The sequence below is a fragment of the Rhincodon typus genome, chromosome 16, assembly GCF_021869965.1.
Source record: "Rhincodon typus isolate 14 chromosome 16, sRhiTyp1.1, whole genome shotgun sequence".
NCBI classification, from domain to species: Eukaryota; Metazoa; Chordata; class Chondrichthyes; order Orectolobiformes; family Rhincodontidae; genus Rhincodon; species Rhincodon typus.
In genome coordinates this window covers 55766783-55838871 of record NC_063347.1, presented here as the reverse complement: position 1 = coordinate 55838871, position 72089 = coordinate 55766783, and the positions used below count along the sequence as shown (strand labels likewise).

Genomic DNA, 72089 nt, shown 5'->3' with positions numbered 1-72089 from the left:
ATTCTACAGTACTGACCTTATGGATGAGATCTTAAACTAAGGCTCTGTCTGAGCTCTGAGGCAGATGTAAAAGATTCCAAGGCACTAAAACTGGTGCCATAACCAATCTTCATCATTCAACTAACAATCACTAAAACAGAGTCATGGGTATTGCTGCTTGTGGAATCTTCAAAATTCGTTCCTACATTTCTTACATTACAGCCAGGTAAACTGATTAGAGAGGATCCACCACCTGGTTTAAAAACCACTGATTCCCACATTAAACATGAAACCCATTCAATCTCCAACTGGCACCCAGCCCTGCCGAGTCTTCACCATCCCCCCAGACCTACCCCTTACTGAGGACGAACGGTCAGTCCTCAGTAAAGGGCTCACCTTTGTCCCCCTCCACCCACAGATCAACGAATACCGCTCACGCTTGGACATAGAGCAGTTTTTCCGCCACCTCCGCCTCCACGCTTACTTCTTTAACCGTGAGCCTAACCCTCCCTCTACTGACCCCTTCTCCCGCTTCCAACACACCCCCTCCTCCTGGACACCACCCCAAGGCCTCCTACCCTCCCGCGACCTCTTCATCTCCAACTGCCGTCGAGACATCAATCGCCTCAACCTCTCCACCCCTCTCACCCACTCCAACCTCTCCCCTGCAGAACGTGCAGCCCTCCGCTCCAATCCCAACCTCACCATAAAACCCGCGGACAAGGGAGGCGCAGTTGTAGTATGGCGCACTGACCTCTACATCGCCGAGGCCAGACGCCAACTCTCTGACACCTCCTCCTACCGCCCCCTTGATCATGACCCCACCCCTGAGCACCAAACCATCATCTCCCAAACCATCCACAACCTCATCACCTCAGGTGACCTCCCATCCACGGCCTCCAACCTCATCGTTCCCCAACCTCGCACCACCCGCTTCTATCTCCTTCCCAAAATCCACAAACCTGAATGCCCTGGTCGACCCATTGTCTCCGCCTGCTCCTGCCCCACCGAACTGATCTCCAACTATCTAGACTCCATTTTCTCCCCCTTGGTCCAGGAACTCCCTACCTATGTCCGTGACACCACCCACGCCCTCCACCTCCTCCAGAACTTCCAATTCCCCGGTCCCCAACACCTCATCTTTACCATGGACGTCCAGTCCCTCTACACCTGCATTCCCCATGCAGATGGCCTTAAGGCCCTCTGCTTCTTCCTGTCCCGCAGGCCCGACCAGTCCCCTTCCACTGATACCCTCATCCGCTTAGCTGAACTCGTCCTCACACTCAACAACTTCTCTTTCAATTCCTCCCACTTCCTACAGACAAAGGGGTAGCCATGGGTACCCGCATGGGCCCAAGCTACGCCTGCCTCTTTGTAGGTTACGTGGAACAATCCCTCTTCCGTACCTACACCGGCCCTAAACCCCACCTCTTCCTCCGTTACATTGATGACTGTATCGGCGCCACCTCGTGCTCCCACGAGGAGCTCGAACAGTTTATCCACTTCACTAACACCTTCCACCCCAACCTTAAGTTTACCTGGACCATCTCTAACACCTCTCTCCCCTTCCTGGACCTCTCTGTCTCCATATCGGGCAACCACCTAGAAACCGATATTCATTTCAAGCCCACCGACTCCCACAGCTACCTAGAATACTCCTCCTCCCACCCACCTTCCTGCAAAAATGATATCCCCTATTCCCAATTCCTTCGCCTCCGCCGCATCTGCTCCCAGGATGAGGCATTCCACTCCCGTACATCTCAGTTGTCCTCGTTTTTCAAGGACCGTAACTTCCCCTCCTCGGTGGTCGAGAACGCCCTCAACCGTGTCTCCCACATCTCCCGCACCTCATCCCTCACATCCCGTCCACGCAATAAGAACCAAAAAAGAATCCCCCTCGTCCTCACGTACCACCCCACCAACCTCCGGATCCAACGCATCATCCTCCGACACTTCCGCCATCTGCAATCCGACCCCACCACCAAAGACATCTTTCCCTCCCCACCCTTATCTGCTTTCCGGAGGGACAACTCTCTCCGTGACTCCCTTGTCCGCTCCACACTCCCCTCCAGCTCCACCACACTCGGCACTTTTCCCTGCAACCGCAGGAAGTGCTACACCTGCCCCCATACCTCCTCCCTCACCCCCATCCCAGGCCCCAAGAAGACTTTCCACATCAAGCAGATGTTCACCTGCACATCTGCCAATGTGGTATACTGCATCCGCTGTACCCGGTGTGGCTTCCTCTACATCGGGGAAACCAAGCGGAGGCTCGGGGACCACTTTGCAGAACACCTACGCTCGGTTCGCAATAAACAACTGCACCTCCCAGTCGCGAACCATTTCAACTCCCCCTCCCATTCCTCAGACGACATGTCCATCCTGGGCCTCCTGCAGTGCCACAACGATGCCACCCGAAGGTTGCAGGAACAGCAACTCATATTCCGCTTGGGAACCCTGCAGCCCAATGGTATCAATGTGGATTTCACAAGTTTCAAAATCTCCCCTCCCCCTACCGCATCCCAAAACCAGTCCAGCTCGTCCCTGCCTCCCTAACCTGTTCTTCCTCCCACCTATCCCCTCCTCCCACCTCAAGCCGCACCTCCATCTCCTACCGACCAACCTCATCCCGCCCCCTTGACCTGTCCGTCCTCCGTGGACTGACCTATCCCCTTCCTAACTCCCTACCTACACTCACCTTTACTGGCTCCATCCCCGCCTCTTCGACCTGTTTGTTTCCTCTCCACCTATCCTCTCCTCTATCCCTCTTCTATCCGCCTCCCACTCTCTCCCTATTTATTTCGGAACCCCCTTCCCCTCCCCCTTTTCTGATGAAGGGTCTAGGCCCAAAACGTCAGCCTCTCTGCTCCTATGATGCTGCTTGGCCTGCTGTGTTCATCCAGCCCTGCACCTTGTTGTCTCGGATTCTCCAGCATCTGCAGTTCCTACTATCTCTGGGAGTAGTTTAGTTTGGGATTATGTTCGGCCTGGACTGGTTGGATCGAAGGGTCTGTTTTCGTGCTGTATGACTCTATGACTCTATGTCACCTCTGGTTCTTTTGCCAAATTATCTTAATCGCTAGTCAGGACCTTACTAATCCTGACCATGTGAATTAAGTCTTCTTTCAGTCAAAACCTCTCTGGCTAAATCCATACCAAGGGAATGAGATTTATAACATACCACAGTGAACCTCTGATAGGGATTATGCCTCAGTTGTCCTCTGTAGTCCCTATGAGAGGGCCACCATCTGAAATCCCTACAAGACAGCCATCGTCTGTAATGCTATGAGAGGGCCACCCTCAGTAATCCCTACGAGAGGGTCACCCTCAGTAATCGCTATGAAAGGGTTGCTCTCAGTAATCATTATGAGAGGGTGACCCTCAGTAATCACTACGTAAGGGTTGCTCTCAGTAATCATTATGAGAGGGTCACCCTCAGAAGTCCGTACGAGAGGGTCGCCCTCAGTAACCCTATGAGAGGGCCACCCTTGGTAATCACTAGAGAGAGTCGCCCTCAGTAATCGCTACGAGCCACCTTCGGTAATCCCTACAAGAGGGCTGAACTCAGTGATCACTACGAGAGGGCCGTCATCTGTAATCCCTATGAGAGGGCCACCCTTGGTAATCACTACAAGATGGCGATCATGGGTAAATCCCACGAGAACCACAGTAGCCAATTGCCATTAGTATCCCTAGTTGTGAAGTAGCATACTGCTCTCTAGCTGAAGTCTAGGGGAATATTTCCATGAGTTTTCCCTCAATCTCTTTCGATCCATCTTTCTCCGCATGCAGAGAGCACCCTGACAAGGACTGCTTCAAATAAGGATCACCTGACAAGGTTTGTCCTCTGTTGAGAGTTGTCCTGTGTCAAGAGTTGGGGTGGCACAGTGGTTAGCACTGCTGCCTCACAGTGCCAGGGAGCCAGGTTCAGTTCCACCCTTGGGTGACTGTCTGTGTGGAGTTTACACATTCACCCCATGTCTGTGAGGGTTTCCTCCCACAGTCCAAAGATATGAAGGTTAGGTGGATTGGCTATGCTAAATTGCCTGTAGTGTCTAGGTGGATTAGCCAAGGGAAATGCAGTGTTGGGGGTCTAGGTGGGATGCTCTTTGGAGGGTCAGTGTGGACTTGACAGGCTGAATGGTCTGCTCCCACACTATAGGGATTCCATGATTCTAAGTTGCCTTGTGTCAAGGTACCCTGTTGAGGGCTTTTCCCTGTCACAGATTGTCCTGTACTAAGGTCTGCCCTCTGACTTTGGGCATTTGTTGATTTACTCTATTTTTATGCTGTCAATCTCGCTGTGTCAATTACTTGTCTGAATCCTTTTAGCCAATGAGCATAGGATATCTACTCATAGCGTCAGATTAACTTGTGCCCGCTTTGTCCACTTCCATCATAAAGTCAGTGTTTCCTAAGAACAAACTGTTGTTCCTAAATAATTTGGGGACCAGGCATCAGTGACCTGGTAATCTTCATTATCATCAACATCAGCTTGCCTTTTGTCCTTGTTTAAGGAATTGCTAATGTTCAGGGAAGGGAAGTAACTGCTGTAGCAGACATTACATGAGGTCTGATGCTACACAGGCACTACTAAAAAAGGAATGTGATGGCCTAGTGGTATCATCGCTAGACTATTATTCCAGAAACCCAGGCAATGTTTTGGGAACCCAGCTTGGAAGCCTGCCATGGCAGATAGTGATATTTGATTTCAATAAAACATCTGAATTAAGAATCTAATGATGACCATGATTATCAGGAAAAGCCCATCAGATTCACCAATGTCTGTGGGGAAGGTAGTTCCTGGTATGGCCTACATGTGACTCTAGACCTACAGCAACATGATTGACTCTTAAATGGCTGATGGGGCAATAAATACTGACTCGACCAGTGGTGCCCACATCCTATGAATGAATAAAAAAAAAGTCCTATTTTAAAGGAATTCTGATTTCTAACTGCATTTCTTTTTCTTCGAGTGGGATGCTACAAGTTTATTGCTGGCAAGGCCAGTGTTTCTTAGCCATCCTGGATCGATGATGGTGGACCTTCCCTTTGAACTACTGCTGTCCATGTACCACTGCAATGCTGGTCTGGATGGTTGCAGGTTTGGAAGGTGCTGTCAAAGGAGCTTGGGTGAGATGCTGCAACTCGTAGATTGGACGCATTGTGCATCAGTGGTGAAGGGAGTGAATGCTGAAGGTGGTGGATGTGGTGCCAATCAAGCTGGATGTTATGGAGGTTCTTGAGTATTGTTGGGACTGCACCCATCCAGGCCAGTGGGGAAAACTGCATCACATTCTTGACTTGTGTCTTGTGGGTAGTGAACTGGCCCCTTCCCTTTTCATTGTGGCTGGTGTTGGTGTCTATCTTTCCCTAATTCTTGTTCTGTTGGGAGGCAAGCCCTCCAAACAGATGGAAGGTGAGATGGATGGTTGGTTTTCGGAAGGGAAAAGAAGGACTTATGCAGTAGTGGCCATCAAATTTTCTATTTTCCTTTTCCCATACAGGGCTGAATGGGGTGTGCTATTATCCAGCACCCTGAAATAAAAGACGTCATTCAGCAGATTCAGTTTACATTTCTAAAAACAGGATGACCATTTGAGTTTTTGTTTATCACCTTGTATAAAAGAGATAATTTTCCCCTTTCCAATCAGCCCTACGATCAGCCAATTTCCTGACATGTTAGACAACAGGGGACTTTTCTCCTTGCGTTCTGAACCTGGTCCCAATCTGGACTGTCTGATATTAGCTGTCAGTAAGATGGATCATTAAAAACCCAGTACTCAAAATGTGTTGAAAGGTTGTGACTCATGGCCTCTGCTTGTAATGAGCTATTGGTGATCGTGCCTCAGTGAACCTGGCACAGAATGACAAGCTGTGGGAATGACACCTGAAAGAACAGCAACAGGGTGAAGGGGTGCTGAAGGATTGGGAATGGTGAAAATAGAATTGAAAGGAGATAGAATGGTGAAGGAGACGGGTCTATAGAGGGTTAAGAAAAAAGAAGTTAAAAAGAGAGAGCAAAAGTAAGAAGAGAGTAATAAGCTTATGTTCAGGGCAGCAGTCAAATCATGCATGCAGCCGAATGGACACAGGAACAGCGCAGTTTACATAAGCCTGTTCACATAAAACATAAAGACAAAAAAAAACTAATAGGAAATAGATAGGAGGTAATAGGAAGGAGTTCAGAGTCAAGGTTAAATGTCAGAACCCCTGTGGAGGGATGACAGTGGAATTGCCGTGTGACACATGATGACCTGTTGTCCAAGTTTGGAGATAAGTAATATCCAGAACCTGTTTGAAGATTTTCTCCTTTACTGCAGGGTTTTTATTGTTGGATGGATTAAAAAAATGTTACAGGAGGTACAGATCTGGTAAAAAAATGTAACATTAATATGTTTACAGAAGAGCTAATTAACCAAATGTTAGCCCAAAGGAGCAGAGTTTCACTGAATTAACACCTTTACCAAATATGAAGGCACTGCACAAAGCAAGGCACAGAATAAAGGTATCAACATTCTGCCAGTCAGGGTTCATTTTCCAACCAGTCTGCACTCTCCTTTCATACCTTCTAAATGTTGCTTTCCCTTTACTTAGGCATTCTTGCAAAATGTCCTGATGGGTACGAGGTGAAAAGCTTCAACAAAATGTGTATTTCAGCAGTACTCAAGTTAACAAAGTCAAATTGAAAATGTCTCTGTTTACTATTTTGCTATCTCCTTCTGTATGGTAAGATCTACTAATTAACCCCAGGTCTTCAGAGACACACGTCTGTACGATCATTCCATGATCTCCAGAGGTCATCTTTTAAAATCCATTGATCTCCATCTTTTCACTTTTCCACAAACCACACTCTTCCCAGGAGAAATGACATAAGAACCAATCTATCTTACAGAATCTTTTTATTTCCCCTTGAATACATTTTTTAAAGCACAGGTTGAAGTTTTACAGTATTTACAAATTAATTGACAGTAATTTGAATTATGTATTAACAATTGTAACCTGAAATATACAGTTTCAAAAAAGCATTTTCAATTATAATTTAGTAGTCACTCAGTCTCTACAAGATTACCTTCAACTGTGCCGAACACCAAGTGCTTTTATGTGGGCATTGTAGTTTATTTATAATTGTGTTAATACCAGGAATCAGTTTTTGTATAAGATGAATGGCCACTTGGATTCAGAATTAGCTTACCCATTGAAGGCTGAGGGTAGTGGTGGAGGATGTTTTTCTGGCTGGAGGTCCGTGATGAGTGGTGTCCTGATGGAATCCATACAGAAACCACTGCTGTTTCTGATAATATATAAATGACTTGGATGAAAATGTATGTGGGCGGGTCAGTAAGTTTGCAGAAGACACAAAGATTGGTGGAGTTGTGAATAGTGTAGAAGGTTGTCAAAGGATACAGCAGGATACAGATCATTTGCAGATATGGACAGGGAAATGGCAGATGGAGTTTAATCCAGGTAAGTGTGAGGTACTGCATTTCGGGAGTTCAAATGTTAAGGAAAAGTATACAATTAACCGCAGGACCCTGAAAAGCACTTTTGTATGGTGGGATCTTGGTGTTCAAGTCCATAGCTCCCTAAAAGTGGCCATACAAGTAGACATGGTGGTAAAGAAGGTGTAAGGCATACTTGCCTTTATTGATGGGGAATTGAATACAAGAGTCAGGACGTAATGTTGCAGCTTTATAAGACTTTGGCTAGGCCACAATTAGAGTATTGCATCCATTTCTGTTTGCCACATTACAGGAAGGATGTGGAGGCTTTGGAGGGGATGTAGATGAGAGGGTATGAGCTTTAAAGAGAGGCTAGAAAAACTCAGGTTGTTTTCTCTGGAGCGGTGAGGCTGAGGGGAGACTTGAAAGAAGTCTATAAAATTATGAGATGCATAGATATTGTTGATTGTCAAAATCTTCCTACCAGAGTTGAAATGTCTAAAACTAGGGGGCATGCATTTAAGGTGAGAGGGGTAAAGTTCAAAGGAGATGTGAGGGGTAAGTTTTATACACAGAGAGTGGTAGGAGTCTAGAACGCGCTGCCAGGGATGGTGGTGAAGGCAGATACAATAGGAGCGTTTAAGGAACTTTTAGATAAGCAGATGAATATGCAAGGAATGGAGGGATATGGATCCTCAAAGGCAGGCAAAAGGGATTAGTTTAATTTGGCATCATGTTTGGCACAATATCGTGGGCCAAAGGGCCCATTCTTGTGCTGTACTGTTCTGTGCTCTATGAACTGAGAGCAGATTACAAAAATAGTTTGGTTCATGAAGTTGAAGTCCGAATTGTGTGTAAACATTTATCATATTGCAGTGAATTTTAAAAAAAGTCTTCATCCATTTCAACAGGAAAGGAGTCCAGGTGTTTCTTTCTTCTTGTGTAATGTGATTTTGATCATTTCTTCTTTCCAGATGAGTTGGACAAAGACTGCTGTCATGGTGTTTTTGACCATCCCGTTCTCTCCCTAGTTACCCAACACTTTGTGAAAAGTGTTAACCTCATCTCTCACTTCTTTTACTGAGAGTCCATTCCACACCCATTACAGAGGTCCTTTATCTAATCAGGTAAATTCTTTCTCCAGGTTTCCATATAAACAGTGGTCACTAGATGAAGTGCTGGTGGCTGGAGCCAGGCCCAGCATTACCTGTAAATATTTTGGCCTACTCACTCTTCCTGCATCTTCAATGTTTTGTCTCATTGCACCATCTCCTATTCTTCACTTATTCTTTCCTAAGGCAACAAACAAATTCCTTTCATTCCTGTCATCTTCAATCTACAGCCTTTCTAAGGTCAAACTTGGTGTCACCCAGCCCTTACTTTCTGATGTAACTTGACCTGTATTTGATTCTTTCCAACCTTAGGTGTTCCTCCCTGTGAACCTCACACAAGAGCCTCTTCCAGATGAAACTGCAAAATGAGGAAGGGAAAGATTTAAGGTTGAGTTTTAAACTGCAAATTGGCTTCTGATGCCAATGATCAAATTAAATGACTGTTTCAATCTTTTGTCAAATCCTCTGCTCTGTGCCCAGTAACAATGGAAATTAGGGAGATTCCAGTCCAATTCTGGAAGGTTACCAATACTAGAAACAAGGGTGCTTCTACAGAGTTTGCAAGCTGATGACAACAGTAGAACGGGAGAGACACTGAGAAGGGGGGCAGAAAATTGGTCACAGCCTCACACAGAAAACAAGCACTTTATGTCCCATAACTGCTTAGCATGTGGCTGTTAAAAGAAAAAATATAGCTGATTGCTGATAAATTTGCACCAAAGACATATATAGAATTCCCTTAGTTAAAATCCACCTTCCCATTTCCTCCACCCACTTTGTACAGAATTCTTAGTCTATTTTGATGTTTTCCTGTTTATCTGCTTTCTATTTTTAACGCAGTGGCAGAAGGCCCACTATTGGTCTAAGTCTCAGTAAAATAACATCACTGAGGTGATAAAATAAGATGACGTACACACAGGATGCCAGTAATTAAACCAACCAGGAGAGAGGAATGTCGTTGAATAGTGTGTGATATCCTGTAATCTTTGTTCCTTTGATTAGGCAAGCATTATATTTAGCCAGCATTTACATCTACCTAAATTATTTAGACAACTCTGACTTGTCCCCTACATCTGACTGTTCACAATCCTCCTGAAATGTCAATTATTCCCCATCATCTGACTCTGATCATCCAATGATCTCCATTGATACTAGTTCAAGCTGATTGTGTTCAACATCCCCAGCCATCTTTGTCTCAATCTAGTTGGAGGGTCCCTTTACTCTAGCCACTCCCCATCCCTGCTCCCTAGTTAGTCTGATTCACTTGCTATAACATTTCTTTGCTTATCTTATTAACTTTTCACAGACTGTAGTCATTATCAATGTGCTTGGCAAACTTCACTTACTAATTAGTTACAAAAACAGACCTCAATTCAAACATAGGTCTGCACTTAAGATTATATAAACCACTCTGCAATTCAAACAGCATTCTCCCAAAACAGGACAGTTAACAAATTATTAATAAGATCATTCACCATATGGACCAAATCCTAACAGACTGACATCTTTCTTTGCTCCTGCTAAGGGTTAGTGAAGAGTGTTTCAGTTTGTGCTCTTAGCTTCATTCCCACCTTTTTCATGGTTCTGTCCTCAACTTTATTCATTCAAGATGCTATAGATTAGTTGAAAAGAAACAAAACAACGGAATAATTGACCGCACCACCCTCACTAGTGAGCAGAAAACTCATTTAAGTTTTAATGGGAGCAAGAACCCAAGTCTTCATTCATTTGATTACAGACCCCTCCTCTGTCCAGATACGAATCCTCCTCTCACTTCCTCCCCGGATTCGACCCATCGTCTCAATCCATGCCCAGGTATGGCCTCTTCCTCCCTGCCCTGATACAATTCCTCTTAAATCTCTGTATGTACATGCCTTTTTGTTTCAATCCCTATAAGGACATGATCCCTCACCTCAATTTGCATCCAGATACACTTTTCTCATCCTGATTCAAGCCGATATACAGAGCTCTGAGTTTGATTCCAGTCTGTATACTGTGCATTGGAGGTTTGGGTCCCCACATCCTGATCCAGATTTATGCACAATCCCTGTTCTGATGTGTTTTGGCTCTTCCCATCAGCCAATTATGGAGTGACAGACAAATTAGTTATACTAACACTTTAAAAGTGTGCCCTCTAGTACTCGATCCATTTACGAGTGGGAACAATTTCTCCTCATCCACTTTGTTCCAGACGCTTAATAATTTTGAAATAACTTGCCTCTCAACGGTCTCTTCTCCAAGGAAGGCAGTCCCAATTTCTCGAAGCTTTCCTCATAACTGAAATTTCTAATCCCAGAACCAATCCTGTAAACCTCTTTTTCATCGCTCTCAAATGCGTTCACATCTTTCCTACAGTGTGGTGCCTAGAACTGTACACAATACTCCAGCTGAGTTTTAAACAGCGTGCTATGCAAGGTCTAGTGCTGCCTCCTTTGTTGTTGGATGGGACACATTCTTCTGTTGGAATTTCTCCTGAACACAATCTAGAAACATCTGCCACTATCTCAGTCTATTCAAGTCCCTATTATAACTGCTGTAGATGTTCACTCCTCCCTGAATTTTCTTCAAGATTTGTTCCTCTTCATCCTTCCCACTAGTTGATATTCTATAGAATACACCAAACAATGTAATTGTACTCTTCTCATTCCTTACTTCTAGCCAAATTGATTCTGTCCTTGAACTCTCTGAAAGATTCTCTTTCTCCAGCACTGCAATGCTCTCTTTAACCAAAAAAGACACCCTCCTCCTTTTATTTCCTATGCTATCTTTTCTGAACACTCAGATCTGTCCCTCCTCGAGTCAGATCTCATTATAGCTACAACATAATATTTCTGCACGACAATCTGTGCCTGTAACTCCCTGGTCTGATTTATCATATTCTGTGCATTCAGGAACACGCAGTGTAACCCTGATTTAGACTTCATTATTTTCTCCTATACTTTGATGCCACCTATTTACTTTTCTCTATTTTAATGCTATCTCCTTCTGCTAGCATGTCAAGCATCCTGTTATAACTCTCTAATATTCTCTTCTGATTCTCACACCCCTGCTGAATTAGTTTAAATTATTCCCAACAGCACTAGCAAAACACCCCGCAAGGAATGCAGTCCTGGCTCTGTTTGACTTGTACAGGTGCCATCCATCCCAGGGTCAGTCCCAGTGACCCCAGAATCTAAAGCCCTCCTTCCTGCACCACTTTTCCAGCCACATATTCATCTGTTTTATTTTCCTATCTCCGTACTCCGTTGCGTGTAGGACAGAGTAATTCAGACACTACTATTTTAGAAGTCCTGCTTGCTAATTTTCTATCTGGCTCCTTAAATTCCGACTGCAGGACCACATCTACTTACCTACCTACAACATTGGTCCTAAAGTGGAGCAAAACCTGTGGCAGTTCACCCTACACCAGAAGAATGTCCTGTAGGTGTTTCGTGACATCCTTGACCCTGGAACCAGGAAGGCAACACACTATTCTGAAGTCACATTAATGGCCACCAGAAACGCCTGTCCGTTCCCCTAACTAATGAACGCCATCAGCACTGCCCTTCCCTCCTATACATCTGGGTTGCCTGTGGGTACCATGGGCTTGGCTGCTGCTAAACTCCTTCAAGGATTCATCGCACTTACCAATATTCAGAACAGAAAACCATTAGTGAGCAGGACTTCTGGGGACTCCTGCATTACCTGCCTGTTTCTCTTGCACTGCCTGGTCCCTGCTCCCTCTTTCTCTCCTAACATTGTTTCGTCTTGTCCTTGCTCTCTCACCTCACACACTGTTTATTTGCTTCTAGCTCTCTCTCTGTCATAGAATCCGTACAGTGTGGAAGCAGATCATTCAAACATTGAGTGCACACTGCCACCCTGGACAGCATTACATCCTTACTCCATAACCCTGCATTTCCCAGGCCTAACCCTTCTAGCCTGCACATTCCTAGACGCTGTGGCCAATTTAGCATGGCTAATCTATCTAACCTGCACATCTTTGGACTGTGGGAGAAAACTGGAGCACCCAGAGGAAACCCACTCAGACACAAGGAGAATATGCAAGCTCCACACAGACAGTTGCCCAAGGCTGGGAATCAAACCCGGGTCCCTAGTACTGTAAAGCAGCATTTCTAACTACTGAGCCACTGTGCTACCCATACTTGCATAGAATGAGTGAGAGTGCTCCATTGAATGGAGTGTGGAGAGAGCTATAAACAGCTGAGAATGAGTGACAGTGTTCCAGTGAACTGAGTATTTAGAAACCAAAACCATTTACACAGACTGTCTGTCAGTGAATTGACTGGCGAGAGCTATAAGCAGTGACACAGAGTGCGAAAGTGTGTGCTTTGATGAACTGACTTCAGAGAGAGCTTTAACTAGTTGCATAGTGCGAGTCAGTGTGTTCGGGTCAATTGACTAGGGAGAACTATATCCAGTTAGGATGTTCAAGTGAACTGACTGTGGACAGAACTATAACCAGTTAGATGGAGTGAGCGAGAGTGTTCTAATTAAGCGACTGCGGAGCGAGACAGTTACGGAGACTGAGAGAGTGAGTTCCAGGAACTGACTATGGAAGTATCTATACCCATTTGCATAGGCTGAGAAAGTGTGTGCAATTGAACTGACTGAGTCAGCTTTAACCAGTTACATAGACAGAGCGAGTGTCTTGCAGTGAACAGACTGTGGATTGAGCCATAACCAGTTGCAGAAAGTGAGTGAACGTGTTCCAGTGAACAGACTGCAGAGTGATCCATAACCAGTTACAGTAAGAGACAGTTTTCTAGTGGAACTGACTTTGGAGAGAGCTATAACCAGTTCCATAACTGTGGTTTCCGGTCCACTGTGGTTGACAAGGCCCTCATTTGCATCCGACCTATCAGCTATGCTTCTGCTCTTGCCCCTTCGCATCACTCACAACTGCGTGATTGGGTCCCCCTTGTCCTCACTTTTCATCCCATCAGCCTTCGCATTCAGAGGATTATTCTCAAACATTTCACACAACTCCAACAGAACGCCACCATCCAACCATCCATCTTCCCCTCAGTCCCCCTGTCTGCATTTCATAGGGATCATTCCCTCTGGGACACCCTAATCCATTCCATGACCACAAACACCACCCCTCTTACCACGGCACCTTCCTCTATAACCACAGAAGGTGCAACACCTGCCCCTTCACCTCCTCCCTGCTCACCATCCAAGGGCCTAAACAATCTTTCCAGGTGAAGCAGCATTTCACCTGTACTTTCTCCAATCTTGTGTACTGTATTCACTGCACCCAACGTGGCCTACTCTACATTGGAGAAACCAAATGCAGACTGGGTGACTGCTTTGCAGTACACCTCTGGTCTGTGCGCAAGCACGACCCCAAACTTCCCGCAGCTGGTCATTTTAACACAGCATCCTGCTCGCATGCCCACTTGTTTGTCCTCAGCACGCTGCAGTGAATCACAGTGCAAACTGGAGGAGCAATATCTCATTTTCAAACTAGGCATTTTATAGCCTTCTGGACTTAATATCGAGTTTAACATCTTTTCTCCACCAGCACTCTACACTCACCACCACAACCCCTGCACCCACCCACCCCCAATCTATAGCATAAATACTGTCCCCTCCACACTTCACTTCAGTTCTGATGAAGAGTCACCTGGACTTGAAACGTTGGCTTGCTGTCTCTCCATGGATGCTGTCTGATTTGCTATGATCTCCAGCATTTGTTGTTTTCAGTACAGATTCCAGCATCTACAGTAGTTTGCTCCCAGAAATAGTGTATTCCAGTGAACTGACTGCAGAGTGATCCATAACCGGTTACAGAGAGAGGGTGTTTCGGTGAACTGACTGTGGAGAGAGCTATAGTCATTTCCAGAGAGTGAGATAGTATATTCCAGTAAACTGACTGTGGAGAGAGTTATACGCAATTACACAGTCTGAGTCAACGTGTTTCAGTGATCTGACTGTGGAGAGAGCTTTAACTAGTTACACAGACAGAGTAGGTGTGTTCAGTGAACAGACTGTAGATAGAGCTTTAACCAGTTACATAACATGAGTGAGCGTGTTTAGTGAACTAACTGACGAAGAATTAGAACCAGTTACACAGAGGGAGTGCGTGTGTCCTCACACTGTTTTATCTGGCTCCTGCGCTCTCTCTCTGTGTCTCTCTGTCTCCTCACACTGAGAAAGAGGGGACAGAGGTCACAAAGTGATGGTTTATTTTTAAAGGACAAAAGACAGTAACTGCACTAACCCAAGAATACAGTTATTCAGAGAAAATCCTTCATTTACAAACAGCATTCAAACACAAATGGTCTGTATTTTCAATGAGCAAGACCTGAATTTTATTTGGAGAAAACTTCTGGTCATTCAGTACTGGATGGCAGACAAGTAGTGTTGAAGAATAAGAGAGAGTGGAGAAATGTAGAGAGGTTGTGGTCAGGTTGAGATAGGTGTTGTCAACAGAAATGTAGAAACTCTACTCTCAAGTGGGCCTGTGGTCATTCTCAGTCATTGATTCTCTGCCCTCTACCTGTTTAAATGATATTAGTTGATAGTTTTCAGTTAACCTTTTACCTTTACAAAGGGCAAGGAGGTAAGTCTATTCACATCACCACTTTAACACAACTTGCTCTCTCTTTGTCCTCTAGCCCTGAGAAGTTAATGTCCTGTGAGGACAAATGCCTTGTGTGGAGTTTGTGTTGACCTCTGAATTTTGGCTCCACCTTGAGGCTGATCAAAGTAGTGTTTTGTGGAATGATTATTTTTGACATAATCTTTGGGATTTGCCTAACATGTTTAGTGCAAGTCCCTTTCTCCAGGATATAATTCTATCTGATGACATCTTTACACTGTTAAACACTCTGTAAGCATTTCAAAAGTGGGGGTAGGATATCATGCATTTCAAGTAGTTTTCAGCACCTGGTTCCACCTGTAGCATTGAGCTGTCAGCCACAGATTGAACAACCTGCATCTTTGGGTTGTATTAGTTTAGGTGTAAATTTTGGAACATGGTGTTTACAAAGATAGGTCACATAGTGTCTGTCTACCATAACCACAAAGAAGTCTCTCATGTTATATCTCTGGGTCAGTATAACTTTAAAAGACACGCTTTAAACTATTGTCATAGTATCATAGGAAATGACCAGAGGGTCTAAAGGTGTAAGATTCCATCTTATCTCAGGATTACTTGAAGTATGACACGCTATTGAAAAAATGCTACTCAATGTTTTCTGTTGTAAACTAATGCTTGTATATAATAGCCAGAATAAACACCTTTTGGATTCTTCAATATCACAATATCCATACTCGATTTTTTATATTACAGGAAGTAATAAAAGTATTGCTGCATCAAGTAAAACACCTGGAGGCAAACCTCACACCACCTCATGCAATCAGCAAATGAATTTCAACACAGGTAAGTCTGGGATTTTGACATTTGACAGGATGGATAAAACAGGGTTACATGGGCAAAAGCAGCAAAGGAACCTACGGATACAGATATACAAATCATGACTATGCAGGTTAACAAGATCATATAACTTACTGATCAACTGTATCATTCACACATGGACTATATTGTGTAAACCCTTCTCTTTTCATGATACCCTACATGTGCAATTTCTTTCAAGAGTTATTTACATTTCCTATACACCAAATTTCTTCCGCATGTTTTAACTTTGTTTTAAAAGCTATTTAATGTATGAATGTAGGCATTCAGGAAATACAACATTTCAACTTATCAAAACTGTTTTCTTTAGCCGACAAATGCCCAAAATACATCAGAAAATAAACATTTCAGGTATTTTATTTTGCAGCTTATTTCAATTAAAAATGCAGTCTGCTATAAATTTACAGTAATGTGTTTCAATTTGTATGGTGTGTGTTCAGATTGGAAAATGTCGAAGGAACCCAACTCCGTTCTAATATTTAATCGATAGGAACCTATTATTTGCTTAAAGTTGCAATTTTCAGGAAAATAACTTCGAATTTAGGCAAGGACTTATTGTAAATAAATGCAAGTGTTTCTTTTCATGGAAAGCTGTATTATCACAAAGTCCCATCAGGTGGCAGAGTGAGTTATTTGACATTGCGAGCAGCACCCACCTCATTAGTCAGGATTGACAATATCTGCAATTTAAATCTGCCCACTCATCACTGAATAGCTCTCATCCATCGAATATGCAAAGAGTGTAAACGTCAGGGATAAATAAAGGCTCATATTCCATGTTTGAATGTTCCAAGCAGATTTCCAGCCAGCGCTCAAAAAGCACAAGGGTGGTTGGCAAATTCACCACCGGAGGTGTACAAAATTCCTGGGAAAATTCAGAGAAATGTCAAGAATAAAAGAAAGATAGAATTTGTGAAGGAGTGATCTCAGTCAATCCGCTTGAGTGAGACAAGAGCCCTTTGAGGCTGAGGTTTGGTCAGTTGATTTGATTTATCACTGTCACATGTATGGAGGTACAGTGAAAGGTATTGTCTAACGTCCTTCACAGGCAAGTCGTACTATACAAGCACATCAGGGTAACAGAACGGAGTGCAGGATACAATGTTACAGCTGCCAACAAGGTGCAGATAGAGATCAACATAAACATGCCTATTCAAAATTCTGATAACAGTGGAGAAGTTGTTGTTCTTGAATCTGTTCATACATGTATACAAACTTTTCTATCTTCTGCCCAATGGAAGACGGTGGAAGACAGTATAATCAGGATGGGAGAGGTCTTTGATTACATTGGTTGCTTTCCCTATGCAGCGGGAAGTATATATGAAGTCAATGGATGGAAGGCTGGTTTGTATGATGGACTGGGCTGTGTTCATAACTCTGTAGTTTATTTTGGTCTTGGGAAAGCAGCTGCCATACCACACTGTGATGCATCCAGATAGGGTGCTTTCTATGGTGCATCTATAAAAAATGTTATGAGTCTTTATGGACTTGCTAATTTCCTTAGTCTCCTGAGGAAGGAGACACATTGCTGTGCTTTCTTGACTGTATCGTCAATGTGGGTGGACCAGGACAGATTGTTGGTGATGGTCACTTCCAGGAACTTGACCCCCTCGACCATCTCCACTTCAGCACCATTGATGCAGACGGGGCGTGTCCTCCACTCCACTTCCTGAAATCAATGACCAGCTCCTTCATTTTGCTGATGTTGATGGAGAGATTATTGTCTTTACACCATGCCACTAAGCACTCTATCTCCTCCCTGTACTCTTTTTTGTCATTGTTTGAGATCCAACCTACAACAGTGGTGTTGTCAGCAAACTTGTAAATGGGGTTCGTGTGGAATTTGGCGACACAGTCGTGTGTATAAAGAGTATAGTAAATAGAATGATTGTCAAAAGAGCTAATGGCCTCTCTAGCATCTTTTGATATGGAGTTCTTGAGATGCAAGTGAAAACATTATTTCATTCGTTATCAACACAAACATGAGCAACCTTGAAGATTGTGCATTGAATAGACATGATTTGGTTATAATCTCACTTGAATTCTTTATCCAGAACCTGTTTCATGTCAGCAAAAAAAGCAACCTTCATTATCCCTTTGTGGCCATAACTTAAATTGTGATCTTAATCCTGAACTTTATCCATTCCCAATAAGTTCTCTGGTGTCAAATATTTAGAATTTTCATTGGTCTATGGGAGATTTATTTGCAATGAATTAACAAAAAATCTTTCCGATTTCAAGATTAAATATTTAATATATACACATGTAAGGTTTAGTAATTGTGCTATCCTTTCTTTCTGAAGAAGAACCCCCACTCTGCAGAAAAGCAGACACAAATATAGATGATAATATACAACGTGACCTAATCAAAAGGTAACCCCGAAAATTAAATCATAGTCCTCAAGAAAATCTCACTAGGATATGCCAAACAAAAACTGACCCCTGTTTCTGACATATTTGCCTGATATCCAGGTTTGGATAAATAACAAAATCTCTAGTTAAACTATGACTGGAAACCAGTCACCAAAAAATTTGCTGCTGCTGTATCAGCGATTATTGGATACCTAAGAATCTTGTGACGAATTCCTTTTTGTTTTGGTTATAGTCATTTGTTTTGTATAACTCAGCAATCGGAGAGAATTGTGAACATTCAGGGAATTTGATGTGCAGTATTAATTACACTTGATTTTGCCTAGCAATAGGGACAGGGCTTGTTACAAGGTTTTCAATGGGTTACTCAAAACAATTCAAGGGTCAGTGAAGTTTGAGTGCTATTGGACAGTCAATTTTAAAAGTTAGATTGTGAGGAGCAAGCTCCATACAGGGCAGGACTTGTTAGCTGTGATGCTGAGAAGGCGGCTGAACAGTTGGGGTTCAAGGAGCTGTTTGACAGCTCAATGCAGTTCAGACTCAGGACAAGTCCTGAGAGCCAGTAGATGCAGCTAAATGTTGAAGTTAGGATGCAGAAGACCAGCAGACTGTTGGAGACTTGGAGCAATTAGTAATTCAGTGTAGTGGAGAGTAAGGTAAAAGAAACCCACAGCCAGTAAATACTTTACAAATACTAGACAGAAATACTAGACGTTGGAGAAATCATGGGGTATGATTGGCTTGAAGCTGGCCTTGTGCCTGTGACCTGGTGTTGGGAGTGCAGTACAAAAAAAAAATTGGCCAGCTGGTCCGGGATCATAATCTCATTTCACAGTGCATTATACATCAGATGTACTCCACCTGCCATGTTAGTAAGGACTCCTGCATATCTAGTCAAGATCAATCCCTGAAAACTGACATTTGTACTAGCTAACTGGCAGGCTCAAGTGATCTAATGGTAATGTCTCTATCTCTGGATCAGAAGGTCCATATTTAAATCCCATCTGCTCCAGAGGTGTTCAATAATATGTGCCTGCTCCACTGGCTATCACCTTCCGCTCCAACCAGCACCTCAGTTTTGGTAAATATCTCAATTTGCTAACAACCATCTCATTTCTAATTATCTCTTTCCAAGTACTACCTAACTGCCTAACACACTCCAAATGCCATTCAAATTGCAGATCTCACAATTCAAGTTATTTACACTTCTCACTGACCCTTTACAAACTGTGTAAAGGTGTTGCCTTTTAACTGAGATGTAGAATGAAAAAGAACTATGTAAGTAAGGAGTTTCGACAGGACCATGGTGATAAACATCACAGAAATAACTTAATGAGCCTTTGTTTATTAATTAGACAGACAGGGCCTCAAGAGACAGAAACCACCCTTGCCTACCATAAAGATATTATCTCATCAGCTGTTACTAGGTAACAGTAAAGGCTCATCATGCACACATTAAATATATATTCTGAATAACAAGTAAAAAGCAGATTTAAAGATAGAAAATGTTGGAAATATTCAAGAGCTTGGGCAGCCGCTGTGGAGAGAGAAACAGATTTAGTGTTCAGATTAATGACCTTTCAGTGGGAAAAGTTGGAGAAAGCAGACAATAGGATCTAATGCAGGTGGAAGATAAAGGAAAGATCTGTGCTGGGGAGGGTAGGAGATAGGAGAAAGTAAATGTTGAGAGTTGCTTGTACAGAACCAAAGGGAGTGGTACTGGGACAAGTAAAGGAACAAAAGAGGTGGAGGGGAAAATAAAGAACAGCTGCTACCTGAAAGCAAAAACTGGAGAAAGACTAAAATTAGATTGACATATGCTAAGAAAAAAAGCAATAAAAACAGATGCAGAGATTGAGAAATGAGTATGTCGCTTGGGCCATTTCAGAGAGCAGTTAAGAGTCACCCACATTGCTATGGATCTGGAGTCACACGTATGCCAGACCTCATAATGACAGATTTCCTTTCTAAAAGGACTTCAGTTAAACAGATGGGTTTTTAACAACAATCGATGATAGTTCACATGGTACCATCACTGAGACTAGCTTTCAATTCTAGGTTTACCAGTTGATTTCAATTTAGGGCAACAGGCCCACCTGTTTATCATTAAATATCCTGGTCTCTCAATTGATTTCTAAAAATGGGAACACTGCGGCAAGCCAAAGGGAGAGTGGTTAGTGTTTGAGCAAGCTGGAGAATTAAAATGGTGGGAGACTAAAAGCATAAGGTCATGTTCATGGATTGAATCCAAGTATCCTGCAACGGGGTCACTCAATAAATGCTGTTGATGTGGTGTACATGGACTTTCAGAAAGCGTTTGATACAGTGCCACACAACAGGTTTGTGAGGAAAGTCATAGGTCATCGAATGAAAGGGACAGTAGCAACATGGACACAAAATTAACTTTATGATAGGAGACAGCGTATTGGTCATTGATATCTTTCAGTCTGGAGAAAGGTTTGTAACAGAGTTCCCCAGGGGTCAGTTTTGGGATCCCTGCTTTTCCTGATATATATCTTAATGATCAGGATCTTTGTGTGCAAGGGGCAATTTCAAAGTTTGCTGGTAGTTTCAATGCAGAAGTGCAAAGTAATGCATTTTGGCAAGAACAGCACGAAAAATAATATAAAATAGTGGGTATGGGAGTAGATGGACCTATGTGTATAAGTGTACGTCATTGAAATCAGCAGGGCAGGCAGAAGGCAAGAAAAGCATAGTTATCCTCGGCTTCACTAATAGGTGCATAGAGTACAAGAGCAAGAGTTATTGTTGAATTTCTACATGATGCTTGTTAGACCCCAACTGGAGTATTGTGCACAGTTCTGGGCACCATATTACAGGAAGGATGTCAATATATTGGACAGTGTGCAGAACAGGTTTACACAAATGGCTTCAGGGATGAGGAACTTCAGTTATGAGGATAGATTGAAGAAATTAGGACTGTTCTCCTTGGCAAGAATGCTGAGGAGATTTGACACAAAAACAAAGTTGCTGGAAAAGCTCAACAGGTCTGGCAGTGAAGAAAAAAGAGTTAACATTTCAGGTCTGGTGACCCTTCCAGGAGATTTGATGTGTTTTTAAAATCATGGATAAAGTAGATAGGAAGAAACCATTCCTGCTCATAAAAGGAACAAGTGGGTACAGATTTAGAAATCTGTAAAAGAAGCAAAGATGGGGTGAGAAACAACTTTTTCACTGTGAGTAGTGGAGGTATGGAATGCACTGCCTGGAACTGTGGCATTCAGGAGGGCACCGGATGATTATTTGGATAAAAATATGTGCAAGACTATGGGGGGAAAAGCAAAAGATTAGCACTAGGTAATGATACTCCTTTAATGAGCCAGTCTAAACACAATGGAACAAATGGCTTTTTTGGATTATAACACGTCTGCCATCCGTGAATATGCATTTGGCCTCTCCATTGTAGAGCAGTTTGCATCGTCATCCAGTAGATTGGGGTGGGGGTGGATTGAAGAGTGAACAAAACTACCTTTTAGAATGGTGAATGGGAAGAGTGGTGGCATCACACTGAAGGTGAGGAAGATTGTAAAGGATCTTTAGTTGAATGTGAAGGCAGGTAAGAGAACCATATCATGGTTCTTTAAGTGAGAAGAAGGGGTGAGAGAAGTGCAACAAATGGGTCATACATATTTGAGGGGAATCCTTGGAGGACGATAAATGTCATATTGGAAATGCTGGTATGGAAGGTTGCATCATATACAGATGCAATGGAGAAATGCGCAGAATTAAACTTGATGTGGGATGTAGCCCAGAGAGCTGTACGAGTCATAGAGTTGTACATCATGGAAACAGACCCTCGGTCCAAATCATCCATGCTGACCAGATACTTAAATTAATCTCGTCCCATTTGCGAGCATTTGGCCCATATCCCTCTAAACCCTTCCTAATCGTACAACCCAGCCTCCAACACTTCCTCTGGTAGCTCGTTTTATACATGCACCATCCTCTATGTGAAAAAGTTGCCCCTGAGGTCCCTTTTAAATCTTTCTCTTCTCACCTTAAACCTATGCCCTCTAGTTGTGGACCCCCCCAACCGGGGAAAAGACTTGGCTATTCAGCTTATCAATACCCCTCATGATTTTATCAACTTCAAAAGGTCACTCGTCAGCCTCCAATGCTCCAGGGAAAATAGTGCCAGCCAACAGCTCAAACCCTCCAACCCTGGCAACATCGTTGTAAATCTTTTATGAACCCTTCCAAGTTTCACAACATTCTTCCTATGATAGGGAGACCAGAATTGCATGCAGTATTGCAAAAGTGGACTAACCAATGTCCTGTACACTGCAACATGACCCTCCAAATCCTATTATCAATGCACTGACCAATAAAGATAAGCTGGCCAAATGCCTTCTTCACTATCCTATCTACCTGTGACTCCACTTTCAAGGAAATATGAACTTGCACTTCAAGGTCTTTGCTCAGCAACACTCCCCAGGACCTTAGCATTAAGTGTATAAGTCCTGCCCTGATTTGCCTTTCCAAAATGCAGCACTTCACATTTATCTAAATTAAATTCCATCTGCCATTCCTCAGCCCATTGGCCCATCTAATCAAAATTCCATTGTACTCTTAGATAACCTTCTTTGCTGTCCACCACACCTCCAATTTTGTTGTCATCTGCAAACTTATTAACCATACCTCCTACGTTCACATCCAAATCATTTATATAAATGACGAAAAGCAGTGGACCCAGCACTAATCTTTGTGGCACATCGCTGGTCACAGGTCTCCAGTCTGAAAAGTAACTCTCCACCACCTCTACCTTTGAGCTAGTCTGTTATATTTGTTAATAGCCTGTGTCTCTGCATTGCATAATCCAATTTTAATTGTGTCTTGTATTTGAATAGTATGTTGTTCTTCATTCTGCAGTTCACACTTTGTCTAGGCACAATTTATGTTTATTTATCCCATTACCAGTCCCTTTGTCTCTGCACCATTAAGCCTTTTATCACAATCTCTCCTGTCCTCTTAGTGGTCATAGACCTCCCTTCTGTTGTTCTTCCAACTGCTCCCATTGCCCCAAAGACAGAGGTGGGGGAGCGGGTGGCTGTTAGAATGGCTACAGGAAGGAAGTGTTCTGCCAAAAAAGAGGTGGAGGGCAAGTGAGGCTGCAGGTGAGAGGTAGCCTGGAATAGGGAAAGATGCTGCAGAAGCTGGAGAACGGTGAAGGACACTAGAAAAGAGACAGGTTGTTAAGCTGTCAACAAAGCAACACCAAACTAACTAGGGATAAGGAAAACAAACTTATAAATGTGCAAGATCTTGTTTAAAGCCACATGTTCAATAGCTACTACAATGGAATGGCATTGTAATGAACGCTATCAATTAAATTAAGTAATAAGCAGTTGTAGTTTCCTACCTAAAATATTGAAGCTTTCTATATATATAATAGGAACACATTCGCTGTGACCTCAGTTGTCTATTGAAGGTGTTTAGGATGGTGGCTTCATGTGTGTAAGTGTGCTAGTTTTAAAAACAAACTTCTGTTAATTTGTGTTTGCTGTCGTAACAATTTAAGTACCAATGCATCTAAAAAATTAATGCTTTCCTTGTGCACAATGGCTTTAAGATTTATGGAGAATTGATAATTATTGAGGATATTATTGGTGTAATTCCTTCTCCTAATAAATGAGTGAGAATGAAAAGAAGGCACATAAAAATCAAATAATAGCCGGAGAAAATCTCAAGAAGTCTGCAAGAAACAAAATATTTTGAAGCCTGCACTACTCTAAAGACCAGCGCAAGAAAGATGAAGGGCATAAGGATGGGGCTGGAAGACAGAAGTAATGGGAGAATGGGGCTAGAAGGCAAAAGGAAGGGAAGAGGAGGGCAGAAGCATGGGAGGGAGACAGGCAGGCAGGATTGAAGAGAGGGACAGAATCATAAATTCAAGAGGCCCTTTGGCCCATCAGGTCTGTACTGCCAACACTAGATCCATAGACCCATTCTCACACTAGACCCAAACCTTTCTGTTATGACCCTTCAAGTGCTCATCCAAGTACTTTTTAAAGGTTATGGGATTTCCAGCCTCATCTAACCTCTCAGAAAGTGTATTCTCCACCACTCTCTCAGTGGAAGTTTTCCTTAAACCCCTTTCACTTTAATAAGGGTGGGGGGGAGGCAGAAGGACAAGATACTGCAGGAGCTGGAGGGCAGCTAGATAAGCGAAGGACATGAGAAAAGACAGAGGTTGTTAAGCTGTCAACAAAGCAACAAACTAATGAGGGATTAGGAAAACAAAATCACTAACCATAAATTCCTTATAAATGAATGTGCTGGATCTTGCTTAAAGCTACACATTCAATAGCCACTACAATGGAATGTCATTGTAATGAACACTATCAATTAAGTAATAAGGGGTTGTAGTTTCCTATGTAAAGTATTCAAGCTTTCTGCTTATGTAATGGGAACACATTAGAAGGAGATGCGCAGAAGGGTGAGGAGTTAAACACAGATAGCCGGGGTGGTGGTGAGGGTAGAGATCTCCAAAAGGCAAAAGACAAAGGGGAAAGATGTGCAGAATTATGGGAGATGGAGTCAAAGTAAGATGGAGAAAAGCAAGAGATGTAATAGGGCGGAGAAAAGAGACACGCAAAGCTGTGGTTGAGAGGGGTGAGAAGACAGAGATACAGAAAATCCAGTGGGTGAGTGGGGTAGAGATGATATAGATACCGTCTTGGAAAGTCTTAGACACAGGCAAAGTGACCAACACAGAAAGGTGGGCAGAGACAGATGGGAGGGAGAGACTAAAAAATTGGAAGGGAGCAGCAGAAAGATGGAAGGAAGGGGAAGAAGAGGCAGAAAGACAGGCGGGAGACAGAAGCAGATAGATGGAAAGGAAATAGAGAGACAGAGGCAGAAAGATGTGAGGGGAGAGTGAGGCAGAAAGACAGGAGGGAGGAAGGTAGAAAGATTGGGAAAGGCAGAAAGATGGAAGGGAGATAGGGAGGCAAAAAACAAAATCACAGGAAAAGGGGTGAAGAGTAGGATATAGAATAATAGAGACACAGAAGTATGGGATAGAAGCAGAATGAGAGAGATGGGGCAGAAAGAGATGTAGAAAATCTGGATAACAGAAAAGACGTAGAATAACTGGGAGAGTGAGTGAGATATCAGTGCAGACATGCAGAAAGACGGGAGGGATAGAGTTGTTGAAAGATGGCAGGGAGGAAGAGAGATACAGAAAAATGGGGGACAGAGAGATGCAGAAAGATAGGGAGAGAGAGATGCATAAAGATGAAGGGAAGGACACTAAGAAAGTTGGCAGAGGTTCAGAACAATGAGGAGCATCACAAAAGCTGGGAAGAGATAGCCAAGGAGGGAGAGCAAATGGACAATGGGGTGGGAGAGGTATGTGGGACAACAGGGTGCAGGGGTATGTGGGAAGGTGCAAGGGTGAGATATGCAGAAAGACACAAAAAGGGAGATACAGGAAGAGGCTGGGTGGGACTTACCCCAGAGGGAAGCAGCAATATGCACAAAAACGGGAGAGTTTATTTTGCAGCAACACAGGAGGGTGAGAGAGATAGTTCAGAGGTACAGAATGAAAGACACGTAAAGCATGCACAGTATGACGGAGGAACAGGCAGCTGCACAGAGACATGGGGGAGAAACAATGCACTGAAAGATGGGGTGGAGATGGGCGCACGGAAACATGCACAGAAAGGGAAATGAGAGAAAGAGAGATGCAGAGTGACGGGTAAGGAGGAACAAGAAACAAAACACAGAGGAAGGGAAACTGAAAGACACAAAGGGGAGAGGAAACAGACACAATGTATAGATACAGTCAAAGAGGAAAGAGAGAAGCTCTGACAGACAGGTGGAAAGAGATATGCAGAAAAATGGGAAGGAAGGAGAGAGAGAGAGAGAGAGACACATAAAAGAGAGAGAAATGCAGAGAGTTAGAAGATGGAGAAAGTAAGACTGTCTCAGAAAGGAATAAGAAGGATCAAGGAAAGGATATAAGAATAATCTAGAGAGTAGCAAGATGGAAAGCCACAAAGTTGGGAAGGATAGGGTTAGGGAGGCAGCCAGCCAGGAGATTCACAGAATGAGACCGTAAGGCGTAGAAAGACAGAGGAAGAAAATGACAGAAGAATAAAGAGTGACACAGTAAGAAAGAGGGAAAATTCCAGGAAGAGGTTGACACAGATGTAGAAGAATAGACACATAAAGGAAAATAGTAGGGAAAAGAGGGGCAGAAGAATGGGTGAAGCTGAAAGACGGGACAAAGATGCAGAAACAAGAGAGACGGAGACAGCAAGGGAGAAAGAAATGGAATGACTGGGGTAGGGTGAAATGTGCACGTAGAAAGACAGTGGAAAAGACTGACATAGATGTAAGAAACAGATACGTGACAATAGAAAAAGAACAAGAGAGAAAGACACTGGATGATTTAGAGGGAAAGAAAAATACAGAGGGATGAGATATAGTGTCAAGAAAGACATGAGCAGACACACTGAGGGATAAGGGATGCTACAGACACAAAGCAGTAAGAGACAGAGTCACGATGGAAAGTGCTACAGGTATAAAGGGGTGGAGGGGAGGAAGACAGACAGACACACACACTCGAGTCAGAAATAGGGGTTAGAAATACACAAAAGAGAGGGAGGTACAGACCAGAAGGAAAGGACATACATTAAGAGATGAAAAGAGAGACCAGAAAACAGAAGGGGACGCGTATACGAACTGTAAAAATTGAAGGGAGACAAAACAAACACGAGTCATGTAGTACTGGAGTTGGTAAGTAGGTAAAGACTGTTAGAGAAAAGATAGCTGAAGAAGCAAGCAATGAGGGTGGGGATAGGATGGAGGAAAACATGCAAGGAAGGTCGTGAGAGAAATCTGGGTTGGGAAGGGGAAAAAGATATACACATAAGAGAACAGAAAAGTGGGGAGTAATCAGTTTAGGACAAAAGGCCTCGGCAAGAGAAATGGAGAAAGAAATGGAAAATAGAGCTGCTCAGGATCACAGAACAAAGACAAACAAATGCAGAAGGGAGAAGTGCTTATGATAAGAAAAGTGATGCACAGATGGGGTGAACAGAATCTGAGTGGCACAGCTATATGAGGGAAGAAGGGAGAAAAATGTGAAGAGTGTAAAAAGTACAGTGAGTGAAAAACAGTTGTACGGAGGGGAGAGGGGCAAACCCAAAGATTGACGCAGATTGTCATCTAGCTGGGAAGAGTCAAACATGGTGCAACTGTGCAGAGTAAGACACACACATGGACAGATGGGGGGAGACATAATCATGGGAGGTGGAGTGTGATCCCAATGAAAAGACTGCAATTCCAGGGGCAGAGCTAAGATGATCAGACAAAGAAAAGCAGCGAGAAAACACAAATGCGAGGCAGACAGGTAGCAAAAGCCAGAGGTAGGAGAGAGAGATGTGCAGCTAAAGAGCTGAGACACCAAAGACAAAGAAAGATCAGAGAAGGAAAGTGTATGTGAGACAGCCAAAACAGGGAGGATTAAGTAGTGTATCAGGGAGAAACACAAACAGAGCAAGGACAGAAGGGAGACACAGACAGATAGAGAAACTATTTGGTGTGGAGTATTAACAGTAAACATGCAGGTAAGCACTGGCTTTAACAAGGGCAGAGATAAAGAGAAAGATACATGTCAGTGGCGAATGAATGGAGATGATAGAAGTAGGTGCAGCAATCTCATGGGAAAAACTTTAGCGTTAAAAGAACCTACAGCACAGGAGGCAATTCATAACTCACAAAAATAGACTAAAGGCAAATGCATAGGGAAACAGAATAGGTAGGGAGAATTGAGTTTCCAAGGAGTACAAAATACCTCAGATAGATTATAAAAAGAGAACTGAATATCAGTCCGATTCAACAAAAAACAAGATATTTAAACATCCTGAATTCCTTTCTAAATTAACTTGCTTACAGAATAATTTACTTTGGGCACCGTTAGCACACTGCAATTTACAGGAAGCTCATGATTGAAGGAAATGCATATTTTTATAGTGTGTGGTGTCCATTAATGTCTGTATTTAAGATACAATGGACTTCAGAACACCGGGCTATATCGATCATTCTCACTATACACTTCTAAACATTGGAAATGAGAAAGAAAAGTCAAAGACAGAACAGAATTAAAAATACAACGTTAGACGTAGCTTTACTGACAATTCAGAACTTTTCTTCATACAATCAATTGTTTTTTTTAAAAAACCAAACAAATAAAAGGGCAACGTTCAGCACTGGCCTAAAATTCCAATGAAAAGGAATAAAAGGGCTATTACAGTAAATGGTAAAAACAGAGTACAGACTTAGACGACCGAAGTTCTGGTGCAGACACACATTTGTTTGGTTTAGCAATCATTGTCCCAAAGACACTAGAACTGAAATGGCAGTCCCAACGAGAGTTACACTTTATTCCTGATGAAGTAATCTCTCTCTCAGACAGAGTCCCTTACTATTACCACAATTAAATGTTCTTCATCCACTTTCCCCAATGTCCTCATGGCTGTCTGCAGGAATTGCTGAGAGAAGACACAGGGTGGGAAAGCGTATAGCATGCCCGTATTGTCCTTGTCCTTCACCCCACCAACGGGCAAGCCAATCACTCCTGCTGCCTGCTTCTGCTTCAGGTATGACACCAAATTCCGTAACAGCCGCTGCTGGAGACCAGGCTCCACAGCCACAGCCCCATCACCTCCCTCAGCACCCTGGGGAGCCTGCACAGCGAGCAGCACAGCATAGCCATTAGGGCTGCCCTGCTTGATGCGACGGGTCACCTCATCCAGCTTGGGCTGGTCAAGACGTAGGCGCTGAGCAATCTTCAGCTGTGACACCCGTGCACCTGTTACAGAATCCTTGAGGAGGGAATGGGTGATGGCAGCGTCGCCCTCAAGTGTGAACATTTTTGTGGGAAAGCAGCTGTTCTTGAGCACAAGGACACCATTCCAGGCAAGTGTGAGTGCCTGCGCAAACTCCAGCAAATTGGCTGGCTTCTTGGTCTCTGTTTTTGGAGCATCAATACTCGCTTTAGCCTCAGGCTCGATCTCACTAGTTCTGTGATTGCGCTCACTGTCTTTCTTTTTAAGCTGCACAGAGTCCTGGGCATCTGAGGACACCTTATCCTCAACAAGCAGACGCCGATCCTCCAAAGGGCCAGAGGTGACCTGCTCCTTTTCAGTGGTGCCATCAGCCCCACGGGCATCACGGTTCCTTTTGTCTGGGCTCAGCTCCAACGAGCCCCGAGGCTTAGCCCTCACCCGCTCCTCATAGGGCGAGAGTACAGGTCGGACACGCTCATTGGAAAGGCTCCGGCGCTTCCGCCTTTCTTCCCAGGGCTTGGCGGCAACAGTACTGCGGTCATTCTCCCGCTCATTCAGCCAGCGGTCCCGGTTACGGATGGAAACAGCATCAGTGTTGTTGCGGCGCTCCAGATTCTTGGCCGGGCTGCTCCAGTCACCATCCAAATAACTCCTCTCCCGTTCGTGATATAGGGGCAGTGGTGGGGTCCGATCACGTGCCCGGGCCTCCCGCTCCAAGCTCCGGTGCCGACCAAAACCATCTGCCAGCAGCTCAAAGGGGACTGGAAGCGGTGCCTGTGGGTATGGCTGCTGGTAACGTGTATCTTCCACCTTAGCAAAGTCCACTCTCAGCCGCCGGTCAGGCCCTCCAAGTGGAAAGCCACGCATCTGAGCACAGGCAGCCTGTGCAGCATCCAAACTCTCGTACTGTATGTAAGCAAAGCTGTCGCCTTTCACATAGTCAATGGTGCGAATGCTGCCAAACCGGTCAAACTCCCGGGCGAGGGCAGCCAGCGACGTCAGGGGTCCCAGCCCACCCACCCATAATCGAGTCGTTGGGTTGGCTTTGCCATATCCAATTTTAACATGGTTCCTGCCAATCACCCGGCCTGACATGGCTACCTTGGCTCGGTGTGCCATGTCCAAATTCTGAAATTTTAAGAACCCATAGGCACCCCCTTGCCCTCTGGGCGGGCGCTTGATGACCACTTCCTCAATGATGCCATACTTCTCAAAAGCACGTCTCAGATCAGTCTCTGAAACATTGTGATCCAAGTTGCCAATGAACAAATTCCTTGTGGCTCGCTTGTCATCCTCAGGCATCAAATCATCCTCCTGCACAGGGTAGCTGTAAGCTCGCCCACGCTCGTCGTATAATCCGTAATAGTCTAACGACCGTTCCCTCTCCCTTGCCAGCGGCACTGCCTCAATGGGATAATTAGTATGTCTCGTCCGCTGGTCTCGGAGGCTGCAGGCCCCCGGTGACAAAGAGCGTTGCCGATACTGATACCCAGTGTGGATAGGTCCAAAGTTAACCTCGGGTGGAGTACAACTCCTCCTCTTGGGGTACACTGCCTCAATTTTGAGGGGTCGATCATAGAGCACCAGCCGGCCCTTGGCATGCCTTGCTTCCTTAGCGTCCTCGTGGTGCCGAAAATGGACATATGCCAGACGGCCCCCTTCAGGGGTGTGTGTTGCATTAACGCTCACCTCCCCAAACTTCTTGAACTCATGGAAGAGACCATCCTCCACCGCCTCGTCCGTCAACTGCGAGCCCAGGTTGCTGATCACCAGGGTCTTGTACTCGAGGCCAGCAGGCCTGCTACTGTCACCTTTGTTTTTCTGGGCAGAGCTAGACCTGGCAGTGGGCAACCTGGCAGAGCTGGCAGTCTCATGGTGGTGGTGGTGGTGATGGTGGTCCCCCCTTTCCTCCCTGCGGCTGTTACTATTGGATTTGTCCCCCCCTCCCGCGGCTCTGTCCCGGCTCCGGCTCCTGCTCCGACCCCCCGGGTGTTTGGCGCTCAGGCCGGCCTTGTGGTAGTTGCCGCCTCCTCCTCGGCCGGTGTCACCTTCCTCCCTGCCGGACCGGCCCTCCCGCTCTCTCTCCCGGTCCCGGGGCCTCTTGGCCGCTCTCCCGCTGCCTGGAGCCGAGCTGGGGCTCGAGTCGCGCTCGCTCTGTCTCTTCATGGCGGGCCCAAGGCCTGCCTCCCCTCGACACCCCCCCACCACCCCACCGCCCCGGCTCTCCCTCCTTCTTTCCTCCTCACACCGACCCCGCGCTAGGCCGCCAGCCCTTCTCGGGGAAAGTAGGCCCTGGCTCCACCACCAGCTTACGCCGATCGCCAAGCCCCCGGGCAAAGGGGACCCGCCGCGGACTCCCCTTCAGGCTCCAAGCTCCCCCCTCGCCATCTTGTCAGATGATACGCCTCTGCCGCTATCCCCGCCGAAAGAATGCGCTCCGCTTCCCCCCTGCCTCGCCCTCGCCCAGCGCTCTGACCTCACCGCTTCCTGCGTACCTCCGTCCGGGCGCACCGCTTCCAATGACATCATCACGCCGTGCGCCTGGCACCGCCGCGTCCAGCGACGTCACGGCGCTGCCCGGCGTTCTGGACGTATCGTGTGGCGTCATGACGTACACCGAGCGGGCAGTGCGTGGTGAGGGTTGGTAGGGGGCGCGGTCGTTTTGCTGTTGGTTGTACCGCAGAGGAACGCTGTTTCCCGGCTTACAGAGCAGACGCCTTCCCGATGTTCCGTCATTATGGCAGGAGAGTTTCACTTACACCAGTCTGTGAGGACCAGGGACAAGCCGAGAAGGCTCAGAGATCGCATGGGCGCACAGTTCAGAACCAAGGCCAAGGCTCCATCAGCAACGAGGAGATCTGTGAACCAGTGAAATTATGAGCGGTAACAGGGCCTGGAATTAATAAGTAATAACAGGGTAGCGGAGGCTCAACCTTGAGGGTGTGGGAACTCCAGGATCCTTCCCGCGCCCTGGATAACCGTCTGCACAGGAAGCTTCATCAGCAGCTCGGACCTTGTGATTCAGGATTTAAGCAACAACCGTCATTACTGCATTGCATTCCCCCGCCCCCCACAACCATCCAGTTTACGTCCACAGACATGAAGACAAAGGTATTCAACGGACATTGAAAAGTAAGTAGGCAGGTAACGCACATTCCCTTGAGTGTATCCCACTCTCCAACTAAGTGTTCAGTTGTGAATACTTTTGAGGGTGATGGTTCATCTAGGGGACATGCAGCCAGAGGATTGTCCGTGGTATCATAGGTGGCTGAGTTTTGCGTGGATTGTGAAGAAATCTGCTGAAACAGTAGACCTAGGCGATTCTGTATTTATTGCAGACAGCAGGCAATTTTTTTAGCCACGCACACAAACGCAGGTTCTTGCTTTCCTGGTGCCAGGCTTCTGGATGCCGCTGAGTGGCTGCCGAACATTCTGGAGGAGGCATGGTGAATAGCCAGAGGTCATGATCTAGATGCGTTCCAGTGACATTGTTCGAAAAAAAGATGAGTTTCAGGAAGCAAGAGATTAAAAAACACATCTTAAAGGTGTTAATCTCTTGATTACACGCAATGTCACATTCTATCAAGCATAATAGTAGGAGGTTAGAGCAGATGAGTACATGACTGGAGAGATGGTGCAAGCTGAGAGAGCTTTGGATTCCTGGGGCATTGGGACCAATTCTGGGAACTTAATAAACCACACAGTTTGCACTTCAACAGGTCTGGAATGAAAATCCTTGCAGAGGTTTGCTAGTAAAATTAGTGAATGATCTGAAGAGCAGAGGAAACAGATTAGGAATTTTTTTGAAAAGTTTGTCAATGCTCAAGGGTATCTTCATTGATGCAAGCAGTATAGAAAACAAAGCAGATGAGATGAGGGCACAGATAACATCACGGCAGTATGATATCACAGCTGTTACAGACAGGGACAGAAATCATACACCGTGGTGCTGCTCCTGGCTCAGGCCTTTGTCCTTATCCGAACATGATGTTCCATGGCCCGGAGGAGAGGATTACACTGGTAATCAAGCCCCACTAGTTCATTAGCCATCACAAATGTTTGAGTGACCAAGATGGTTAATATGACTACTATCTAAAACAAATGAAACTAACACAACATGTTATCAATAAACAAAAATGTAATTATTTATCAAAAACAAACATCATTTAATAAATGGCAAAACAGATCATGAACTGTAACATCGCAAACTTAAATCATATTCCCTTTAAACCCAAATATGCACACAATAAATCACAACTAGGATAGACTAGACAGACAGCTCTGCAGAAATATACTCTCAGAGATATAACAGCATGGAAACACGCCCTTTAGTTTAACTTGTCCATGCTGACCAGGTATCCTATATAAATCTAGTCCCATTTGCCAGCATTTGGCCCATATGACTCTCAATCCTTCCTATTCATATACTGATCCAGATTCCTTTTAAATGTTGTAATCGTACCAGCCTCCAACACTTCCTCTGGGAGCTCATTCCATACGCGCACCACCCTCTGCATGCAAAGGTTGTTCCTTAGGTCCCTTTTATATCTTTTCCCGCTCACCTTAAACCAATGCCCTCTGGTTTCGGAATCCTCCATGCTGGGAAAAAGACCTTGCAAATTTATCCTATCCATGCCCCTCATGATTTTATAACCCTCTAAAAGGTCACCCCTCAGCCTCCGATACTCCAGGGAAAATAGCCACAGCCTATTCATCCTCTCCCTATAGCTCAAACCCTCCAACCCTGGCAACATCCTCGTAAATCTTTTCTGAACCCTTTATAGTTTCCGCAACATCCTTCCTATAGGAGGGAGACCAGAATTGCACGCAATACTGCAAAATTAGTAGAAAACCAAGGCAACAAAGAATATATTCTATGGATCAACAGTCCAAACTGCATCGGTAGAATGAGGTGACCTCCTTGCATTTCTTTAGGCTTTTACAGAGTCACAGAGATGTACAGCATGGAAACAGATCCTTCAATGCAACTCGCCCATGCTGACCAGATATCCTAAATTAATCTAGTCCCATTTGCCAGCACTTGGCCCATATCTGTCTAAACCCTTTCTATTCATATACCCATCCAGATGCCTTTTAAATGTTGTAATTTTATAAAGCTCCACCACCTCCTCCGGCAGCTCTTTCCAAAAATGCACCACCCTCTGTGTGAAAAGTTGTCCCTTGGGTCCCATTTAAATCTTTCCCCTCTCACCTTAAACCTATGTCCTCTAGTTTTGGACTCTCGTACCCTGGGGAAAAGACCTGGACTATTCACCCTATCCATGACCTTCATGATCTTATAAACCTGTATAAGGTCACTCCTTAGATTCTGACGCTCCAGGGAAAATAGCCTCAGTCTATTTACCCTCTCCCTATAACTTGAACACTCCAACCCTAGCAACATCTTTGTAAATATTTTCTCAACTCTTTCAAGCCTTTAAACCCTTTCAAGTTTAATAACATCTTTTCTATAGCAAGGAGAACAGAATTGAATGCAGTATTCCAAAAGTGGCCTACCAATGTCCCGAAAGCCTGGTGATGAAAAGTTGTGAAGCAATAGAATGTACTCAGTTAGGTAGCCAGTCAGTTGGAACTAGGTCTTTGTTGAGTAAAAAGTTATTCTTTTCAGTGTATTTGAGTTTGTTTTTTTCATGTACAAAGGATGAGGAAGAAAGATTTACGTACTTGCTTGCTGGAAATCTATGTTTATCTGTCGCTCCGCAGGTCTGTGACAGACTGCAACTTAAAAATCCAACGACTCTTGCTAGGCAGCTTATCAATCCAAAGGCATCTGGTGCTAGTTTGTCTCTCAAAAACTCCACTTTCTCCAAACCTTGTGTATCCTACAAGTGAACATCATACAGTTTCACATTTGACCTTTGAGTTGCAAATAAAAAGTACCAGACACATTCTCTGCAACACAGTAGCATTTAAACTTTCATTTTTCCCAGTTTATATTCCAAAAAAAATTTCTTGACATGCCTCCACCCTTGAAGAGATGGAACACCATTTCTAAATGTGTTTCATTACAAGGTAAATGTGACATATATACATTAAAATACAAATTATATCCATTCGTCTGGACACATTTTTATGAAGGAACATTCCAACATAATTACATTCTCAGTACTAGTTCTGTAATTACTTTATTTTTTCCATAGTTAGGAGCAGCTCTTGAATTAACAAGCTTCATCAAAATCATTTTGCATTTCAATTTTTAAATCACTCTACAAAGAGTTGTGGTCAGTGCATATTAGTATTTGCTTGTGGTTGTGATGGATGTTGTCTCCTTTTCCACTGCGGAGTACTACTTAGAGTTGTAGCCATAGATCTACAGCACAGAAAAAGGCCCTTTGGCCCATTGTGTCTATGCCAGTCAAAAACAACCATCTAACTATTCTAATCCCATTCTTCTGATTCTTCTGGTTCGGTTTCTTAGAAAAGTACACCATTGGCCTCTCTATTCTTAATTCATCACCTTGTAATAAGACCACATTCACCTACAAGTCATTAGTATCAATTGCCATTTTAAAAGTAAGATCAGGGATGACGAACACCAAGGCTTTCATTAGAATTGTCTTCAGCTTCTCGAAAGCTGTTTGGTGCCCATTGTGACCACATTACTTTTGCCTGTTTTTACAATAAATCTGTTAGAAGTATAGTTACAGTGCTGAAGTTAGGCATGAATTTCTGAAAAAGCTTGCTCATGCCCAGTAATCTCTGAATTGCCTGATTTGTTTTAGAAATGTGGAATTCTGTGAGAGCCTTCACTTTCGCTGTTCTTAGCAACACTTGCCATTGCCCTTTGATGTGTCCAGGTAAGTTACTCTCACTTTTATGAATTCGTTCTTGGCATCATTTATTGTTAACCTGCTATCTGTAAGTCTTAAAAAGTAAATAGACATATGTGTTCTTCTCAGGTATTGTTTAATACATAGTCTAAATATCACAGTTACTACAGTTAGGCACACTAATTAAAAGTTGATTCATAAATCTTCAGAATGTAGCCAAGGCATTTTTAAACTCAAATAACATGACTCAACAATAACATTCGTGTAACAAAAGCTGATATTTCATTAGCTCCTTATAAAAGCTGTCTGAAAATCCAAATATACTATGTTTGTCAATTCTCCTTTGTCAATTTTATCAGTAAATCCTTAAAAACTTCCAACAAGTTCATCAAACCCAATTTCCCATTTGCAAATCTGCTCTGACCAGCCCCAATCAGCCCCAATCAGATCATTATTATCCAAATATCCATTTATCACATCATTTATAATGTTATGATCCACTGGGGAAAATCTGCGGTACCGGATTTACCTGTTTCATGGAATCAGGTTAACAACAAACATTGACCAGGTTCTTGTACGTAACGAAACTCCTGTTTATTCCAAATAAATAAGTTATGGTTTCAGATAAACAAAACTATGAACTGCCAATTTATAACTCTACGAGTTGAAACTCTAATCCTGTTGTCAATCCCTACTCACACATTCAGACAGACTCAAAAAATAACTGGCTTTCTTCATTTCAGATACTTCTACTGCAAAGCGATAAAGACACAGAACCTGCTTTTCCAACATTTAGGAGGGGCCTCTCCCAGTAAAGCCCCTGGCTGCCCATCTGTCCAGGAGCCAATCATAGATCGTTTTGTATCCGCAACTGGTTACAATTGTACAAACCTGTTGTTGGTTGAATGCCACTTCAGGCACTCCAGCCATGCCATCTTATCTCACTGTTTGCAAAGCAACAGTGTAAAAATAACTCACAATGTGTTCCAGTAACTTGTTTTCAAAGGGCAGCAATTCCTTCCACAATACTTGGTTTTAAAAACAATCCTTTTCTATTTTAGTCCAGAATCTTTAAAATGACGAAAAATAAAATGTGCTGTCTTTACATGCCTCCACCTAAACAAGAGAGGAAACACTATTTCAAAAATACTTTTGAGTGTATGAAATACAAAACGTAAGCATCAAATCCATGCAACATTCTTTCCCACATATACAACCTTATATAGTCTTTCAGCATTCCTTATATTCTTAATCTACGATTTTCCACTGGGGACACTGCATCTGCAATCACAATTTCTTTTGCAGTAATAAGAATCATTTTTATATTAAATGTTTGAAAAAACAGACTTCATAGGAATAGTCTTGCATTTAGAATTTTAAACTTTTAAATGAATGCCAAATGGGATTATGGTCAGTGCAGATTAATGTTTCTTTGTTACCATGTTGGACATAGACTTTAAAAGTATTGAAGAGCCAATAATAACCCCAGTCTCTTTTTTTTACAGTAGAGTACTTCATCTGATATTGGTTTTCTTCGAAAAATATCCACTGATTTCTTTATTCATGACTCATCGCCCTGTAACAAGATTGCTTCTGTCCTCAAATCACTTGCATCAATCACCATTTTGAAGAGGCTGAAAAAAATTAGGTTTGTTTCTAAAAATTGCCTTCACTTTTTCAAAGGCTGTCTAGCATTCTGGTGATCATACCACTTCTGCTTGTTCCTTTTGCATTTAATTTGAAATTACACACAAATTTCCAATAAAACCTATGCATTCCTAAAATCCTCATTATTTCTGTTTTACATCTAGAACTGAACATCACTGGTGAACTCCAGCTACTTTGTCTAGGTGGTTCTGTAGAATCATAGAATCCCTACAGTGTGGAAACAGGCCCTTTGGCCCAACAAGTCCACACTGACACAAAGAGCATCCCACCCAGATCTATCCCCCTAATCTACACATCCCTGAACACTATGGGCAATTTAGCATGGCCAATTCATCTAACCTGCACATGTTTAGACTGTGGGAGGAAACTGGAGCACCTGGAGGAAACCCACTCAGACATGGGGAGAATGTGCAAACTCCACACAGACAGTTGCCTGAGAGTGAAATCGAACCCAGGTCCCTGCTGCTGTGAGGCAGCAGTGCTAACCACTGAGCCATCGTGCCGCCCCAAATTGTAGATTGTACTGAATCTCTATTTCCAACTGATCTTGTTTTTCTGGGCTCAGCCAATAAGGATGTTGTTTTATTGGTCCTGACTCTCCTATCTCCACATCATGCTAGTTAATGTAATACATCCAAGTGTATCTATAGATTACCTTAAACTTTCTAAGTAGTCTTACAGAATGCCCTCCTGCACCCCCATTGACCTTTCTCTAAATATGTGCCTGGCTCTTCCAGTATTTCTGTGTGGCTTGTCACACTATAGGAGATTTGCATTGAGAACTGCTTAATTCTCCGACCTCACTAACATTGACTGTCAACCTCCACTACTGTTACCACCTGACACATTTGTTCCTCCTTATCCTTTTCCTTGTGATGATACCATTTCAACATACTTAAATGATGTAACTGATTCTTCTTCCTACAATCAGGAGTATTTATCAGAGAAGTCAGTTTACCAACCCTCCTAATTACCTTCTATGGACCACTGAATTTCAGTTTCAGATGTTCACCTTGCAAGGCCAACAATACAAACAAAAACAGAAATTGCTGGAAAATCTCAGCAGGTCTGGCAGCAGCTGTGAAGAGAAATCAGAGTTAACGTTTTAGGTCTAGTGACCCTTCTTCAGAACTGATGGCAGTTAGGAAAAGGATGGCTTTTATATGAAGATGGGATGGAGAAATGGGGGGGGAAGAGAAAATGCTAGGTGGAGATAAAGCCCAAAGAGAGAGAAAAACAGCTGGACAGACAAAAAAGTGGTTAAAAGTCAGTCTGGGGGAATGAATAGCTGCTAATGGGGACTATTAGTAGTTGACAATGTGTAGTGTGTGGGAGCAGCCCATCTGATGTCAAGACCTGGTGTGTGGGGGTGGGGAAAGCATGGAAAAAGGTACTCAAGTCCTAAATTGTTGAACTTGATATAAAGTACAAAAGGCTGCATGGTCCCCAAATGGAAGATGAGGTCCTGTTCTTCCAGCTTCATTGGAGCACTGCAGCAAGTCTGAGACAGAGACGTTGAAGTTGTTGACTTGCTAGCTGAGCTGGCTTGTTCTCGTTCAAACGTTTTGTCACCATGTTAGGTGACATCATCAGTTGAGCCTGTATGGAAATGACACAACTCACCATAACGGACCAAACAGTATAAATTCCAAGTGGAGTAGAAGAACATCGCTTCATCGGAGACTCCACTGATGACGTCACCTAGCATGGTGACGAAACGTCTGAACGAGAACAAGCCAGCTCGGCAAGCAAGTCAACAACCCCACCCACAACCTGAGCTACAGATCTTTGCCAAAACTTTGAACAGAGACGTTGGCCAGAGAATACGGTAGTGTATTGAAGTGGTAAGCAACTGGAAGCTCAAGGTCTTTTTTGCAGACAGAACCCTACAGCCTCATGGCACCTCTCCTGCAGTCACAGAAGGTATAACACCTGCCTGCTTACTTCTCCCTCTTCACTATCCGAGGTCCCAAACATACCTTGCAGGTTAACCAGTGTTTTACCTGCACTTGACACAATCTAGTCTACTATATTTGCTGCTCACAATGTGGTCTCCTCTACATTGGGGGGAAACGAAGTGCAGACTGGGTGATCACTTCGCAGAACATCTATGCTCTGTCTGCAAAAAAAACTACAATTTAATCAGTTTTCTTTCTGAGTTCCTTTTCTGGACTGTTGAAATCCATATTGTCTCTGGGTTTCCCTTGCGACTTCTAGCATTTTGTATGAATGTGACCCACTTTGTTATAATGGAAACACTTTGGTTATTGATTCTCACCCGCACCATCAGTACTTTGCTTTTTGATCTTAGGGCACACTAGTTATCCGTTCCTTATCTTAGCTATTTGCCTTCTTTGCACTCTTTCACTTTCTATTCCTTTTGAATTTATGAAAGTGATCGAATAAAGGTTTGGTTTATGGATCTGCTCCTAAACATCATCCATTATTGCTGATTGATTTTGATTTGATTTGATTTATTGTTGTAACATGTACTGAGATACAGTGAAAAGTATTGTTTTGCTTGCTAACTGGACAAATCATACCTTACATCAGGATAATATAACAGGATGCAGAGTATAGTGTGACAGCTACAGAGAAGTTGCAGAGAAAGATCAAATCTAATATATGAGAAATCAGTTCATAAATCTTATAACAGCAGGGAAGAAGCCGTTCTTGAATCTGGTTGTATGTGTTTTCAAACTTCTGTATCTTCTGACTGATGGAAGAGGGTGGAAGAGAGTATAACCAGGGTGGGAGGGGTCATTGATTATGTTGGCTGCTTCTCAAGGCAGCAGAAAGTGTAGTTGGGAGTCAATGGAAGGAAGGCTGGTTTTTATGATGGACTGTGCTGTGTTCACAATTCTGTAACCTCTTGCAGTCTCGGGCAGAGCAGTTGCCATACCAAACTGAGATCCGTCCAGATAGGATGCTTTCTATAGTGCATCTACAAAAATTGGCAAGAGTCACTGTGGACATGCTGAATTTCCTTAGCCTTCTGAGGAGCTGGAGGTGTTGGTGTTTTTTCGACGTGGTTGGACTAGGATGGATTGTTGGTGGATATTTACTCCTAGCAACTTGAAGCTCTCAACCACCTCCACCTCAGCACCGTTGATATAGACAGGGGCATGTCCTCCACTCCGCTTCCTGAAGTCGATGACCAGCTCCTTTGTTTTGTTGACATTGAGGGAGAGATTGTTGTCTTTACACCATATCACTAGGTGTCTGTCTCTTTCCTGTACTCTGTCTTGTCGTTATTTGAGATCCAACCCACTAAGGCGGTATCATCAGCCTGTACAGCATTTGCAACCCTTTGGCCCTTGGCAAAGGTTCTTATTATGGAAGATAGTGAGTTTTTAAACTCCCCTAAGATAATCATCTCTGAGAACTTCATACATGGTTTCAGATTCTATTGCTCGTATCTACCTATCAAAATTTCAATGTTTAACCCTTTCAGATTCATGGTAGCTTTTCTTAGATTGGTTCCTTAAGTTCCAAAACCTTTATCTATATGCCTGAGGCACTAACTCAGAAGCAACTATCTCATAATTTTAGTATCATAAAAGCCACTTTTGACAGTGTAGCATAAACTTCTTTTGCTTTCTCTGTCAACCTACTCTGCATGAGTAATGTCCAGTTTTCCTTTGACTAGTTCATTTGACTTGATGTTTTCTAAAAAGGGCATAAAAAATGCCTCCACGTCCTCCTCAAATTTTAGTACGGTCTGTACAAACCTAAATATTTCCTTACTAGACTTCAGATTATTTCTCAGATTCTCCCCATCAGCATTTGATATCTATTTTGTCATCTGTAGTATTTTAAATTTAAGTTCCTTCTTGTTCTTTTCCTTTTCATCCTGCAATTCTAATTCTAGTTTTTTTCATTTGCCTTTGTATTTTTATTCCTATTGGATTTCTACCTTGAGCATATTTTATTTCAACTTGGTTTAATTTTTCCTCACGTATAAGCTTCTTTAACCATAGCACAATTCTACCCGATTCAAATGTTTCACTACCCAGAGTACTTGATCTTTCTTATATTTCCACTGAACCCAAATGCTGTGCTAGTACTTAAATTATGTCCGCTTCTTAGTGTTAGCAGGTATCTTATTTGCGAGCACTATTATCTGGGCCATTTTGGTTTCACTTAAGTCTGTTAGGGAGAACTCTGCCATCTGCAGGAAGTTTGTTGCAATTTCCAGTGCTATTTTTTATTTACAGTACAGAACCTGGTGCTTTCTTTATGATTATCACTTACTAATACCACATCCAAATCCTCATTGCTTTTGTTTCAATATAATCCTACAAAAGCCCCCTATCTCTTCTTCAACTCACTTGGGAAAGTGAACTGATTCCTGAGCCCTGTTACTCCCAGGGAGCTGTAAAATCTAATGATTTAATGAAAGTATGTAAAGACCCTGATTTACCTGTCTGATAAAATCATGTTAACAGAAAACACCGACCAGGCTCCTGTATTCAGTGCTAGTATTTTCAAGGTTCATAAAAAGATTAACATTTGGCTAACATGAATGTTGCAAACAGTCAGAATCAAGTGACTTTATAATGGGGAATAAAGAAAAGGCAGAGAAGCCAATGGATTACTTTGTGTCTGTTTTAACTGAAGAAGGTGCAAAAAGTCTGTGAGAATTAGAAATTGTCAGACAGAACTACTGTTTGTTATAAGTAAATGAGATCTAGCCACAGGTAAAAAGAACAGTGAACTGTCAAAAATATAACTCTACTAGTTGAAACTGTAGTGTCCTTTCAAACTGCCACGTGCACACACAGACACAGATAAACAAAAAAAAGTTGGTGTTATAGATGGAGAGAAAAAGCTGCAAAACAGTTCAGTAGCGGTTTGCAGGCTTCAATATGATGTTCCTTTTGCTTCCCAAAATTTCAGTTCTTCAGTCCCCTTTCATCAGGTTCTTTAACTTCTTTGGAGAAGGCACAAGGTGATTGTTCTACTAATTACAAAGTTTCAGTAATTGGTTAAAAGCAATAGCTTATGGCAACTGATGAGAGAAAAGAACTGGCTTTCTTCACGTTTCAGATACATTATTGCAGACAGATAGAGACACAGAATCTGCCATCCCAGAAGTCAGAAGGCTTTCCCAGTCTTCTGTAACACCACACCCACCCCTCGACTGTTCATCTGCCAGAAGACAATCTGAAAGCTGTCATCAGGCTGATAATCTTTGATGTCCACAACTAGTCACAGTTTCACAAACCAATCAGCTACCTGTTGCTGGCTGGATCTCACTTTTGCATACTTCCTGGTACCATACCAGCTTATCTATCCTCTCCCACTGCTTGCAAAGCAACAATACAAACACAACTCACAATGAGTTCCAGTAACATTTTTCCAAAAGTGCAAAAATTCCTTCCATAGTCCTTAGATTTATAAACGGTCCTTTACCATTTTAGTCTGCGTAGAAGAAAGAAGGTTCTGAGTGATCTGGTAGTCTTAAAAGTACTTAGATCTCCAGGGCTGGATGAAATGTAATAGATTTAGCATTTTTCCACCTACTATAAGGCTAACAGTCTACAGTTCCTTGCTTTCCCTTTTGCTCCCTTCTTAAATAATGGGGTGAAATTTGCTACATTCTGGTCCACAGGAATCATTCCAGAATCTATAGAATTTTGGGAAATGATTAGCAATGCATCCACTATCTCTATAGCCACCTTCTTCAGTACTCTGGGATATTGAATAGCAGGTTCTAGGGACGTATTACCTCCCAGCCCCAATAATTTCTTTAATGTAACCGTCCTTCTAATACTAATTTCCTTGAACTACTCATTTTATCAAGTCACTTGAATCTCTAATTCTGGGAGTTTGTTTGTACCTGCCTCAGTGAAAACAGTCACAAATAATCATTTAGCTTTTCTGTAATTTCTTTATTCCTCATTATACGGACAGTTGATTCTACTTGTAATGGACCCACATTTATGTGGGTAAATGTTTCCTATTTAAATGTAACTGTAGAAACATTCACAATCAGCTTCTATTTTTCTGCTTGAATGCATTCATATTCTACCTCTCTTTCTGTATCTGTTTCTTGATCCTCCTTTCTTGTAGTCTAAAAGCCTCCTAATCCTTAGGTTTACTATTATTTCTGGCAAATTTATAAGCCTTTTAACCTTATACAACAGTTGACTTCCTTTGTTAGCTATGGATGATTGACCTTTTTTGAGTTTTTCTGCTTGAAAAAATGTACAGTTTCTGTAATTCGTATGATATTTCTTTAAAGACTATCCATGGCCTATGTACAATCAACCCTTGTAATGAATTTTCCAAATCCACCTCAACCAATTTGTGCTTCACGCCTTCATAATTTCCCTTATTCAGATATACTATCCTTGCTTCGGAATGAACCCCCTCACTTTTGAATATAATAGCAAATTCTATCATATCACGGTCACTCATCCCTAAAGGTTACAACAAGATTATCAATTAATTTTATTTCATCACATAATTCTAGATCTGAAACAGCATGTCCTCCATTTGGCTCCTCAACACAATGCTGTAAAAAGTCATCTCTAACATATTCCAGAAACTCATTCTCCACAATTTTAGTGCTCAATTGGTTTACCCAATATAGATGCAGATTGAAGTCACCCACAATTACTGCATTGCCACTGCTGCAAACCTCTGTCATCTCCTAACTAATATCATGCCCCACATTACCATCACTGTTTGGTGCTATAAATAACTCCAACCAATGTTTGCTTTCCATTGCTATTTCTTACTTCTACTCAAACAGATTCCATACAATGTTCTTCTCATTTGAGATCTTCCATTACTTATGTATTGATCCCATCTTCTATTATCAGCACAATTTCACTGTTTTTCCTTCTTGTCTGTCCTTCTTAAATGTTGAATATCCTTAAATATTCAGTTCCTAGTCTTGATCACCATGCAAGTATGTTTCTGTAATGGCAATTAGATGATACCCATTTACCTCTAACTGTGCCTTTAGATCATCTATCTTGTTCTGAATACTGTGTGCATCCAAGTAGAGTGCCCTTAACATTGTCTTTTTTGACACCATTCTGCGTTCGAAACATACTCGATGCTTGGCTTTGCTTCTCCTGTCTTCTCGACTCACTTGCAGCTTTTCTATATTCTGTTACCATTTCCTTCCAATTTGAACACCTCAGGTTCTCATCCACCTGACAAGCTGAACCTATTCCAACAGCATTGGAAGTCAATGCATCGACATGTCAATTTTCATGTGCAAAACCTTTATATAGCAAAACCTTGCAACTTAGATAGGATGTTGCTTCTAACTGCTAACATTTTTAGAATTCTTCTATGAGAGTAATTTCTCTGAGAACTTCAAACATGATATTTACTCCCACTGGTCAAAATTATTTTGCTTTACACTTTCAAATTCAATGTAGATTTAGATTTTTTCCTTAAGTTTTGAATCTTTCGCCTTTACAGTTCAGGAACAAATTTGTACACACTCAGGATAGACTTTTTAAATAGTGTTATAATCCATAGCAACGTCATCTGATAGTGGTACATAAATCTCATGAGCTGTACCTATCAACTTGCTCCCCCATAGGGAGAGTCCAGTTTTCCTTTGGCCATTCACCATTCCTGACTTGGAAATACTTTTCCAGTCCTTCACCGTTGCTGGGTCAGAATCTTAGAATTCCCACCCTAATGGCATTTTGGGTCTACCTACAGCACATGGAATACAGTGATTCAAGAAATCAGCTCACTACCATCTTCTCAAGGGCATCTAGGAATGGGCAATAAATAATGGCCTAGCCAGCGAAGTTCATGTCCCACGAGTGAAGGTTACGGAGAGGTGTAACTGTGCGTTTGAAGTCATAAGTGGTTTTGATAGATAAATAGGGAGAAAATGTGTTCACGGATCATTCAGTGTAATGTCAAAGCCCGGATCTAAGATTGAGTTACAGAGACCTGTCTTCTGGAATGCACTGTGCAAAGATTTGGTAGAAAATCAAGAGGTACTGTTGTTTTGAAAGGGAATTGAATTAATATTTGAAAAGGAGAAATTTGCATTTGAAATAAAAACAGGAAATGTTGGGAATACTCAGCATCTGTGGGGAGAGCAACAAATAATATTTTAGGTCGATGATGACAATTATTACAGCTTCCATTCTTCGCTGGAGAAATATTCATTGAAAAGATTCCCTTGTACAAATATCCTTCCTTCCCTTAGTGTCATGTTTTCCTAGTCTGTATTAAAGTCTCCTAATAGTGCTACTTTACCTTTTCTATATACCTTTGAGATCATTCACATCAATTTAGTGATTCAATCATTAATTCTCCAGGCTCAATTGCTGACACCCATATTATGCCCCTCAATCATTGACACTCATTCTGTGACCTTTGATCATTGACACCCATATGATGACCCTCAATCATTAACAACAATCCTCAATCATTGACAGCCTTAACTGTTGTGACCCTTAAACATTAACACCCATTCTGTGATCCTCAATCATTGACACCCATACTGTGAAAGTAGTAACTGATCCAGTTAACTTTTAAAGACTCGCAGAACTTTTGTTGGTGGTGGTCATAGATATCTTGAAGCATGCGAAGGATGTTTAGCCATTGAGATAAATCTATGCCTGTTCTATTCAATCTCCTTCATCCAACGTTTTGGGAAAATAGTATAAGAGGGCGAGGTGACTTGTTTATTAACTCCTGGTTTCAGTTTAATAGGTAGTTGAGAAACATTGTGAATTTCTGCTTCCACATCACAAGAACACAGCCTGAAGATTGTTTTCCATCTTTAGAAAACTGTGACACACGTAAGTGTGATATTAAGAGTGTGGTGGATGCACACAAGAGACAAGATTTCATATACATGAATGCACACACACATGCAGATGTCTGTAACATTGTTCTGTTGAGCTTGGTATCATACCTGCTTTCAATGTCATGATGTACAAACAATGCATTATTCTGCTGATTCACAGTAATGATTAGAAAGAATTTTTTCTCTATGTGGTATTCTGCAATGTTTAATTAGTTTTTTTTCATTCATATCTGCAGTCTCCTTTCCAATTAAAACAAAGAATTGCAGATGCTGGACATCTTAAACAAAAACACAAAATGCTGGCAAAGCTGAACAGGTCTGGCAGCATCTGTGGGGAGAAAACAGAGTTAACATTTTGGGTGGCACAGTGGTTAGCACCACTGTCTCACAGTGCCCCTCAAAGTGCCAGGAACCTCAGTTTGATTCCACCTTGGGCGACTGTCTTTGTGGAATTTGCACATTCTCCCTGTGTCTGCATGGGCTCCCCCTGGGTACTTTGGTTTCTTCCCACAAAGATGTGCAGGTTAGATGGATTGGCTATGCTAAATTACCCATAGTGTCCAGGGATGTGCAGGATAGGTGGATTAACCATGGGAAATGCAGGTTTACAGGGATAGGGTAAGGGGAGGGGTGGGATACTGTTCAGAGGGGTCAGAGTGGACTCAATGGGCTGAATGGCCTGCTTCCATACTGTAGGGATTCTATGAGTGGTGACTCTTCCTTAGAGCTAATAGCAGCTAGGAGTAAGTGGTATTTAAGCTGAAGATGAGGGTGGTGGGGGTTGGAGGTGAGCAGGTAAATTATGCTATTTCCAATTTTATTATATAATTCTCTTTCATATACCTTCTAGCTATGTATTTAATTTTTATCCTGTGCACTTTTCAAGGCTTGGGGTATGTTGAAAGATACACCAAGCATGTGGTGGGTATGTTGATCAATTCTTGGGATGATTGTGTAAATTAGTAGCATTAAATGTTTGCCTTTGGCTATGATAAGTATTGCAATGAGAGCTCTGGGCTATGGTGGGACAAAAGATAGGTCTGTAGTAGCAGTATGTGCATAGAAGGCACACTGTATTAAAAAAAAGCTGTGGTTTTGAACTAAATTTTTGAAATAATTGTTGAGTCCAGACAAAGTTATGTCGGGAAAAATTGGGCCAACTGGGCCTGTGTTCACTGGAGTTGTGAAGAAATGAGAGGGAATCTCATTGACGTGTACAAAATTCTGACAGGGCTGGACACAATTCATGCAGGAATGATGTCTCCTCTCTCTGGGTGTCTAGAACAAGGGGTCACTGTCTTAAGATATTGGTTAGACTATTTAGAACTCAGGTGAAGAGAAATTCCTTCACTCAGATGGTGGTGAACTTGTGGAATTCCCTACCAAATAAGGCTGTGAAGGCTAAATCATTGAATATATTTCAGAAAGCAACAGAAAGATAGATTTGTAGACACTAGAGGTTGTCAAGATATATGGGGAGAGACTGGCAGTATGGTAATGTAATCATATTGAATGGTGGAGCTAGTTCAATGGGATAAGTGCTCCTATTTACTATGTTCTATGCTCTTGATCCTATTTTCAATGTTCGTATGTTAAAGGGCCTGATTTAAAGATAGGTATGGTACCTCAAGCTTCCTTTGATCTCCACTGGAAAAGTAATTGTGGGAAGACAAGAATATAGAGTTCAGAGTGGAACTACAACAGAAATTTAAAATAACCAGTGATCAGAAGCTCAGAGTCATATTTATGAACTGAATGGTGATATTCAGCGAAGCAATCACCCAATTCCTGTTCAAATTCCCCAGTGTAGAAGAGAATATAATGAGCAGCGAGTTCACATACTAAATTGAAAGAAGGGGAAGAGAATTACTGGAGGAAGTGTTTGGAGCCCTGGATGGTGGGTTGGGAGATGAAAGTGTAGGAGTTGAGTTTTCTGCACTTAGTAATGGACAATTGTGTGGATAAAGGAGTGGAGTAGGGTGTTAAAGTGACAGAGGATGGACCAAGGTATTACAGAAGGAATAATCTCTTTGGATTGTTGAAAGGAGGCAAAATTAAGATGGGAGCTGGAGGGGGCATTTGGCACTGATACCGTGCAGAAGGTGGGGAAAATTGCCAGTGATGATCCAGGTGAATGTGGAGGCCAATCAAATGGAGGTGAGGGCAGAAATGTGAGAAATAGAATAGATATAGTCAGGCCTTGTTATGTACCGAAGTAGGGAATCCTTTATTGAGGAAAAGGGAAGCTATATCAGAAGCATCAAATGGAAGGTTACATTGCCAGAACAGCTGGGACAGAGATGAAAAAGCTAGGACAATCTTGCAAGGAATATGGTCATCAATACTTTTGGAAACTACTGTTTGAGTTGAGTGGTGGGGTCATGTTCAGAGGTGGGGATGTAGGAGGTGGTTTTGGAAAATTGGAGCTTAGCCTCACCCAGGTTCACCAAACAACCTCAACCTAATTGACCAAGGGGCAGGTTCAGGTCGAACTGGGTACAGGAGAAATTGTTCTTTTGAGGAATTGGAGAAATTGCAAGCTATAGTTTCACAGTACATGGCTAGGGGAGCTGGATATGGTAGTAGGTTCTAGGATATGGTTTCACTGATGGTGGGGGATGAGCTATTGGTCTTGGGTTATCATGCTAGTGGCATATTTAAAGTGGATCACTCACTCATAAAACACACACACACACATGCACACAATGGAGCTTGAACCAGCATCATTCTTCATCTCAGTTACACAGTGGATAGTGCATTGACCAGCCCTGTCAGAAGGATGAGCTACCATGTTGATCTAAATTAGACAAATATACTCCAGGGAGAGCAGGCTCCCAATAGTAGACTCACAACTTCAGTGCACAGTTTACGTAGAAACATAGAAGATAGGAGCAGGAGGCAGCCATTTGAGCCTGCTCTGCCATTCTTCACGATCATGGCTGATCATCAACTCAATAACCTAATCCTGTTTTCTCCCCATAACCTTTGATCCCATTCGCCCCAAGTGCTATATCTAGTCGCCTCTTGAATACAATGTTTTGGTGTCAACTACTTCCTGTGGTAATGAATTCCCCAGGCTCACCACTCTTTGGGTGAATAAATGTCTCCCCATCTCCGTCCTAAATTGTCTACCCCGGATCCTCATACTGTGAACCCTTGCTCTGGACGTACCCATACCACCATTGGGAACATCCTCTACTCTGTCCAGTCCTATTAGCATTTTATATATCTATATGAGATCCCCCCTTATTCGTCTGAACTCTAGCATAAGCAATCCCAACCTAGTCAATCTCTCATATGTCAGACCCGCCATCCCCGGAATCAGCCTGGTAAACCTTTGCTGCACTCCCTCGAGAGCAAGAGCATCCTTCCTCAGAAAAGGAGACCAAAATTGCACACAATATTCCAGGTGTGGTCTCACCAAGGCCCTGTATAACTGCAACAACGCATCCCTGCTCCTGTACTCAAAACCTCTCGCAATGAAGGCCAGCATACAATTTGCCTTCTTTACTGCCTGCTGCTCCTGCATGCTTACCTTCAGCGACTGGTGCACACTCCCCTCTCCCAATTTACAGCCATTCAGGTTGTAATCTGCCTTCTTGTTTTTGCTTCCAAAGTGAATAACCTCACATTAATCCAAATTATGCTGCATCTGACATTGATTTGCCCGCTTATCCAACCTGTCGACATCACACTGAAGGATGTCTGCACCCCATCACAGTTCACTTTCCCAACCCAACTTGGTATCATCTGCAAACTTGGAGATGATACATTTTGTTCCCTCATCCACATCAATATATATTGTGAATAGCTGGGGTCCCAGCACCGATCCCTGTGGTACCCCACTAGTTACTGCCTGCCAGTTTGAAAAGGACCCATTAATTCCTACTCTTTGTTCCCTTTCTGCCAACCAGTTTCATATCCATCTCAATACACTTGCCCCAATCCTTGCACATTAATCCCCTTATGTAGGACATTGTGAAATGCTTTCTTAACGTCCAAATATACTAAATCGACTGGCTCCCCCTTGTCAACTCTACTAGTTACATCTTCATAGAATTCTAACAGATCTGTCAAGCGTGATTTCCCCTTCATAAATCCATGCTGACTCTGTCTGATTCTGCCACTGCTTTCTAAATGCTCTGCTATAAAATCCTTGACAATGGATTTGAGAATTTTCTCCACTACTGATGTGAGGCTTACTGGTCTATAATTCCCTGTTTTCTCTCTACCTCCCTTTTTGAATATTGGAGTGACATTAGCCACCCTCCAATCTGCAGTGACTGTTCCAAAGTCTATAGAATCCTGGAAGATGACCACCAATGCATCCACTATTTCTACTTCCTTAAGTACTCTGGGATATAGATTATCAGGCCCTGGGGATTTATCGGTCTTCAAGCCCAACAGGTTTCCCAGCACCACTTCTGTACTAATATTGATCTCGCCTCAGTTCTTTCCTCTCACTAAATTTTTCATCCTCCAACAATTCTGGTATCTGATTTGTGACCTCTTTTATGAAGACAGAACCAAAGTATGTATTCAGTTCCTCAGCCATTTCTTTGTCTCCTATTATACAATCTCCCATTTCTGTCTGTAGGGGACCTACGTTTGTCTTTACCAATCTCTTTCTCTTCACATACCAAAAGAAACTCTTAGCGTCAGTCTTTATGTTCCCTGCAAGCTTACTTTCGTGCTCTATTTTCCCATTCTTAATCAATCCCTTGGCCCATTGCTGAATTCTAAACTGCTCCCAATCCCCAGATTTATTATTTTTCTAGGCCAATCTGTATGCTTCTTCCTTGGATCGGATACTATCTCTTATTTCCTTTGTAAGTCATGGATTGGCCCCCTTATCCATTTTGGTTTTGCGACAGACAGGAATAAACATTTGAACAGTTCCCACTTGCATTCCTTGAATGTTTGTCATTGCTTTAAGTAACTCTCCCCAATCTATCAAGGCCAACTCACGCCTCATTTCCTCATAGTTTCCTTTATTAAGGTTCAGCACCCTCGTCTCCAAATCAACAACTCATTCTCCATCTTGATAAAAAATTCGATCATGTTACAGTCACTCTTCCCCAAGCGGTCTCGCACAGCTAGATTGGCAATGATTCCCTTCTCATTGCACAGTACCCAATCTAAGATGGTTTGCTCTTTAGTTGGTTCCTCTACATATCGGTCAAGAAAACCATCTTGTATACACTCCAAGAATTCCTCTTCTACGGCATTGTGGCTAATTTGATTTGCTCATGTGCAATTAAAATCACCCATGATCACTGATATTCTCTTATCACTTGCATCTCTAATTTCCTGTTTAATGCCATTCTCAACATCACCACTTCGGTTTGGGGGTCTATATATGACACCTATGAATGTTTTTTGCCCCTTGGTATTTCTTAACTCTACCCAAACAAACTCAACCTTGAGAAAGCTAATATCCTTTCTCACTATTGTGAGAATTTCCTCTTTAACCAGCAATGCCGCTCTGCCGCATTTTCCTTTTTGCCTGTCCTTCCAAAGCACTGAATACTCTAGGACATCCAGTTCCCATCCCTGAGCACCCTGCAGCCATGTCTCTGCAGTCCCCATTATATCGTAACCATTTACATGATCTTCGGTTGCTGAAGTTAAGAACATGATTGAAATTGACATATCTTGACACACACACACACACCTACAGAAAAGGCATCTTTAACTACCAAAAGAATTACAGCATCTGATGTTTCTATGAGTAAGTCAGGATAGAAGTGTTTATGTATTTTTCCTGGTAGCTGTGGCACAGTTGGTGGCACTCTTGTTTCTGATCAGATGTTGTGAATTGAATTACACCCCAGAGATTTGAGTGCGTAATCTAAGTCTGGCATATCCCAATACACATATTCAGACTGCAATTTCCATTTGTTATGTGAATTGCAGACACAAAGAAGACCCTTGCTCTGATGTTGTTGGGATGAAGAGCTCTGTAGGAAACACAGAAGACCAAATCATCAAAACAGATTATCTGAACATCACTTTGCTCTACACACAATTTGCCCATTGTGTTTCCCATATTTCAATAATGGTCACTTTTTAAAAAAAAAACTGCTTCATTGGCTGCACAATGCTTTGGGGGTTTGCAAAAATTGTATGTTTCTTCAATGCAGTGGAGTTGCACAACTTTATTGGCTGTAAAACCCAATCCGCAAAATAAGAGAGCCACAAACTCATGACTGTTAGTTCCTGTAACTTTTCAGATCTTCACTGTGTAAACTGTACTGAATTTTCCAGAAACTTTGGTACAAGCTCCTGCTTAACTATTAAAACAGGGCCACCCTCCCGCATATAGGATCATCCAAAGGCTCCAAACAAAAAACAGACTCTCTTCATGCCCCAGACTGTTGCAAAATAGAACACAGCATCACCCAATGCACTGCCATCTTTATCCTTTCCTGTTTCACTGAGTGGTGACATAATAACAAATAGAATATTAATGCAGGGACAGTGTCTAATGTTGATGACATACATTAATGGGTTACAATCTAAACTGAAACTCTAAGACCACCACTTCTGCTTCTCTAGTCACCAGATCATGGGACTCCTCATTTTAAGTAGCAGGTAGACCCGTTAATGTTGTATTCCCCAGAGCAATAGAATTATCCAACCTCCACTCAAGCTTCTCTCTACTATGAATAATGAGGGTGCAAAACTACATCTTATAACAAGGCAGGCTACAGCACATTGAAAAAAAAAAGCTTTTTGCAAGTTTCACATACTTTTTTTCTCCCCCCAGAGGGGAAAGCCTCTAAGAGCATCTCTTAGAGCTCATAGACAGCAACAGATAGGTAAACAACTTCCATTTGTATAGCACCTTATTATGCCCTGATAAACTGAGAATAGGAAAGGTGAGCAAAAGTCTGGCAGGAGAGGAGTTTTCAGGAATGGGAAGATAAAGCAGAGATCACAGGATGGCCATACTCAGACACATAGATAGCAGCAAGAACAAGCTGACCTGAGCCCAGGGAGCTACATGTAATGAAAGAAATATGAAACATCTAGGAATGTCCATAACTCAGCAAGACCAGTAGCTGTTCGAAGATACAAGGGGGTCAGGTGGGGTTTAACGATAGAAGGTCAGCAGGACCGAGTGTCTGGAAGTAACAAGAGCAGCACAATTGAAGGCTTCAGTTGTAGATCAGCCAGGGTAGAGCCTGAGGTGGGTAAAGCAATTGTTATAATGCAAAAAAGAATAAAGTATGACTAATCTACCAGGCACAAACCTGCATTTGTTTCTGTTACTCACAAAAGTCATAATCTCTGAAGACTAAGGTCTAAAAAAGAGAAACTGGGAGACTGCATTATTCTGCAAGGGTGGGTTGGGGATGTCCATCACACTTATATCATGCTGCTTAGGAAAAGAAAACCATAGTACAATTTTAGAAAAAAATTGTTTAATGAGCAAAGTGTTTTGTAAACACAACAAAAATAGTGGGTTAATAGATATCTGCAGTGTACAAGGAGCTCTGAGTGACAAACTGGACAACTGGCTTTCATACTTGGGAATGCGTGAGACAGAACAAGAGTAGGTCTTTGCATTGAAGGTCAGGGGCAATTCTACCAAAGGAAGACAATGCTACCCACTGTCAGCTCCAAGCCCCTCCACCTCCCTGATGAGCTGCCAAGCCCCTGTCACTGCTTTAATATAACATTATGAAGAATGTCCATTTCAGTATAAATCTCACCAGCACATCTTCGAGATGTACCCTCCACCCATGGTGGGGTGTATTCTCTACTGCCTTCCCTTCCCAGAGTTCTTCAATAAGAACCATGGCTTGAGCAAGGCGGCTGGAGGAAGGGAAGGACACGAGGAATCACCACAGTTTAATCCCATCCCAGCACTTCTTCAATGTTTACAAACATACATTTGCCAGTGCATATTCCTCTTTCAGCATAGATCTGCTAGTTTAGAACAGGGACATTACTAAAGGAGTCCCCTGGAGTGCTAAATAGCCAACTAATGAAGTTGTGTTTACAGCTCATGCCAACAAGGAATAGGTTTGGATTATTCCAATTGATTCACATGGCCCTTACAACAGGGGTGCCAACTAACCCAAACAATTAGTAATAGATTTGAACCAAAGGCCTAGAAGGTGAATCAGAATGTAGAACTGTGTTAACCATCAAAAAGAAATGCTGCTATTTCTCAGGGAACTGCTGCATGACCACACTCTATTTCACTGCTCAGTGATCCAGCCAGCATACATTTTTAAAATCAACTTTTACAAGTATTTCCATGTCCTAACTCATTGACCGACCCCCCCCCCCCCCCAAAACACCACAAGCAACACTGCCCACAAATCAGTTTATTTTATAGCAAATCTCAAGACATTAAAGTCCCCTTTTTATTAATAAATACAAAAAGGCAAGTGAAAAACCAATGGAAATGTACAATAATGAAGTGAAAGCAGGGTATTCTTGAACTTCACTAGAGTTCGCTCCGTGATTTGGCAGCAAGGGGCGCATACTTGGGCATCAGGTCTGTGATTTTGCGGATGAAGTCAGATTTCTCTGCACAGCCTTTACATGATTCGCCCCACTCGTCCAAGATCTTCCTCAACTCCTTGACTCTCAGCTTCTTCAGATCAACTGTGCTCAGGTCCACCTGTTTGTCTGTGATTAAGCAGAGTGAAAAAGAGACAAGACGCAGTCAGTAGCACCATTCTTAACCCTGTTTCCCCAATAAACAGTCCCTTATCAACCACAGGCCAAGCAGTTCTCTGTTTGAGAGGACAGTCTTGTGTAGGCTAGCCCTTGGAGTAGCTTGTTTTTCTTAGACACACTGTGCCTGACTGTGCTAAAAATTTTGCAATGTTAATACACAAGTGTACATTTCTCCTTTGTATTGTGCAGTTATACATCAAACAAAGCTGCTTCAGCAGTTGAATAAAACCACCTCTGCTTTCAGGAAGCTGCAGCAGTTCATTAATTAAACAAAGAACTTGACATTTATTAAGATCATTGAATCATACTCTACAGAAACAATTCTTAAGCCTATCCAGGACATACTATCAAAAATACACTAAACCTACACTAGTCCCACAGCCTTGAATGTTATATTACATCAAGTGTTCACCCAAGTACACTTCAACTACCTGCTCATCTAGGTCTCTACCATCCTCTGGATGAAAATTTTTCATCAGACCTAATGCCTTTCCCCTTAAGAGCTTACCATCTTGTTACTGACCCAAGGGAAAAGGCTACTTTCTGTCCACCTTGTTCATGCCCCTCAATATTATAGATGTCTCTCAGGTCACCTGTCTGCCCACTTTCTCTAAAGAAAACACCAAGAACTTATTCAGCTTCTTTTTGTAGCTAAAAAGTGTAACATTCTGGTGAATTGCCCTGCATCCCTTCCAGTTCAATCACATCCTTCCTTTAGTGAGGTGACCACAACAACACAGTACTCCAGCTGGCACATACCCAAAGTCTTGTACACCTCCAACATAACCTCCCTGCTCTCAATTTATGCCTTGACTGATAATGGCAAGTGTCCATTATGCCTTTATCACTACCCTATTAATCTTTCTGCTGCCTTTGGGGATTTGTGATCAAGCACCCCATTGATATCTGTTCCTGAGCTTCCCAGTGTCCTTCCATTCATTAGGTACTCCCTTGCCTTGTTACTTCATTCAAAGGGCTTCATCTCACACTTGAAGGATTAAATTCTATTTGCCACTGATCTGCCCATCTAACCAATGTCTATATCTTCCTGTGACCCAAGACCTACTCCCTCACTGTCAATTAGCTGGCCAATCTTTGTCATCTACAAACTTATCCCTTCCCATGTTTTCATCTACATTTATTTCTGATATATAAATAGTCATCACCTGTGATCACTGGTGTGCCACTGGACACCAGCCTCCAGTCAAACAGCCTTCTACTACCATACTATGCCTCCTGCCACTAAGCTAATTTTGGGTTCAACTTGCCAAGTCACCCAGGATCCCATGCATTTTGCCTCCTTTAGCAGTTTCCTGTATGGGTCCTTGTCAAAAGCCTTACTGAAATCCATGTAAATTACATCAACTGTACTACCATAATCTGTTGCATAGTCACCTCAAAATTCAACCAGACTCATGAGGTATGACCTCTGAGAAAGCCATGCTGACTAACCCTGATTGAATCTTGTTTCTCCAAGTGGAGACGAATTCTCTCCAGTAGCTTTCTGACCGCTGACCCAAGACTCACTGGTCTGTAGATCCCTCATATCTCTCCCATCGTTCTTGAAAAGTTGAACCACACTAGCTGTCCTGCAGTCCCTGGCACCTCCCCTGTGACCAGAGATCAACTGAAAATTTGGGTCAGGGCCTGTGATTTTCTCCCTCGTCTTTCATAGTAGTCTGGAATGCAACTCATCCAGACTGAAGTTCCTGGGGTAAGATTAAGCAAATATTGGATGGATCACCAAGCCTTGACTAAATTGGTTTTAGGCAAAAGCATAAGCTGAAATATGCAAAAAAAGTTAAACTGTCCACCAATATTTTTAAAAACTCGGCATTCTCTTCTCTGGAAATATCCTCACAGGGAGCATGATTCCAGCTGTGTTTGAAGTAGTGAATTTTTATGCTAGGCCAGCATTTATTGCCCATTCCTAATCACCCAGAGGGCAGTTAGGAGTCACCCACATTGCTGTGGGTCTGGAGTCACATGTAAACCAGACCAGGTAAGGATGACCGTTTCCTTCCCTAAAAGGGCATTAGTGAACTAGATGCGTTTTTCCCCTGACAATCAACCAACAATGGATTCGTGGTCATCATTAAACTCAAACTTTAAGTTTTATTGAACTTAAATTCCACAATCTACCATGGCAGGATTCGAATCTGGCTCCACAGAACATTAAAGACAAAAAAAAAATTGCACATGTTGGAATCCAAGGTCGACAAACAGGAGGCTGGAAGAACACAGCAAGCCAGGCAGCACCCGGAGGAAACGTTGACTTCTTTTTTTGTCTTGAACCAAGTCTACACCACTGCAAAGTCTCTTCATTGGATGCTCACTTTGAAGAAGTTCTCTGCCTCCCTCAGACGTGAACTCAGAGTCCCTTTCTTACTGTCACACTGCTGTCACCTCTTCAGCCCTTCAACCACACCATGAAACGAACCTGCTACTACAGCCATGTGACCTTCCTCAGCTCCTGTCTTCACCATCTCATCCCTCAATGCCTCCAGGTACATTTTAAACCATCAATATTTGGACCCTCCTTCAATGCCTCCAAAAACAGTTCTCACTCTGGATTCTCCACTCAACCCTCTCTGCAATGTGCCAGCATCTCCACTCCCTCTCCTCATCCTTCCCCCAGCTCAAGGCTTCCCTTTCACAAACTTTCAGACGACCTCTACCCTACATTCGACATTCCACACACAAATGACTTTTCTGCTTCATAATTGGACTGAGTCCTGAAGAAGGGTAATAAAACGTTGTCTTCTCCTTTCCTCCAGATGCTGTCTGGCTTGCTGTATTCTTCCAGGCTCCTGTTTGTTTTCCACAGAAGATTTCCTGGTTCTCTGGATTAAACAGTCCAGTTAAAAAGCAACTAGGCCATTGCCTCCCCTTTAGACGTTGACAATTCTTTGACAGAATTCATCTCTTCATGGAAAAAGAATGAATGAGTGTTCATCACACTGTGTGGAAATCTAAAGGAAATGGCTCAAGCAGACCATACCCTGGACGTTCTTACCAGCATACTATTGTTTTGGTGGGTTCAGTTCTCTTCATTCTTCTACACAAAACCATTCCAAAATGCACCCTTAATCTGAGGAGACTGCACACGAGTATCATCATGAACAGTGAAACAAACTAAAATTGCACCACCAGCATCAAGCAAGCAAAGACAGAGGTTTGGAGCTCAGTCAGCTAGAATTCATTTGCTTGACACAGAGAATAAAAATAAACAATTCATACATAAATTAGTAGTGAATTAAACCTGGAATTTCTACACTGCAGGTGGAGATTGCGGATTCTTCATGAAGAGCCATCACAGGTGGGTTGAGTCAAAGTGTGCCAAGAAATAAAGCAGAACTATTTCTGGAAGTGGTTAATGTAAAAAAACTGGTCTGAAGAAAAATAGGAACCATACAATGATCATTTGGCATGCAACAAGGAAGGCAGGTAACAAGGGCTAAAAATACAAACTGAGGAAAATACTACCTTAAATTAATAAATACCAGTAACACCTTAATATAAATATCTTAAATGACAAAAGAGACCTTGGGAGTCCAGGTTCATAGTTCCTTGAAAATAGAATCGCAGGCAGACAGGATAGTGATGGCGACATTTGGTATGCTTGCCTTTATTGATCAGTGCATTGAGTACAGGAGTTGGGAGGTCATGTTGCAGCTGTAAAGGATATTGGTTAGACCACTACTGAAATACTGCACTCAATTCTGATCTCCCTGCTATAGGAAGGATGTTATGAAACTTGAAAGGGTTCAGAAAAGATTTAGAAAGATGTTGCTAGGATTTGAGTGTTTGAGCATTAGGGAGAGGCTGAATAGGCTGGGGCCATTTTCCCTGGAGAGAAAGGCTGAGGGATGATCTTATATAATTTTATAAAATCATGAGGGGCATAGATAGGGTGAAGAGCCCAGGTCTTTTATCCCATAGTGGGGGAGTCCAAAACTAGAGGGCATAAGTTTAAAGTGAGAGGGGAAAGATTTAAAAAAAGGGACCCAAGGGACAACCTTTACGTGTAGAGGGTGGTGTGTGTATGGAACTGGCTTGCACTAATTCTTGAATCATTGATTAAAATAACCCCTGAATCATCTAATCAAAAGAAATTTAAGCTAAGTTTATGTAACTGGTCCTCAAAACCAAGCCATTCAAGCACGATCTTTGCAACTACCCTAACTCTTACCGTATTTTAGATCACAGATTTGACTGTCACTCTTCTTCAGTTTTTCACAGATTTTAGTAACAGGCACATGATTGCTCATGGGTTTGGAGACTTCTTTAACTATCTTGGTGGCTGCATCACCTGTTGCTCCAATGTAATAGCACTGGAAATAAAGCAAGATACATTAATGGCATTTGTACTTTCCCCACTCCCCCCTCACTTTTCAGATTGGCCTGCTTCTTTGGTCATTGACTGTCATGTTTATTTACTTGGCTTAAACTATTTGGCTACTGGGCATCAGTAAATTGCCCCTAATTGTACACATGGCAATTCCAACTGTTCTGGATAGTATGTTGGATTTCTTCAGGCCATGATTAATGAATCTAAAATATAAAATTTTGTTTTTAGCACAGCTAACATGAATGAGTCATCTAGAATTGGAAGTAAACATTCCCCATCTGTCAAGGTTTATGGGAGACAAACTACTGCTCGCATAACATCTGATAATGTGTGGGTTAAAGCTTACACCTGCAGTATTAACTTACACTTCAATGCTCGAGGGCCAGAGAATAGATCCACATTCTCCTGAGTCATCCTGCTGCCTACAAGAGTGTGCTGGTGGCTTGGGAGGAGGATGGTGGTTTCGCAGAAAAGGACTTTAAAGCTGAAGCAGTTTTTGCAGAACAGTGCAAATTGCCCTGGATTTAACGGCAATACTGCATGATCCTTCATGGGTATGTATTAAGCTACCAGCATATCAAAACTACATTGCGTTGTCATTGCATGTGCAATGACTAACCACTTACAAATCTGTTCTCCTTGCCCTTGACATCCTTGCATTGCTGGATTAGATGTTCTTCTATAACATCAGGAGTGAAGTTTACACCTTGTTCGTTCAGAGAGTTATAAAACCGCTCCAGGAATGACAAACATACTAGAAGAATAAACAAAGAAAACTTTCATTAACATCTGACTAACACAAAACAAAACATTTTAGCTGGTGTAGAAGTTGGAGGAGGTCATCATGCTGCAATTCACCCCAGCATTGCTGTGAAGATTTCTACATGTTTACTACTCTAAGTGTAGAAAGAGTGGCTCAATATTTCATTCCTGCAGTCTGGCCCTAATTTCTAGGTTTACAATCTTGCTCTGGATTCTATGGAGAAAATATCAGGATAAATAAATATGGAGAAAATATCAACACCTCAAATAAGATAACATCCAAACTCCTAAACTCAAGTGAATACAGAATTCATGTAAACTGTCCTCATGATTTTACCCTTTAAGTCACAGTATCATTCTGCTGAATCTCCAACTCATCACCTACAAGATCAATCTCTCTTTCAGGAGCTGAAATTCCCAAAACTATATGCAGTATCTCACTTGGCATCTCAGCAAAGTTCTAGACAATGAAAGCAGCACATCCTTTTCTTTACAATCTGGGTATCAATTCTGTTTACAACAATGGCTCTGCCTAGACTAAACTTGCAAGTGCCCAATCACCGCAACCTGTGCTTCATAGTCAATCCTGCTCTAAACACTTCAAATCTTTTGCAACAGAGATGACTACCCCAGCGATGTTTTAAAATTATAGCTTCTTCAAAATGAAAACTTAAAAGTTTACATATCCAAATAGATCTTCCCAAAAATCACCAAATTTAAACCACATCTTTAAATCTACTCCCCCAAAAGTCTTCTTCAGACCCTAAGCACCAAAACACACAATTAAGCACAAAAGAGGCCAAAAAGCTCTTTAAAGCCTCTGTTTTTCTAACTTGGATTCACTACATATCCACTTTCTTTGTGCTGTGTTTAACATGCACCATAGAATTCTCCAATTGCACTGCTCCAAACTTAATGTCAAAAACCTCAACTTGTAATTAGCTGTTATCCCCCTTTGCCTGCTCTTGATCTGTCTCCCCTGTTTTAGATTAAAAAAAAAACTGTGTAGGTGGACAGCCGTCCAACTCCCTGTCCTAGCCACAGTCTAGTATAGACATACTACACAACTCATTCAATTCAAGCAGTCTGGAAATAACTGTAGGAGGTCTCCAAATGAGAGTCCATTCCCAAACACTGGAAGCCGGACAAAATCAATTGTAAATCCTGAGGCACATGTACTAAGTGGAGTGTCTGCTCAGGATGCCTTATGTATTGCTCCTCACAAAATAGGGATTAAACCCCTTCAGTCCCATGCACTGAGGTACAAAGTTTAAGTTCAATCTAAATCTCCAGCTGGTGTCCAACAGGTTTTGTGGTCACCCTGCACAAACTATTGGAAGGACTTGTATTCCTATAGCATCCTTAGGATCATGGGATGTCCCAAAGCACTTTACAGTCAAGTGTATCAAAGTTGCAAATTTGAAAAACTAGCAGCCAGTTTGTGCACAGAAAACCAGAAAAAATAAATGACCAGATCAGCTCATTATATGCCACTTAGGAATTCCAGTATGCTGCTTCTTATCCCTTGGACAATTGCTAGAGTGCAGCTGGTATCATTGTGACTTGGTTAGTACATTTCAGAAGGTGGTCACTCCACGGCTTAGGATTGGGCAGAAAGAGGGAATGGGTGACCCAGAAAGCAGTGCAGCTCTGGAACACTCCCCCTGAAAAAGGGGGCAGATACACTCCCTTTTAGAAAATCCTTGGAAATGCACTTGTGTTGTAATCTACAAGGATACTGGATCGATTGTTAGATTTTAAACAGATATTTTTGTCAACCATAGGTAACAAGTGAAATGGGTAATGGTGGGTGTATGGAATTAAATGCAGATCAGCCACAATCTCAAGTGGTCATACAGGCTTGACAAGCAAAATAGCCTTCTCCATGTCACCAATGGAGAGCTAGAAAGTAGAACTGGACGGGATAGCTGTTAACTTGCACATACATAGTGGACCAAAAGAAATATTTATGGCACAGAGATAATTACGTTTCTAACTGTATTAGTGGAATTGATTGAGGGGTTGATATTGACCAGGACGCAAGAACATCCTTGTTCTTTAAATAATGCATCCAGATCTGTTACATTCAGTCAAGCACAAAGACAGGGCTTTGGTTTAGTAGCTTGTCTAGCACCTCCAATTATCACAGCATTCATTTAGTACCATGCTAGTGTCAGCCTAGATTTTGTTCCAAGTTTCTGGAATAGCACATTGAGATTCAAGTAGAAACAGTGGACTGTCCCTCAATTTACTCATCTTGTAATGATTCATCACAATCTTACAATGATTCATTAGGGGCAGCATGGTGGCTCAAACGCTAGTACTGCTGCCTCTCTGCAGCAGGGACCCAAGTTCGATTCCACCCTTGAGTGAGTGTGTGGAGTTTGCACATTTTCCCCTGTATCTGGGTGCTGCAGTTTCCTCCCATAGTCCAAAGATGTACAGGTTAGGTGGATTGGCCACACTAAATTCCAGGAAGGTGCAGGATAGGTAGATTGGCAACAGGAAATGCAGGGTTGCAGGAATAGGGTAGGGGGTGGGTCTGGGTGGGATGCTGTTCGGGATTGGTGTGGCTCGATGGGCTGAATGGCCTACTTCTGCACTGTAGGGATTCTTTGATTATCAATCAAGGCTTTTGTGGTGCAGTGCTAGTGTCCCTAGACTCGAGTTCAAGTCCCACCTGCTCCAGAGGCACGACAACAAATCACTGACCAGATTAATATCTAGTCACTGTCAATCACAATATTCGAGGCAAATTTCTGCTATGGAATGCAGAAAAGTTTGATGCTATTTGTTCCCTATTCAGTCTATTTTACAGAGGGGTTACAATCCATAACCAGAATTTTAGTAGACTGTAAACTGCCAAGGCTAAAGATCAGTCTGGTTCATTCTTTAACTTGGGTCAGTAAACCCAGGGATCAAAAGAGGGACCTTCCCTGCTGACAATGATTCGCCATTTTGAACAGTCATGATGCAGATGGGGAAATTCCTTAGTTTTAAAATTGTGTTTTCACTCCAGTTTTGGGCCATGCAGATGTTAGCCAATGCTACTGAATGCAAATTTTAAAATTAGGTGTCATAATGCTGCACAAGAGGTTGGAAGTGTGCCTAATAAGAATACATGCACCCATCTTTGATTCAAATACTATTACAACCTTTCCTATTCTTTGGGAAGATGGCTTGAATTAGTTGGCATAGCACAGCATAGCACACAGTGAGGCCATTCAGCTAATCAAGTCTGTATCAGCACTTTTTATAAAACAGTTCAGCTGGTTCCTCTTTCTCCATATCACCTCCAGTTCCTTTTGAAGCCAATTATGGAATCTGCATCTATCATCCACAGACTATACAATCCATAATTCACTGACAAGAAATACGTACTTTTGACACTTGACAATATAGTTTTATGTTGTCCACAGATTGGCTGGAGCTACAGTCATTTCTCAGGGAGCAGTAGCAATATGAAGGGGCACTCACAGCTGGCAAAAATCACTGATTTCATACCTTGCAGTACAAATACAAAGATCAAAGATACTGCCTTGTGAGACCCAGAATGAAGATCCCTGGTGGGGATAATTTTGAAGGCAATGGGTCTCCAGTTGCAGCACTGCTTGAGGGTGAGATTGGCTCAGAGGTTGCATTCTCATGCAGTTGATAATCAGTTCAAGCCCCACTCCATGTATTTAAGTACATTCTAGATTGCAGCTCCATCCACTAGTGTAAACATTTCCAGAATCCCTAACCTGATGGCTCTGTATGTGCAGACTGAAGCTTCATATGGTCCAAACTAAAGCAAGAGGAAGGAAAAGGTTCAAGGGGAAAAGCAGACAAGTACAGTCAGAAGTAGCATTTAACCTGCTTAAAGAGAAAAAAGAATAACTGTTCTTTTACATTATTGGTAACCCAGAAACAAAACAGCAGCTTTCGAAAATCACTACTGAGATATTACATTTTAAAATAAGAAACTTGGGCAAACTTTCTGCATCATTGGATGATTCACCTGCACATTCTCTTACCTGAGATCTGAAACGTCTTTGCTGTACCTCTTCCCAATTCTCAACCTTGCTTCATTTTGGGAGATTCCCTCCCCCACCAACCTTCTCAATCACTCCTACACATTTACCCTAAAATTCTTTAATGGATCCACACACTCCACATTACACCTTCCTAAACAAACCCCTGCCAACCACACCCATCCCTCCCTAGCACCCACCCATTTCCCAGGTCCTTCCCTCCAAGTATTTTATTGGCATGTATATAGTAAGCAGGTGGAAGCCGGTTTACTGGGCTTATTAAGGACAAACAGGATGGCAGATGCTTCGAGGAAACAGAAAAGAATGGTTCTAGGATGAGGAACCTCCATTACATCGATTGGAGAAGTTGGAACCAAATTCCTTGCAGAAAAGGTTGAAAAATGATTTGATAAAGGCAGTCATGTCATCTGGTTAAGATAGAAATGAGAAACTTATTGATGAGATCAAGGACAAGAGACCACAGATTTAAAGGTAACTGTTAAATTAAGGAATGAATACATGAAGTTGCAGCAAGTGGTCAGGATTGGGAACACATAGCCAGAGTGTAGTGGAGGCAGTTTTAATTGAAGACTTCAAGAGGGAGTTGGATTATTGTCCATAAAGGGAAGAACATGTGGGCTGCAGGGAGAAGTCAGAAATGCGGTTTTAGGCGAACTGGTCCTTTGGAGAGCCAGCAGAAACAACAGCTAAGTGGCCACCTCCGTGCAGCATGCATTCTCTGATCCTAGGTGCAAGGTAAAGCTAAAACACTTCATCAGTACTTTGCATTGACGTTTACTGTGGAAAATAATGCTGGCAAAATACCACTATCGATTGAAATTGATTGGCAGGATATACCAGGAAGGATGGCTACGCTTGGGTTGGACAAGTTGCCTGGTCCAGATGGATTGCATGAAAGAACACTGAAGATAGGGAGAAAAGAGCATTAGAGCTGGCCATATTCTTTCCCCAAATACACTGGAGGTGCCAGAACATTTGGAGAGTGGCAAATATGATGCTTTAATCAAGAGAGGGTGCAATGACATTCCTATCAATTACAGGCTAGTGAGTTTAACATCTGTAGTGGGTAATATTTTGGAAGGAGAAAGAAGTCGACAGATTTGATTTAGTTAAGGCTAACACAGAATTGCAGAAGAAAAATCATGATTGACTGTTCTAAAGGTTACTAATAATGTCAATTTTAAATGAGACCATGCCAAAGTGTAATAGAAAGATAAAATTGACAACATTGAGGCTCACAATAGGTATCTTAGCTTGCATAAGCAAACTAACTTGAGGACTGAAGATAGTGAAATTACTCAATGTCAAAGTTATAATACAGGAGTTGGGAGCTCATGTGCATAGTCCTTTGAATATATCAAGATACATCTAGAGTGGTTAGCAAAACCGCTGGTTTTCGTAAGAGAAGGTAGAGTACCCATTGAATGCTGGTTAGGCTATTACCTGAAAACTAATCTAATTCCGGTCATCACAGTTTAGAAAGGACATAGATATCCTTAAAGCACAGGGAAAGTGGCCAAAATGACTTAAGGCACGAGTAATTTCAGCTACGGTATTTAGTTAAAAATTGAGGGGCTGGGGGCGTTCTCCTTAGGAGAAAGGAGACTGAGGGAAGATTCATAGAGGCCAAAGTCACTCCCATTATTTGCTGGTACATTTAAAGGTTTTGGGCAAAAGGTACCAGGGAATGCAAGAAAGAACCAGTCTTACACAGCAAGTGGTGATGACTCAGAACTCGATGCTGAGTGTATGTGAGAGCAGGGAAGAGGTGTGGAGATGATCAATGATTTCGAGCAAAATAGACTACACGAACAATGTGAAGGAATGATGCTCACTTTATTGCTGTAGACAGCCACATGACAGTGTTATAAACCAATGCCGCCACTCTCACTTTCAATACTAAATTGATCTTCAGCTATGCTCTCACCCTACCCAAATGACAGCATCGTAATAACCATCCCAATACCATCTCAAACCCTGCCTAAATGAACAATAAGCTCAATAGTACCCCTTGCTAAATAAACATAACCCTTCTCTAATAACCTTAAATTGGGTTAATTGCCAGAGGCATAACAGATGGAGTGGAATTTGGATAAGTGCAAGGTATTGCATTTTGATAAAGAGAGACAAAAGGCAGGACTCGTACCATTATAAGAACGACTTTGGGTAGTGTTGTAGTACAGAGACCTAGGGGCTCAGTCAGCTGTACAGCTTAGGAACAGACCCTTTGGTCCAACTTGTCCATGCCAACCAGCTAACCTAAGTTAATGTAGTACTATTTGCCAGCACTTGGCCCATATCCCTCTAAACCCTTCCTATTCATATACCCATCCAGATGCCTTTTAAATGTTGTAATTGTACGAGCCTCTACCACTTCCCCTGGCAGCTCATTCCACACACATGCCACCCTTTGAAAATTTTGCCCCTTAGGTCCCTTTTGAATCTTTCCCCTCTCACTTTAAGCCTCTAGTTTTGGACTCCCCTAACCCAGGGAAAAGACCTTGTCCATTCCTACATCTATGATGTAGGAGTATAATTCTTTGAAGTTTGTGTCACAAGTAGACAGGATGGTTAAGGCAGCATTTAGCACACTTGCCTTCATTGCTCATACCTTTGAATAAGAGACAAAAACAAAGTTGCTGGAAAAGCTCAGAGGTCTGGCAGCATCCGTGGAGGAAAGAACAGAGCTAACGTTTCAGGTCCGGTGACCCTTCCTCAGGACAGTTCTGAGGAAGGGTCACCGGACCCGAAACGTTAGCTCTGTTTTCTCCTCTACGGATGCTGCCAGACCTGCTGAGCTTTTCCAGCAACTTTGTTTTTGTTCCTGATTTACAGCATCCACAGTTCTTTTGGTTTTTACTTTGAATAAGAGAGTTAGGATATTATAGTCGAGGTTTTATAGAACATTGGTGAAGCCTCTTCTGGAGCACTGTGCCCAGCATTGGAGGTTGAAGGGTGACCTTATAGAGGTTTATAAAATCATAAGGGGTGCAGATAAGGTGAATGGCAGGTGTCTTTTCTCCAGGATGGGGCACTTCCAGCATTGGGGGCATATTTTTAAGGCAAGGGGAGAAAGATTTAAAAAAAGGTGTATTTTTTTTAAAAACAGAGTAGTTCGTGTGTGGAATGAATTTCTAAAGGAAGTGGTGGATTCGGATACTGTTACGGCGTTTAAAAGACATTTGGATATACAAATAAGAAATGTTTGGAGGGATATGGACCCAGCGCAGGCAGGTTAGACGAGTTTAGTTTGGGATTATGATCGGCATGGACTGGTTAGACCAAAGGGTCTGTTTCCGAACTGTTTAGCTCTATTGCCCCGTAAACTCTTCTTCAACTATACCCAACCCAACCCAACCCACCCCACCCCACCCAAATAACCACAGTTTCACGACAGTAACCACCACGACGCTGCGCTAACCCCTTCAGCAAGTACCTAAAACCGCACCCTGACCCAATACTTTGAGCCTCATCACAATAACCACCCCATTCCCAATTGCCCACCCTTCTCCTTATTCCCCTTTCTCATCTCCTGACTCCATCGTTACCTTCACACTCCCCTTCTTTCAGTGTCTCAGAAGGCGTCACGAAAAAGACTAATACCGCAGCCAGACCACTAGCCAAGAGTATTCTGCCCATCTTCAGCTCCAGAACTCCACCGAACCGAACCGGGCCACCCCTCGAGTTCTGCCGGCAACACACTGCGCCGTGCAACCAAACCAGTCTTCCACATTTCAATTGGACCACGTCTAACCACCACAATCCCCGCCCCGCACATTCTCCACGCCTATTAGTTAAGATGAACGTCGCTTAGAAAACGTCAACAAACGGGTGCAATCAGGTTTGGTTACGCCCGGCGAGGTCGCCCAGCGGCCAGTTGGCGCCTCGCGATTGGCTCAGGGGTATCAGCCAGTAGGAATCATCCACCGGTCCCCTGTGTCTGACGTCACTTCCTGGAGGCGATATCGGACGGGGAACTTATTCCACAATACACCAAAAGAGAGGGCGGGGCTAGAGTGTGGAGGCGTGGTGGAGTGGGAGGAGCCAAAGTGCGTTCGGTATGGGGTATAAAGTCAATCGTGAGACGTTGTCCAGTTCCGGGCGGGATGGGAGGAGCCAGAAATGGGGCGGAGTTTATTCCAATTACCGGGATGGACGTACCAGCGTGTGGAAGGCGGGGCCAACTTTGGAGTTGGAGCGGGACGGGAATGGGCGAGGCCAGCGTGTGCGGAGGTGTTGGGGCGGGGCTAGCTCGAACCTTTTTTCGGGGGGTTGAAGCCGAGGGTGAAGGGAGGCCATTTTGTGTCCAAGAAGAGCTGTGATAGAAATGAAAACAGGACATTGGAGCGACCCAAATCGTAAGAATATTTAATCTTTATAGCAAAAGTAATTCCATTCACACTCATCTCTTTGTTATAAAGTTCCTTTATTTGGTTTGTTTCATTTACATGTCTAATCTTGCATGTTGATACAATGTTACACCAACCTTCAATCAAAAATAAACAAAAACTTCCGAAGTACATTTCTATAATAATTCTATGTGCTCAGCAAAGCATCACCCCTCGTAAGCAAATATGACTCAACAATTTTCATCAGGTTTTGAAGATGGGCCCCTGGATTAGAAACGTTAACTCTTTCTTTCCACAGATGCTCCCAGGTCCGCTGAGTTTTTCCAGCAATTTCTGTTGATGTTCTTGATTTCCATCATCTTCAATTCTTTGAGTTATTTTTAATTTTAATTTTACTTAAGGAACACTGCCAACTGCACAGAATTGTGCTGGAGCCACCAGAAGTTGAAGATAATTAATGTAAAAACAGAATGGGTTTTGGAAATCTGAGTCATAAACTGAAAATACCAGAAGTAAACAGCAGGCTAGATAGCTTTGGAGAGAGAAATGGAGTTGGTGGGTTGAATTGTACATTTTTTTTAGGCTGTGTCACTGTTGTAGGAATCTGAGTGACATGGGTTGTGGCATAATTGGACAGGAATTCTGGTGAGGCCCTTTTCAACATTGGGAGTAGCTAATGTCATCTTTTATACTTCTCACAAGTGCTGTGGTGACCTTCTAATTAGGCAGTGGTGACTTGCCTGTTGATGGTCATGATAGCTTGTTAAGTACCTTGTTAACATCTCAATTCACCTCATTAATGTTCAGTCTCCTGTCTTAGTGAAGTCACTGAATAAAAACTCAGCAAGAATACCAGAGCAAACACCTGGTGGATTCAGTTAGTAATTTGGTCTGACCTACCTCCATGTTGCACACCAGGCACCAATATCTCAGGGCTCCAGCTACGTGCACCCCAAAACCATGGACATTAGCATCCAACGTAGCTTCTGAGGATCCCCATGGCACATCTCTGATCTGCCACTGGACACTTTTGGGGATTCAGTGCCCATCACCAAGAGCAATTTGGCAGCGGCACTACAGATTGAGCTGGTTGGGTCCTAAAGGGCATAGGTGCTAGACTGAGTCTGTGGCAGGTGGTGAGGGAGCCAACAAGTGGGAAAAAACAGACTTTTGACTGCATCCTTACCAATCTGCCAGCTGCAGATGCTTCGAACAGATGTATCAGTGCAAGAGTGGCATCGATGAGGAGGTTATCAACAGCAGCAGAATTGTAATCCTGACATATCACTCGCTTAGCCATTACCATCAACCACAGAGATCAACCCTGATTCAGTAGAGCATGTAGGAGGGGATGCCAGGAGCAGCACCAGGCATACCTAAAAATGAGATGTCGACCTGGTGAAGAGACTGAAAGGATACTTGGATGTCAAAGGGGAGGTGATGGCCTAGTGGTGTTATCCGCTGAACTGTTAATCAAGAGACCCAGATAACATTATGGGGACTCGGGTTCAAATCCCTCCACGGTAGATGGTGGAATTTGAATTCAATAAATATATCTGGAATTAAGAATATAATGATGACAATGAATCCATTGTTGACTGTTCGAATAAACCCAGCTGGTTCATTAATGCCCTTTTAGGGAAGGAAACTGCCATCCCTACCTGGTCTGGCCTACATGTGACCCCAGACTCAGAGCAATGTGGTTGACTCTTAACTGCCCTCTGAGCAATTAGGGATGGTCAATAAATGGTGTCTAGCCAGCAACACCCTCATCCCATGAATGAATAAGGGAAACAACCTAAGCAGCTAATGATAGACCAAGCTAAGTGATCCTACAACCACTGGATCAGATCTAAGCTCTGCAGTCATACCACATTCACTCGTGAGTGGTGGTGGACAATTAAACAGCTCACTGGAGGAGGATGCTCCTCAAATATCCCCATCCTCAATGATTGAAGAGACTAGCACATGGATGCAAAATATGAGGCTAAAGCATTTGCAGCAATCTTCAGCCAGAAGTGCCGAGTAGATGATCAATCTCCACCTCCTCCTGTGCTCCCAATTCAGCCAATTACATTCACTGCATGTGATATCAAGAAACATTTGGAAGCACCGGGTAATTAATACAGAAGCAATGGCCCTGATAACATTTTGGCAATAGTACTGAAGACTTGTGCTCCAGAACTTGCCTCTCCCCTGGCCAGACTGTTCCAGTAGTTGCAACATTGTAATCTACCTGACAATGTGGAACGGAGCCCAGGCAGTAATGAAAACAAAAAGCAGAGCAAATCCAAACTGGCCAGTTACCACCCTATCAGTTTACTCTCAATAATTAGTAAAGTGATGGATGGTGTCATCCACAGTGCTATTAAGCAGCACCTGTTTAGTGATGCCCAGTTTGGGTTTGGCCAAGTCCACTTAGTTCCTGACCTCATTACAGCTTTTGTTCAAACATAGACAAAACAGCTGAATTCCAGAGGCGAAGTGAGAGTGACAGCCCTTGTATATCAAAGCTGAATTCGACCGAGTGTGGCATCAAGGAGCCCTTACAATACTGGAATCAGTTGGTACTGGGGGCAAACTCTCCGCTGGTTGGCGCATGTCTGGCACAGAGGCAGATGTTTGTGGTTGTTGTAGGTCAGCCATCTCGGCTCCAGGACATCTCCGCAAGAGTTCCTCAGGGTAATGTCCTAGGCCCAACCATCTTGAGCTGTTTCATGAATGACCCACGACCACTTCCATTGAGAAGGAGAAGGGGGCAGCATATATATGGGAATGCCACCAAATTCAAGTTTCCCTCCAAGCAATTCGCCATCCTAAGTTGGAAATATATCGCTGTTCCTTCACTGTTGCTGGGTCAAAATCCTGGAATTCTTTCCCTAAGGGCATTGTGGGTCAACCTACAGCACATAGACTGCGGCGGTTCGAGAAGGCAACTGACCACCACCTTTTCAAGGGCAGGTAGGGATTGGCAATAAATGCTAGCCAGCCAGCGACACCCATGGCCCATGAATTAATAATTTAAACAAAAGTCCTGGCAGAGTGAAGAAGGACAATGACCTTGTGCTATGCATTCTTCCAGATGGCTAAAAGTGTTCTGACCCAGGTTGCAATCTCATACTGGGCTGGTATAGTCTGGTATTGTGACCTCCACTGCTGATCCTGGGGGCAGTAGGAAATCCTGATTCAGCACTACTCCTCACCACCAGGACCTCCAGAAGTCTGCTTGCAAAGAGAGGGTGCTGATTTTCCCCTTGTCTGCAATATCTGGAGCAAATGTCAGCAATTCTGCAGCGCAGCCCTGGACTGACAGTCAAATAAGAGCAAAAAATGTGGATGCTAGAAATCTGAAACAATCACAGAAAATATTACAGAAACTCAGCAGGTATGGCGGCATCTGTGGGGAGATGCTACCCACCCAGAGTCAAATTGACCTTCCTCAAGTTGAACTTTCAAGTGTTTAATGGCAGCATAGAGGTGGAGATGAAGAGACT

General features: G+C 42.8%; 2 protein-coding genes across 2 annotated transcripts; both read right to left on the bottom strand.

The window, feature by feature from the left end:
* Positions 1 to 28456: 28456 nt before the first annotated feature.
* rbm15b (RNA binding motif protein 15B) lies at positions 28457 to 32170 on the bottom strand. Its single transcript, XM_020531283.2, has one exon. The coding sequence runs from the start codon at positions 31307 to 31309 to the stop codon at positions 28763 to 28765; it is 2547 nt and encodes an 848-aa protein (XP_020386872.2). The 5' UTR covers positions 31310 to 32170; the 3' UTR covers positions 28457 to 28762.
* Positions 32171 to 53812: 21642 nt separating this feature from the next.
* Positions 53813 to 68041, bottom strand: manf (mesencephalic astrocyte-derived neurotrophic factor). The gene is made up of 4 exons (XM_020531285.2): positions 67795 to 68041; positions 60077 to 60204; positions 59292 to 59433; positions 53813 to 55048 (listed from the first exon to the last, which is right to left on the bottom strand). Exons 1-4 carry the CDS (start codon positions 67883 to 67885, stop codon positions 54864 to 54866), a joined length of 546 nt encoding a protein of 181 aa, XP_020386874.1. The 5' UTR covers positions 67886 to 68041; the 3' UTR covers positions 53813 to 54863.
* Positions 68042 to 72089: the final 4048 nt, after the last annotated feature.

Bases quoted from the DNA above. Each gene is read 5' to 3' on its own strand.
- rbm15b (XM_020531283.2), bottom strand. From the start codon at position 31,309: ATGAAGAGACAGAGCGAGCGCGACTCGAGCCCCAGCTCGGCTCCAGGC.
- manf (XM_020531285.2), bottom strand. From the start codon at position 67,885: ATGGGCAGAATACTCTTGGCTAGTGGTCTGGCTGCGGTATTAGTCTTT. The intron at 60,205-67,794 runs GTAACGATGGAG...TTATTCTTCTAG, and splicing joins GAAAGAAGGGGAGTGTGAAG to TATGTTTGTCATTCCTGGAG. The intron at 59,434-60,076 runs GTAAGTGGTTAG...CTTTATTTCCAG, and splicing joins AGGGCAAGGAGAACAGATTT to TGCTATTACATTGGAGCAAC.